Source organism: Botrytis sinoallii (assembly GCF_014898435.1).
Source record: "Botrytis sinoallii strain Bc 23 chromosome Unknown BSIN_013, whole genome shotgun sequence".
Lineage (NCBI taxonomy): Eukaryota > Fungi > Ascomycota > Leotiomycetes > Helotiales > Sclerotiniaceae > Botrytis > Botrytis sinoallii.
In genome coordinates, this window is record NW_024066040.1 from 1,655,452 (window position 1) to 1,727,540 (window position 72,089).

Genomic DNA, 72,089 nt, shown 5'->3' on the forward strand with positions numbered 1-72,089 from the left:
TCACTCTCATAAAATCTATTCCTGACTATCATTTCCTTCGTACCATGTATCTCTTTAGAGTTTCATAACATGTACGATTTCTTGTTCGTCTAATTTCTCTCCTTGGAATCTCATCCACGAAAGAAGAACAGGTGCCTCTGAAGTCCAGAGATAGATAATGAAATTGCTGCAAGATTTGTCATTAAATATGAGCATCAAGTTATCTCATACTTATAAGGATGAATGAAGATGAGCAGTTTTCTCGGTCCGTAGTGAATCTTGTATACTTGACTTGAAAATGCAGATTCCTTGGGGACACAAGCTTGATGTGGCAGTCAGGCCGGTTGAAAAGACGTAGAAAGACAAAAAATGGCATAAAAGGTGGTAGTAGTAAATCCATAATCGATTCAGTTTTTCTGTGGCTATTGCTACGCTGACCATGCGGTGCGCCTATATGTGTCTAATTGAATGGAGTAATTGAGGAAAATAAATAAAACCTTACCCCTTCCCGCCGGGTGCCTTCCGAGTCTGCTGTTATAAGATCCTTTCCTGTCCTACACTTATAGCCCGTGATACCTGTACTTTCGAAGACGATATAAAAAGATATATGTGGCCAGCAAATCTATAAAGATAGCTAGCTGTACGATCATCTCTATTATGTGATATCAAGACATGATCTCAAATAACATCTATATACAAATAATACTTCAGACGACATTATGACATCTAGATTTGGATCCTTGAAAATACCATCAACATTGAGAGCTCATACTGACATTTTATGAAATGACATAGCAACTTGAAAAGGTCTTTCATAACCCTAATGTTATTTCCATTTCTTCTGACTCTCGATGAGCGCGATTATACATGGACTAAGTAACGAAGACTTCAAATTTACATGGATCTGCCTCTGTTCCTAGGTAATTTTATTACCATCGGGCCATGATCCCCGGAGAACTCACTCCATCGCATCTCCAAGGTGGCCTGGACAGATGTACTGCTAAGGCATACTTTCCAGTCAATACAAGATTTGTAACCACCTGGACTAAATTCCGATGTCAAGACAGTGTTGATTCTATCTAGCATTCTAAATTCTAGTATTGAGCACCATAAATGGAATCTCGGTTCACAATTCTGTCTCTTTTCATCTGGCATGAAGTTGATTGGGTTTCTAGAGCCAATATATGTCTGAAGCACCTGTCGATGCATCTCACTGAGAAAGCCATCAATAAACCGAACAGTCCGCAATATCTCCCAAGCATCCTCCAGTATACAAAGATCCTGTTAAACTCCTAAGCATCCCCAGGATTGGGATTTCGTCTTTCAAAACCATCACATTTACTCATGAGTTTCCGTACAAAATCACCAATTTATCCAAGAACCATTTTTTGGGGATATGTGGGAAGAATGCAAGCTACAGATTCGCAAAATGATACTAACACAATATGAGAATTTGATGACCGGACAGAGAAAGAAAATGATAGCAAGGAATTATTGATTTTACATTGATAACGCAACCAAAAGAGAAACAAAGAATGAGCAGCTGCTGTGTATACATCCCTCGCTGTACTTCTCAGATGTCCAAAAATGCAAAAACAAAAAAACTCGAGATACTAATCATCAACAAAATCAGAAATGTAAGCAAAGTTCACTTGAAGATGCTGAAACATGTGATTCTCAACGCGATACAGCTTTATCTAATTTAAATTCTGATCCAAGTATTATAGACCTGTAGTGAGTGAGGTGTGAAGTAATCGCGGGATGCTAGTCTCCAAACCGACCAAAGTAGATCAAAAATTTGTTCATACAGATAGCATATGTTCCAAAGAACCTCTCTAATCCCCATCCAACGTCTAGTCTCAAAATACATCCGATCTGGTATCGAAAGAGGTGCAAAAAGGAATTATGCACTCCTCTCCTTCGACTTCGTCTTTCACCTCCCCGAATCCCCAACAAAAGCAAATGGATTTTCCGAATCCGGGAATCGAACCCGGGGCTACTCGGATCATGATACTCTGGTTCGATTGAAGAAGAAGAGATATGAAAGCGAGTTATGTTAACCCCTACACTAATTCGGAATGCTTGTTATGAAGGAGCGCTCGCGTTTGATTATATCAATCAATCATAAATGAGCGATGAGAAAAGAGAGAGGTACGGGAAATGAATGTAGATGTGGAGACGGAGGTGGAAGAGTTTTTCTCGAGTGGAGAGGGGGTCCGAGGGGGGGCAAAATATGAAGCGAGGAGGGGCTGGTGATTGATGGTGATTCGGTAGCTAATTATTATGCTGTGAAATCATTTTCAATTTTCTGCTTTGAGTGCTTGCTCCATACTGGATATTGAACTCCAAAAGATAAATTTATAGATCAGAATATGCATCCTAATTAAAAGCATTCTTTTTACAAATCGAGCATGTATGCAATCTATAAGCAAAACAGCACAGCGTCATATCACTCCTAATATCGGTATTCTCGAACATGAAGCGTCGAACAACATCACAATCCGAGTGGACCAAAAGACTAAACAAAGTGCCCAAACCAAACATTCATAGACGAATCCCTTCCTACTCCACCATCCCCCAAAGCAAAATCTCCTCAAAATCGCCCTAATCTCTCGTCTACCTCTCATCACCCAACACCTCACAACTTCCAAACCCCCGAAAGTTCAAGCCCTCACTCACCATGTTCCATCCCCTTCATTCCCCATCTATTCCAGATTTCCGAAAGCAAAATAAATGCGTTCGCCGGGAATCGAACCCGGGGCCCATCGAGATTGGTTCATCAGATCTCGTATGAAGATGAAAGAAGAACATGGCAACGATGGATTTTACCACTAAACCACAAACGCCGATTGGTTTAATTGTGGAGAAGTCGTGGTTTCAACGCTATATGATAGCTGCAATGGAAACCCAAAGAAAAGTCAGGGTACGATTGGGATGCTGTATGTATGGACTTGGGTTCGAGTGCAATGGATGGGCGGAAAGAAACTATTCGGGGAGGGAAGAAATTTTCAGAAAAGTGGAGAGAATGGTGGGACTACCGAACATGTTTTTTTGCTTATCGATATCGAATCTTATCGGACTACAGATGTAAGTAAATGAATATCAAGGAGAAGGGAATGCATATTACATACCATACATCGTAGAGAATAGTAAAAATTAAGCAAATCATACACCACAAGATCTCTATGATCAATAATCTCCTCACGTTTCTCCCCAAAATCTGATGCATACAATCATTAATCATACTCTCCAAATCCCAATCACAACCAAAACCCCTTCATCAAACACCATCCATTTATTCCCTTCCCTTTCTTACCTCTTACTTTATATTCTTTTTCAGCCCCTTCAAACCTTCATCCAAACAACAAATCTCGGGGCTGTAACTCAGTGGTAGAGTGCCTCGTTTGCATCTTCAGATCTCTTTCCCAAGACATCTGATTCGTATCGATGAAGTCCAGGGTTCGACTCCCTGCCGCTCCATAATCGTTTTGCACTTTATTTCATCTTTTTATCTAGCGGTTTGATATTTTTGTCGATTTTTTTTTTCAATTTGGGGGGGGGGGGGGGGGTGGTTCGAGATGAGGGGAAGTGAGAGGGGCTAAGTTAAGGAAGTGGGTGTGGAAATTCTTATGGATAGATGGATGGGAAGGGAGCAGATGTGGGTGAGCTCTTGACGATATGACTTATTTCGATTTTGCTTTCTTGAACTGTGGAGTTTCATAATTAGATGATAGTAGTTGTATATCAATCACAGACGAATTTCAAAATTTCCCAAGTCAATATACATACATACATAATGCAACATAACAAATCTCTGTGATTTCTCAAAAATTACTGCAGCATTGTTATGATATTCAGCGCCGAATCAGTCACATTTACTATTTTCTCAGACGTCTAACTCTCCGAGTCATCCTTCGATTAAACGAGGAGGAAATTAGATCTACGATGTGTAAATTCATGATTTTGAGCTTATACATAGTATTTGATTCAATTGTGTGCGTTGTTGAAAGTTTGATTATTTAGATATGGATAGTAAGTAACATAACTCTTGGGTGCTTTGTTCTTGAAACTGCTGTGGTCTAACATCTGATTCAACGGAAGAAGCGCGCTCAACCTCCCCTAATCTTTCCCCTTTCTCCACCTGCTCTCCAAAACTCCCAGAAAACCATCACCATATTGTCCTCGTAGAACAACATCTTTATGATATACATACCCAACTTCCAAATTAAACCCATCTTTCCTTTGCTCAGGTCCACCAGTTGATAAGGGGAGAGTTTAAAAACGGAAGAGGAGTGAGTGTTCATCCACAAGACTCTCTATCCCTACCAACGTCGTCTCTAAAAATATACAGTGAATTGTAAATACTATACTTTTCATGAAGGCAATGAATGGAACGCAGGCTATTCAATCACCCGGCTTTTCAATTCTCAAAACATACTCGTAGCCCTCTCGAAAAATATCAAGCACCACCAACACATTTATTTAACAATAAAAAGACAAAATGTATGCTTGACCAGACTGGGGCACGATCCCAGGACCTTGTCCGTATTTAACAGGTGTTAATTGTTAAGGACACGTGATAACCAACTACACCATCCGGCCCTGTATGATGGATTCCCTGAGGTTAATTGAATATATATTGCAACATTGAAGAATCACTGTGGAGGTGGTGGAGACTGACATTGGAATACTACTAGTTCCATATATCATAGAACAAAAGGAATGGGTCATTCGGGCATTAGCTAACAGTGAAGAAGATGGGGAGGCAGCAAAAGATCCATAATTTCTATGGATCTAGTGAATCTTTGACCATATGTGCTCCGATTGAAAATTTATGACCTTTTGTTACTATCCGATCGTGGCAAATCAAGACCATAAATCCAGCTGTTGATCAACGATTGCTAATAAGGTAATAGTGACATGCAATTAGTGGGTGTAATGGGAGCAAAAATCTCTCAACCATTATCGGGATATCCGGCATTCATCCGAAGCTGCCCTTCTCGCCACCCTCCATCCCATCTATCAAAGCATCCATCCCTCTTCACAAACTGGCAAAAAAGATAAATAAAAAACATACAACAGTAGGGATTCGCTGGTGGTCACCCACCCAACTACTAATCTACCGATCTGAGGCTTGTGTATGGCAGAGCGGACGGGATGCCCAATTCTCCTCAGTCTATGGTCGTATGTGGAAGAGATAGTTGAATTTGATAATATAAAGAGACATGGTGTGGTTGACTTCGCAATCTTTCTTCATACCTTCCGCCCCCCTCGACTTCACACCAATCTTTATTACACTGCAACACCCACCTCGCCTATAGAAGTGGAATGATGGGTATTGGGATCGAAGCGCTAGTCCGAGAGCTATGCCATAAGCTGCTTGAATCATTTCACTCTTGTGTGACCACTTGGTTGTCATATGAGTAGCATGAAACAAATGTTCAAAGTAGATCAACCTAGCGTATAACAAAAACTTTCAGCTCATAAATATGAGATAAAAGTTTCAAAATAGAAGCATAAAGGTTTCTTTCTCCGTTTTTGAAGAGGCTTAAGATCGATGAGTACCCAGTCCGGGAGAGAGCATGGCCAGTTATTGCCTAGAAGGCATCAATGTACCACGAAAGCCTAAGCTGAACTTCCAACTTTCCAAGAAACGAGTTCATGTACCACCGGCATGTAAGTTCAACGTGCATAAAGTTACATCCATTAAGAAAGGAATGGTTGGTGTATCAAACATCAAACGGGAATTTATTGCCATGCTCGCTTGAGTATTGGCTGCAGGTATACGCAAATATACGATCAGGTACAGCATCTCAGATGTTCATCTGACGATATCAATATGACTGATTTCGGATTCGATAGGGCAGATGGATTGTACCATGAGAAGAATTGTGGTACAAAGAGTCATCGTCCGTAAGTTTCCGAAGTTTGGAAGGATTAATGAAACATTGAAAGTACTGATTTCAATTGCTTGTGAAGAATGGCCAAAAACTTCATGAAGCCGAGGCAACTGTTAAAGGGAGAATTTCAATCCACGAAAGATTAACAGAATTCGGATGAGAATGTCAAATAATGACCCCTTTTGCCACAATGATTGGTGGACCAATGGACAACTCTTCAAGGATGCAACTGTTGATCTCGGCGAAAGAGTATTATTGCAAGTCTCGTGCCCATAGTATTTGGGGGCCAAACAATCAATATTTGGATATTTTACTCCGGTACTTGGGCCACGTAGGTAGTGTTCCTTGATGAGTGACTTCGAAGTATAGATGAAGTTTTGGTCAGAGAGAAAGGTAAAAAGAAACCCCCCGTCTCCCCACGAGGCTATTCGGTCAGTACAATGTGCGTGGATATGAAGTCTGATATGAGATGTAACCACCTGGGCATACAGCAGTACCTGGCACGCCTGGATACTCTCATACTTCACGGAGTGGTAATCAGTCAAGATCCATCGCGATAAGAAAAGTGTACCCCAGCACGTGATGGTCAACGGAAGATACCAAGAAATACTGACCCCTTGTATCAATGCACAAGGTTACATTCTTAATTTCTGAGGTTGGTTGGAAATCTGACTCTCAGAGCGAACAGAGTATTGGATTACTGGCTGGTATAAACGTCGGTGTGATGAACACTGCAGTTGATCGATCAATATTAGAATTCATGCCGGTGTCGGCTGGGCTGAGGAGATATTGGAAAATATGTACAGAGTAGGTAGGACAGCATAATCTATTTCACAGTAACCATCAAGAAGATGTATATGATAGGATGATGAGAGTGATGCAATGACGAAATGATGAAGAAAGCTGGCTGAATCGCATGTTGGAATTACTAGATATTGAAGGGATACTACAGCACAGATAGGTAGATGGTAGACATGTAGGTAGTAAAGATTGGATCTACCTGTTATCTATTTGGAAGAACAATATCAATTGAACCTTGTTCGATTGAAGGGAATCGACTACAAAGGGATAGATAGATAGGATACATGTCAACAAGACTCTCTTCTCTCTTCAACTCGAAGCTTTATACTTTCTACTTTCGTCATGATGCTTCCAACCAACTCATGGACGAATCTCTCCTATTGTATTGTATATGCTGTAGCGATATAATACAGTCTATCAGATATTTCAAAGAAGTCATCCCTTCGAGCTCACGTCGAGAAAGACTGACTCACTCTTTTTTGATTCCTGAGGAACTCATATACGAGTAGGAGACCCATAAAGCCCATTATATCTATGAATATCTTGTTGATCTAGAACCATTTGACGCGCAATAATTGTCTAGACTGATGTGAAGACTCCATATATTTTCGAATTCTTCACCAATTGATAGATATAGTGTGAGACGGGAAGATGAATGGAAATCGATTGATTGAAAGTTCATGAGTTCATGACTGAGGAGGACATGTTCGAAATTCAAGATCAATATAAGAAAACAAGATGAGTGCCCAAGTGTACAGTAAAATGACCTGATTTAAAGCATTAAAGCATTAAAGCATTCAAAAAGCACAATTCAATTGATAACACCTGTCAGTACCTACCAATGATTTGATGTCTGTTCCTGGGTTTGAAGTAAAATTTTGAAACTATTCAAGCTAGACTCTCTAGTCCGTTGCTAACTCTCCTTTTTCACCGACTTCAAGCCGCACCTTAATAAGAAAAAAAATCTTTCCTAATCGTCAGTGATATTTGTGTGATGTGCATGCACAGAGATACATACCATACACATACATTCGTTTCCATAATTCAGCATCCGGAAGAGAAAGAGAGAGAGCGCGCGAGAGAGAGACTGAAAGAGGGAGAGAGAAGGAGAAAAAGACAATAAAGCAATAAAGTAGTCATTAAAGAAAGTAATACTCCACAAGTCACAACCGATTACACAAATTACTTTTTACATCAATTGGATTATATCATCGATCATAATCTAACCTTCTACCTATCGATTATTTTGCGTCTCAAATCTATCCTTCCTTTCTATCATTACCTTCATACGTCTTCCTCTTCCTCTTCCTCTTCCTCTTCCTCTTCTTCCTCCTCCTCCTCCAACAACTCCTCTATCTCCTCTTCCTCCTTCCCAGCCAATCCTAGAGTATATGAGAATGTATTGAAAAGATCAATTGGCCTATCAATTCTCTCGTCTTCCTCAATTCTCGCCAATTCTCTTCAATCCTTCCCGCAACCAACCGTCATCGCAAATCTCACCCAAAAACTCCAATTCTTGGTTTTTTTCGCCTTCTAGACGTTTGGAATAAGCAACAAGACTCCTGCAGATCATGGACGAAGCAAGCAAGCTTGTACGGGAGCTGTCTAACAAGCTTACCGAGCTTGATCATAAGGTTGATTTATATCGAGAGGACATGAAGAAGGAATATATCAAGTATGAAGAGGATTTATTAAAGAATGTCTCTCCAAACATTTCCCAGACAGTTTCCAGAATGATTGCCGAAGAATTAAAGAATTATAAGGCTCTTTATCCATTCGCCGAAAATCTCGATATCGATAACCTGGACTCATGCGCCAAAATTACAAACACAGGCACAGGCACAAGTACAGGTACAGATGTAGGCACAGGCAACAACAATCCCAGCTCCAGTCCCAGTCCAAGTTCCAGTCATAATCCCGTTTCCAATGGTAACAACACAATCGCAATCACAAGCGCGCCGCATGAGAACTCAAATGTAATGACCAACGGAATTTCCACGGCAATGGAGTCACAATTAGGTTTCGGTACCTCGGCGCCAATAGTTCCCAATAATACGAAAAAGGTAGCAGCAGCAGCAGCAGAGGAAGAAGAGCGTCCACGAAGTCCACATGCGCGAGAGAAGGAATTCACAGGAGTCTTTACGCCAAGTTACCTGCCATTGTTAGATTCCAGCAGTCGATACGAACGAAAATCGAATTCGAATACTGATCTCAATAACAAGTCAAAAGATATACAAATGGATACCTCATCGCAATCACAGTCACAGTCACAGCCGCTTGTTGATGCGAGTACAGATACTAGATCTTTGAATGCTTCTCCAGATCCCAGAAGTCCTTCGATACCCAAACGAAAAAATACCGATGAAATTTCAATCGCATCCAATAGTAGTAGTGATGGACCACGTCGCAGAAGCGCTTTACGAAGAACATCTACTAGTTCAAAGAATACAAGTCCTCGAAGGGTTCGTTTTGATGTGGAGGGAGAAGAGGTCTTGCCAACAGCGTCGCCCAAAGAATTGGAGCCATTGCTTCCACCTTCCTTCTCAGATGATTCAGATGATGAGGCTGGTTCGGAAATGGTCGAGGATATCGATGCGCCACCACCAAAAAGAATATCTTCCTCACAGGCATTACGAGCCCTATCGAGAGGTCCTTTAGAGGATGATGGAACGCAATGGACCACCGTCGTTGCTCCGCCAGATGGATCGGCTTCGGTTGATACTTTGGAAGATGATGGTTATACTACCAATTACTTCGATTCTAGACCAACTCCTATTACACCTCGAGACGAAAATATCCCACCAGTCTCCATACCAATAAAAATACCACAACCCGAACCACAAGCTCAAGTGAAACATATAGAGGCTCTACCGGAGGACGATGCAGATGTTCCATCGGATGATGATATGTTGGATATGCCGTCTTTGCGACAAATGAGAAATTATAACAAACAACCTGCGAGCATTCTATCGCCGAAAAAGAATGAGAATCCAGAACCAGCAATTTCTCCTTTGCAGGTGAAATCGCCAAGCAAACCACTTACACTCGAGACTATGGAACCTAGAGGAAAGGGTGATGAGAAACCAGCCAGCTTGACCTTTCAGGATGATGAACAAGAGGATTTATTCTCCTTTGATGAAAATCCAAGTCTTGGAAGCCGTCCTCAGGATGATGAAGATGAATCGGATATAGAAGAACCTACTTCGCCAAGTATCGAAGAAAGCCCTGACAATGTCGAACTTTCTAAATCTCCTGCTCGTCCAATTCCTAATGATTTCAGTAACAAGAAAGTAACACCAGCTCCTGCTCCTGCACATGGAATCGTTGGCTCTTACAAAGGTCGTCCATTCAGCATGCCAGTTGTCAATGATGCAGTACATGCCAGTGCCGCGTCAATGGGTGCTATGAATTCATTTGTTGGAAGTGTCAATGGTCGCAGTGGACTTGACGCAAGCGATGTCTTGAGTTATAGAGCAAGTGGAGGAGTGGGTAGTTTTTCCGGAACCCCAAAGAGTATGAGTGAAAGGATGATGATGGATGATTTGATGGAGGCAGAGGGAGAAAATCAGAAGAATTAGGATCTACCATTCAGGGAAACTCAAGAACCTGGTGCAAGAACTAGGAAACAAGCATACTGGGCGATGGGAGCATACAACGTAGGGGAAATGGGACTCGTGGTGTATTTATGTGTGTACTCTTTACAATTGCATATCTTTTGGCGTTTCACGGATGGATCATCGATTTCTACGTCATTGTAACATGACGAATGAGGATAGATGATCATAAGCATGGTATGGGAAATGGGGCGGCATTGTCTTTTTTTTGTTTTTAAGGGGCGCTCTGAGCTTTGGTTCGGCTCGGTTACATGATTGAGCAAAGAGTTGTAGGCTGGAGCATAGTCTATATTTCACGCATGGGATTTATAGGGGAGTATGTTTGGTGTGGTGTGGTGTGAAGTGGAGTAGCGTAGCGTGGCGTGGCATGGGTTAATTGATTGATTTCAAACAGGCAGTAGATGATGAATTGTATTTCGCACTGGGTATGTATCGGGTAGATAGGTATACTTGCACTTATTTATCTACATATCAAGTACGAAAGTTTTCATCCATACAATCCATGCAACACATACTCATCTATGCTAAATGAAACCTCGTCTTCGAAGATATCTGTTTATTGTGCATTGTCGAGATGTTCAAATGATGTGATGTGATACGATTCAGATACCGGGGTTTTATCGCAGGAGGTTGATCGCAGGAGGTTGATCGCAGGAGGTTGATCGCAGGAGGTTGAAAAGTATGAAGTAGAAGCTGTGCAGGTGGGTAGCTAGATGATGATGAGATCAAAATGGCATCTTATGCGTTGGTGTACGCGGGCGTTTGTTGTATCTGTATTTGTATTTCTGTTTGCGAGAGATGCAATCGCATTTTCTTGCCTACCTACCTCGGTAGGGAGTCCGTATATATATTTATACGTGTATCTTGAATTTTTTGTATCTTCGTATCTTTGTACCTTTGTATATATGCGGGGTAATGTAATATCATGGAAAATATCCTTGTATGGGTACGGACTAGGTAGCTAGGTGGGAGGGTAGATGGGTAGATGGGTAGATACCCCTCTTTGTCTGCTTCTTGAATGTTTTGGTGTCTTGTTTGAGGAGGTGTTGTTTGGAGGGAGGGGGAGGGAAGGATGGGTGTAAGTAGGTATTAGATGGTTGGTTGGGTGGAGGGATTGGAGGGGTATATATAGTTGTTAGTTGGGATGTGAGATGAGGTGAGGTGGAGTGAAGTCATTTTTCTTGTCTTGGTGCGAGCGAGGTCGTGTGTGGGATGTGAGGTGGATGAATACGACGGATGGTAGGTGGATGGATGGCTTGAAGAGAGAGATGTATATATACCTCGTCTTCTGGGGAGTGCGTTGAAGTGGTTTCTTTGTTTCGTAGCGAGGTCGCCATGTGTGGGGGTATAGATGGAGGGGTGAATGGGTGGGCGATGGGGTATGGGCATTGGCATGACATAATATTATGTAGAAGAAGAGCATCTATGAGAATTTAAACACGGATAATTGATGTTGATTCAAGCCTTAGTTTGGGCTCTAGAGTTCCGGTAGTTTAACTTTATTGAGGACGGGAAGGAAAAGTATCTTGGAAGAACAGGAGGAAAAGAGGGAAGGTGCGCTCTGTAGTCAGATTTGGACTTGCAGCGGATACTCGGGACTGGGGGGGGGGGGGGGGTCCGAGGGGGGAAGTTGAGGCTGGGGGGTGGTAGGGGGTAGATGTTTTTAAACGAGGTTGCGTTCGTCCCTGATTTGTGGCCTTGAGCAATCCTGAGTTATTCGACTCATTAACTCACATATCGGGTTACTGCTTCAGTGAATGGATAGCTACATGTATGTATCTACGTTGTATGCCACAGCTTTAAGATCTTCATATTTGTGTTACATAAACAAGCTGTAACCTTATTCTATAACTCCATGGGAGGCATTGAAGAGGATATGTATCGGATACGGAACTGGTTCTTTTTCTCCAATAGCCGAACAAGGATAAGAATACTTTCATGTACAGCGAAATCTCTCTATAAAGATAAACTCTCTACAAAGATGTCTCCCTATAAACTTTAATTAGAAAGACCACACACAGTATCCCTATAGAGACATTTTACTGTACTCCGTACATGAAACTACCCTTTCGCTTACGATTCCATGCTCGTCATGAGAGCAAAAGCCCATCTAGTAAACAAGCAAACTATGCATGGAAAGCTCACACAAAACCTTTGTGAAATCCAATATCAGATCATACCTAGGAAGGTGTCATTGATGAACTAGGGGACGCCCCCGCTGTACAACGATCCAAACTTTAATCTTAGACATCGTTGCGATGAAGAATCAATCGCGATCCCATGCTTCCGATTCCCCTCGTTATCGTGTACGTACATTAACGGTGCATCGAAGGTATATCGACGGTGAATTAACGGTACATCATTGGTATATCAACAGTATATCAACAGTATGTGTGCTGCATATATCAGATGATTAGTTTCAAACATATCTTAGGTTGAAAATGCCTTCTCCGAGGTACGAGGAGAGAGAGATCTTTTGACAAGCATTATTAGGTTTTGGAGGGGGAGGTATATGCCCCGCTTTTCTGCAATATCTCGGCACTTTTTTCTACAACCTTTTGCTTGATCGGTAATTCGAAGATTCCCAAAAGCTTCGAAGTTTGCTTTTTGGAAGAGGCCTATGTTGTCTCCCATGACACACTTTTCAATTGGACAATGCAACAAATTCTTCGGCTGAACATTTATATTGTCCGTGAAATCAACTCTTCACATGATAAGACCAGACACAACAGTGAATGCATGGCATTTGCAAGCTATGCGGCTCCTGGCAGTGACTAGGTAACTCCAATGCCGAAAAATAGTTGCAAGGGACGCGATGACTTATACTCGAACGATGTGTGATCTGCAAGAACTCTTGGCAGTCCGATGAAGATTCAAATGTCGAATGAATAAGCTTATGTCCTTCTCCATTGTTTGCGCATAAACATCCACCCGAACTGCTATTAGCAGAATTGTGTGCTTGTTATCAGCAAATAGAGAAGGTTATTTGATGATGACGATTTTGTAGGTCGGGAGTTTCAGGGAAGAGAGGATTAACGGCTTGAGTGCTGGATGGAGCGGGAGATGTGGGTTGAAATGGACGCGGTTGTTTTTATTCGTCTATGTGAGGTTGAATGACAGCTTGACTGGGGATATGTATGGCAGGTGGGTATTACCTCTTGCTTGTCGATTGCTGAGTTTGATTAATTTTTCAATGGAGGGAGATAGAAAGAGGGCAGGAAAGGGTTGAGATGGGAAGAATATACTCGAGTATATACGTCTTCTGTGCTCTCATAAAGGACATGAATTTTGAATCCTTCAATTTTTATATATCCTTGTTTCCATGGCCTTTGTTTGGTAAATAGAAAGCTTGGGATGAGCATCAGGTATTTGATTTCAGTCTTAGGTTTCAGTTTTGGGGGTTACAACTACTGAAGATATACGAGTTATTGGAGTTAAGGATATACAGCCACATTTTACATCGACTGCTGGACATACAGCCGTTACTTTCATCTCAATTTATTGGAATTGTCTTTGCACTTTCTTATCGACCAAAGTTCAGAGTTGAGCTATATGAATATCTTTCAAGATGTCGCCAGCACTCCTCGATGAAAGCAAACCCATGGCTATGTCACTATTATTCTTAGGTGCTTCGGCATTGGTTATTCTAGCCTATTTCATTAGAACCATACTTTCTCGACCCCAAAAGTTAGATTTTCCAATCGTGGGAAAACCAGGTTCTGTCGATTGGCAAGAGGCATTACGTGAAGGAGCAGCGAGAGTAGAAAGATCTCCTTCAGCTGATCCTCCATTAGTATCCCAGTATTCTAACTCACAAATTAGTACCCTAACACTCCATTCACCCTTCCTAGCGATCCTCCTATGGTTGTCCTACCACATTGCACTAACGATGAAATCCGTCTCTTCCCTAAAGAAAATACATCCTTTGAGAAGGAAATTGAATGCATTTTCTATACGGCTCATATCTTTTGTAGGGATGCATCTGTTGTTGTCAAAATTGTCAAAACTGATTTAATATGTTATGTTGTATCAACTACAGGTCCTCTCTAAGATGACCTGTATTGTATATCAGATATAGAATTTGGTGTGTCCGAGTTTTGAACTAAAATGGTTTTGCTTCAGAAAATATTGAGGATTGTAGTACCAATTAGTGGGAGAGTCTTTATGAGAAAACTTCTTAGTTGAAATGAAGAATGGCTTCAGACCAATATTAATTATACAACAGATTGTATAAAAGCGAAGAATACTGTGGTTGAATGGCCGGCATGGACAAGATATTTTGTAGCACTATTCCTGCCAGAAATTAAGAAAGTTCAATCGCATATGAATAGGGCAGCAGATTTGTTGAAACCGCTTATTGATGGATGTATTCGGAGGTTTAGAGAGGGACAAGGACTGGGCGGAGAATCGGGTGATGAATTTGAAGACGACCAGGGAGCATTTGTTATTTGGATGATGAAGCACACAAGTCCGGAGCTTAGAGAGAATCCTTACAACTTGGCTGTAAACCAATTGACTCTATCATTCGCTTCAATTCACACAACAAGTTCGGCTATTTGTTATGTCTTTTAAATCTCGCTTCCCATCTGGAATCTATCGCACCTCTCCGCGAAGGAATCGAACAGGTGATCGCAGAAGATGGATTTGAAATTTATGGCAGCGGAAAGGAATGTTTAAAAAACAGTCATTGACGAAACTGAAGAAATTGGATAGTCTTTTGAAAAAGAGTCAGAGGCTGAATCCCCCTAGTATGAGTACGTTGAACATTATTTCTTCCAATCTGCATCGAGGTATAATATAGTATACAAAAGAAAACAAACTAACAAATACCAGCCGCAAGCCTCCGCGTAACAACCGCTCCCCTTCACCTTTCTACCGGCCACACTATCCCGAAAGGAACAAGCGTGGGATACGGTTCCCATGCAATCGACTTGGCAAGCCCCAATATCTCTTTGCTTCCCCACGATCCTTCTACTATGCCCAAACTCGATTCTCCCAATGTTTTCTCTCCCTTCTGCTTTTCTTCACTACATAAGACTCCGGGAAATCAATCCAAATACCAGTATGTGACAACGAGTAAGGACTCTATGAATTTCGGACATGGCATGTGTTCTCTATCTCCTGTCAACTTCACCTGCATCCAGTCTTGGAGACAGAGAATCTCCCTTAGTATCAATAACTAACACCCAAGTAGGTAACCACACATTTTCAGGTCGTTTCTTTGCAGGGGTTGAACTTAAGGTAGTTGTAGTGGAATTGTTGAGAAATTAGGACTCTAGAAATATTGGGGATACAGAGACGAAGGGAGGTGAGAGACCAGGAAATATTGTTCTTGGTAATTTAATTCATCCGAATCCGGTGGCGCAGCTCGAATTTAAGAGAAGAGCTTAGGTGTTGAAAAGTTGGAGAGGAGTAAGGAGTAAGCGGGTATTGGAAGAGGGAACGTTGGAGGGAGTGAAAGAGAGCGGGGAGATCGAAATGGATACCATTATTTGATCACCAGTTCAGTTTCTATTTTACTTTCATCGTGTTAAATAGTTACAAATTATTCCCACCAGTATAGTTAGATAAACAAAATTATATGTACTCCTGCCCATGATACAGTCATCGTCGAACGTCAAAGGTTCCGAGGGAAGATTTTAATATCTCGCAAAGGATGTGTTTTCTAGACTAGGTATATAATACCATTTGTTCGTAGGTGTTATATGGTGGTGCAGCTACCCAACCAAAACCCTCACTCCCCTCCCACTACTCGCCGGCACAAAATAATCACTGGTACACTCCACATCCCCTACGTTCGTATCATACAACGTCAAACTCCCATCTCCACAATTCAACTCTCCAATAACACCCTTGACACACAAATACAGCTCTGCCCATGCTAAATTGATACCCAAACATTGACGCGATCCTTTGCTGAAACTTACGATGTACTTTGATAGAGATGGGTTTTCGAGGAAGCGGTCTGGTGAGAATGTGTTGGGAGAGGGAAATATGTGTGGGTCGAGATGTTGAAGGTAGGAGGACATGGATACAGGGGTCTGAAGTGGTGTTAACTTTGGCGGAGTGATGGAATGGAGGGAAGGTAAGGATGACAATTTGGATTGATGGGGTTGATGTGAACTTTCACGATATCTCAAATGATTTGAATCTTCCAATCATATATTCAAGAATCGAAACTTCTTCCATTGCAGAAGTGTGATTTGAGCCAAAATTCTAGGGGGAGAAAAAAATGAAAGAAAAAGTGAATCAGGAGAAAAACATACACCAGAGGGAATTTCCCACTCATGAAACTTCAATACTTGATCCGGAGATATCCTTTGCAAATGTGCCACGACTCCAAAACTCAATCTCAGCCCCTCTTGTATCACAGCTGTCAAATAAGGCAACTGTTCTAATTCCTTTAATCCATTCTTTCCCTCCAACTCGGCAAGAAGCTTCGATAGAATATCAGGGTTAGCGAGGACGTGGTAGGCAATAACAGATAAGGTCCAAGCTGTTGTTTCAGTACCGGCTCCTATGACTGTTTGTCCTTCTTGCCAGAGACGAGCTACTGATTTCTCGTTTGGGGGAAGATCACTGGAGAGAATTTCATGGAAGATTGTCAGCTGGGAGGAACGTTCATGATTAGCGTTCTTTCCATTGATGATAGCACCAATTTGAGCTTTCATTCCCTAGAATTTAGTCAATACCTTCAATGTTAGAAAAATAGTCAACTACATGCTCACCATTTGAAATTCCACAACACTAACAGTCTTCGGATCAAGAAACCTTATCAACGACAATGGCATACACTGCATCAACGTGAAAATCCAGGGGAACACCTTTGTAACATGTGATATGTTGCCAATATTTTCAATCGCATCGTGAAAATCCGTATGAAAATCGTCAGAATTCTCAATGGAACTATCTGTATTTCCCAACGCGTATTCCGAAATGACATCAAAAGTAAAACACGAAAAGGCCCACGAGAGATTAACCGGCTTCTTAGTGTCTTTGTACGAACGGAGCCGACGAACAAGCAAATCTACATATTTCTGAATCATGGGCTCGAGGCGGAACACACTGGCTTTGGAAAAATAACGGTTCATGGCTCCTCGACGAAGACGGTGGTGATCGTGTGAGACAGTGCCAATCATCGATTCGGAATTACCAAATTGCTTGGTATAGTAAGGATATTTATCACGTCTCTTCCCACCAGCGGCATACAATTCATCGTAATAGTCTGGATCACTGATATGAAGCTCCCAGGGATTTATACGTATTATGGGTCCTATTTGAGAAGTATCAAGCTCATGTTAAACAATTGGATCAAAGGACTTACCATATTTCTCATGTAACTCCTTAATTTTGAAGGTATACTTTCCCCCCAAGAAAATCTCATGATATATTTCATAAAGCATGGAAATAGCAGCCAACTTTGGTCCGGGGAACTTGGCAATTGGACTGAAGTATAGACGCCATATTATTCCATATACCATGTAGGATAACAAGACAGCAATGATTGGAATCAACATTATATCCATAAATTTTGAGATTGACTCCCTCGAGGATATACACGAACACAATGCTTCACCAAAACAGAGGATTCGATGAAGACATAAATATAAGGACCAAGCAGATGGGAATCTGCAGATACCCACCATCTTGGCCTGTCAGATACCCGTTTTTCTTTCCATTGGGAAAGTGGAGGACCCAAGGGTTGGGATGAAATAGCATAATCACCATGATTGACAGACCGTTGCGGAGACCGGGGTGATAAAATCTTCAACTAATAAATACGTCCGATACTATTGGACCATTCAGAAACTCCCTGCATGTGTGTGACAACGAAATAACCCATGCATATGCAAATGACGAAGCCAGCATAAGAGTATTGGCTAGGTCTCTTTCAAGATACCCGGGAACCAATCAATAATGCTTGTATGGTATCCGAATTGATCAATACCGAGACTATTTTGTTCCGAGTGAACGTGTCAGGGTGCAAAAAATGAAGGATTTTATTCACCGTCGGGTCATCAGATCACCAGACAAAACAAGTGATTTGGGGGAAGTCGTTGAGACTTCCATAAGGTACCTTCAATTCCACATCTAAAACCCTAAGAGTACATACCATCCGATGCAATGCCATACGATTCCCTATCCTGAGAAATCATCTTATAAAATCCAAAAACCCAACCGAATCCTAGGGGTTTCCTAGATATACAAATGCAGCAATTTAGCCCGCATCAATCTGTTATACAGAAGCGCGATTATTTCTTCTTGGGCAAGTATTTGATCCCCTTTCTAGGACAAGTTCCTCTCCCACCTTTTCCAGCTGGAGCCGTAGCCACAAATTCTCCTAACTGCAAACTTCCTTTGACATTAAAGCTATACCAGGCCTGGTTCAATCTACCATTCGAACAACCCAATACAACCTCACTTCCAGTAACCGCAGTCAATGCCGCCTGGATCTGATCCTCGGTGTAAGTAGCCGAATAACTTGGCACAATTCCCGCCTTCTCGAGTGCTTTATAAGTATCCAACTCTTTGAATAGCCCCACAGCCCTCGTAAAGAAATCGACGACTTCATCACCAGCTTCGTATTTGTCGCCATAGCAAGATGGTGCGAGAGTATTTACACATGTTCCATGTTTGTTCATCTCATGTTCCCAAAAGGTTTCGGCGGATCCCCGATTGGGGAGCCAATATTCATGCATGTATGCGAGAAGATCAGTTTGGGATGCGGCGGTTAGGATGGAGGTTATGTTGTGGTATTGGGGAGTACTATGGCAATATGTGGGATAGGACCCATCGCAGAGATCAGGCCTGTGAGACTTGGTAAGCTTTTAAGAATGTGAGAGTTGATGGCAAGTGAACAAACCAAAGACCATGAAGAGTCCAACTGTCAACAGGCCCTATTGCAGGACTGTAATCCCAGAATTGAGTCTGGAGAAGTTGGCCACCGGGATAGACGAAGCAGCAAGAATCGGGAGCGGCGGTGCTGTTGTGGCAGGAGAGAGGAGAGGTTGATGGACATGACGGTGCATTTCCAAAGGGTATGTAGGGTCTAGGAGCTGCGACGGCCGATGAAGCAGATGAAGGATTATTGATTATTGGTATTTGTGATAGGAGACCGCCTGCAAAGGAAATGACTTTGCGAATGGAAGAGACGGAAGAAGTTGTGTTGGATGCCATTTTGGACTGACTGAGTCGATGATTGTACGTTGATCGATTGATTGAGAGGAATAGGGTGGTAAAAATGTGTTTGATGGTAATCTACTATGAGACGAACATGTATAGTATTTATGTTGTATTTATATTGTATATACTCCGATGGAACAAAAGAAAAGGAAGCATGCTGCTGCGGATTCCCTTCCCTTTGAACCTTCCCCAAGCTCAGATAGCACGCAGGTGAGCTACGTAAAGTGCTAAATTAAGCGTGCTAAGGGACTGATAAGCACTTGGAGATGGCATGTGATAAGATAATTCGTCGATAAGCCCCTGTAGATTAGTCCATGTGCCCCTGAATGTTTCACCATCACTGAGTTGTACACAAAGAACGATCAGGTACTACCAGTACTCGGCCAAGTGATGAACTCAACGATGTCAATGGATGGAATTCCTGTATCTGTACGGAATATACATTTCAACACATCATTTTGGGGGTATCAGTCCTTGTACTTGAGATGTGATCTCGATATAATGATCAAAATCACGATGTTATTTCTTTACCTACGTTGATTATCTCAAATCACACATAAATGTAACACAATTCTCCATTCAGCCCTCCTAGTGTGTTCATCAAATCTTTCAACGGCACAGGGCCCGCATTATACCCAATATCTTGTAGATCCTCCAAGGTGGTGTTTCTACTAGGAGGGACGTTACTCAAGGTGATCGTTCCTGAGACGGCATTCTGTCTCTTTGCTAAATCCTGAAGTTGCCATATCCACCAGACTCTGTCTATCATACCGTGATGAAGATAGAAAGCTGGGTCGCCTGGAGATGTAAAGAAGTCCTACATGTATTATCGTTAGTACTTTAGATCTTCAGGGGAGGGCCCAGAGAGGAAATCCACTTACACCACCCGGATCACCACCCACGGTGTAATGCCCTCCAGTATGAACGCCCCATTCTCCTATACTGAACAAGCCTTGCATGACAGTCTGGAACCAATATATGTCTGCATTTGAAGGTTTTGTAATAAGATCGTAAGTATAGTTGGTTTTCGTAACAGCAGCACTATGAACGTTGACATCGCGGCGTAGGCATCGTGGATTGTAACCGAAGCCGTTGGCTTGAGGGTTCACTGGCGTGCCGGATATTGTTCCAAAGACTGGGCCAAGGTGGACAGTCATACTACAAGAACATTTAGCATATGGATATCACAATATGAGCAAAGAGTTATACTTCTTGAACGGGCCTGTGGTAACACATCCACCACCGACACCAGGCGGGATAATGTCGAATGGCGCCGGCGCGAGATTGATAGGAACACCAGTATGGTTGTAATACAATCCATTGCCGCTCATGCTAGTGGGACTCCCGTCAAAGAGCGGGGAGTGTATCGGATCATCGGCGTATCTGCCCCAGTTCCAATACTGACGTTCGTCAGTGATAGGCTGTGGGAAAATTTAAAGGATCGAGGAAGGTTTGAGACATTTGACGTGTGAAATACCAATTGTGGGTGATGGAAGACAGATGAATTGAAGACTTACAGGTTGATATCCTTCGTATCCACATTCTTCACGGAGTGCTTTTTCGTACGTATGAACATAATATCTATGCCAGCCCAGAAAATTGCCCTATATCATCAGTTCGGACCACAGGATACTAGGATATGGCATGTACCTACTGTAGCATGAATAGTAAAGCTCTGATTCATATGCGCAGCAACGAAGTCATCAAAGCGACTTCGAACACCCGGAACAACTTCAGAAGGCGTGATGGGCTTTTTAGACTGTAAACAAAGAACAGCATTTGTGTATGCAATTCTATCCGCTCCTGAGAGATCGCTCCTGCAAAAGATTAGGTCTGGGAGCAACGGAACATCATCGTCACCTTACCATTCACGACGCTTTATGGCATTTTTGATCGTGCAAGTGTTTTGTGGATGATGTATAGCTTGATGTGCCGCTAGTTTCGCAAGACCTTTTGCTGCTAGTTTATCTACTGCATCGGGGGCATATGGCGGATACGAATCTGCTTCAGCTACATCAACATATATCTGAAGAACAATAAAGGCTGAAAGAATTCTAAGAAAAAGAAAATGCATATTAAAAAAGAGTAAACCTAGCGGGTTTGATAGCAAGAGCAATTATAAGTGCCATTGAACACTATTAATACTTCAGTATTTTATTCTCCTTCCTCGTCTGACACGGTTATGAGTGTAATTACCTCGAAACTCTCCGGTCAGTAGCCGATTCTTCGGCTTCCAGACTCAAGAATGGGATGCTTTCGGGCAATTCAAAGCTTTAGACACTCTTGGCAAAGTGAGTGAAAACATTATATGATGGTTTTACATGAGCAAATGCATTTATGCAGATACAAGCATCTGAAGTCTGATGAGTGATATCGAATAATACTTGTTGAGGCGTAATATTCCCCCTCAATATCCCTGAATTCATTGGCGAAAGCTAAGCACTTGCATTGCTTACTCCATACAATAGGATTCTACAACTAGAAGCCGACACACATCCACAACCTTATTTCACCGCAATCAATAGCATTTTTTCTGACAATCCTATCCTTGGAGGATGATTATCGAGTATAGGATATGAAGCCCGCCTCCGAATAAGTGAGCCTCGCTGTGCGATTGTCTCTCTCGGCAAAGTTCTTTCTTCTGATAAAGTTAGTAGTATCTTGGGTATTTATATCGCCAGAATAAGTTATGGTGGAGTTGAAATGTCTCAGTGGCTACATCGCAGAAGTGCCACGCATCTAACCTTGGAAGTCATCACATTACTTACCCGGCAGTTTTCCCACATAAGCACAGTCAGACTTTAGTTTAGACGGTTTATGGTGGCGTAAAAGAATGAGAATTCTGCAGAGTATCCCCGCATCATCAACGTCTATTCACCTCTCGGGAGAGTCCATAGCTGGGCTAGGTCAATATATCAAATTCTTAGTTGTGTATCAGAAGTGCCAGGCGGCATCTAATTTGCAGGAACTTTAGAACAAGAATTGGCATGAATTTTACGATTGCAATGAGCGGTGTGTCGTATAATTAGATTTCTCTTTCCATCAATCAATTCAAATTTACAACAGAAGAAGATTTTCTGTCACACAGAAGAAATGATGAGATGGAAGACCTACATTTTGATTGCATGGCGTCAAGCCACAGACGACAAGTACATAATCTTAGTAAGCCATAAAATGTGTCACGTGAAAAAGCTAAACTTCCACCACTCATCACTCACGTCCCCTTGTTTTTGCAGACGGTGGGGATTATTTGATATTGGCTAACAACTTCCGGCTTTATCACAACATCTTCATCATAAGGCGATATTTAAGAGGCCAGGCAGTTGGCTTGCTTATTCTACTATGGTCTTTCTCGTGGGATCTCGATTATTGGGTCTCCATGTGCAGAAATCGACGTTACGACCAGCTACACAAACTTTAGTATGTTAAACCCTGTCCACCCATGGCTCTGCGAAAGCTAATATCTAACCACCTGTAGTTTCGTCAAATCCCTCTAGGCTGCATACACATTCGAGATTTCCATTCTTCATTCTTCAACTCCGTTAATCCAAATTCGGTGGTTCGCAAATCACCTCTACCGAAGGTTATCTCATCAAGTGGCTCTCGCCCTTTTTTCTCATCTACTCCATTAGCACGTGGTTCCAAGTGGGCACAGCGAGAGCAACATGCCAAAAGCAAACATCAAAACAAGCATACACAACATACTCAAAATGAACACCAACCCATCGATCCCACTCCGACAATCAAATATCGCACACCCCGTTCTAGCTACCCACTTGCAATTGTCATTGCTGTAGGATGTACATTTGTAACCCTCAGCTATAACCGTTCTCCATTCGTTGACTTTCCCCTTCCCAGTTTCATTCCCAAACTCACACCAGAATATTTCGATAGAAATTTCGTCCTTTCTCAGCAGAATATCGATGAGGGACGAGTCCATACACTCATCACCCACAGCTTCATGCACCAGACATATTATCATCTTTTTGCGAACATGTATTGTATGCTAGCCATGGCTCCTTTGGTCAACCCTCTCACCTTCGTAACTATCTGGGCTGGCGCTGGCGTTACATGTTCCCTTGCCTCTCTATACATATGGAAGCACGGTCTTCCATTCAACCAGAACAAAAGCTCTGTAAATTCTATAGATCGGGGTTGCGGTGCATCTGGCAGTTTATCAGGCCTAATTACCATGTTGGCGGTAAAACATCCCAACGTGTCTTGGCAATTCATGTTCGTACCCATAGGGATCCCGGCATGGGTTTTAGTAGGAGGAGGAGCTGTCTATAGTATTCTGGCCCTTAATAACGGGTGGCAACCGGGAGTCGGCCATGCGGGACATCTTGGGGGTTCGGCATTTGGTGTCTTGGCTGGTATTGTCAGTAGACGATTTGGCTTGAGGGCATATTGATGCATTCTTTATGGAGAAACTGATGGCTCTACACAAGGTTTACCCTATACGGATTTGTTCTCGTCCCATCAATATAGTAGACTGTGTGTGAGCTTTCATTGGTGGGAACAATTTAATCGAATTCAAGACCTGGAAGCTTTTCATCGTCAAACTATTCCTCGAATGAACGAAAAGCCTGCTTAGGTGTACAAGAAGTAGAACGAAGCATGAGACCGCTATATTCGTATGCTGAATTACCAGCATCAAAACTAGGTGAAAAGGGGAGATGAATCGAAAAAGAGTCACCCAATGTTCTGTACCTCCTCTTCTTTCGCAACACCGGCATAGCAACTATCGCCGCCATCGCCACCGACACCCACAATGCATAATCTATACCATCACACTTCAATTGCAAATCATACATTCAAGCTTCTTCATCCGATTGAAATCAATCATTAGACTTTTATTGTCTTACTATTATTGCCATATCCTTCTCATTTAACTCCATGTCTAGCCATCTGATATAACTCCAATTCCGGAATCGATCTTAGTTGTTTTAGGATTATTATTCATTATGTCGTTTCCTCGTCTCTTGAAGGCGTTAAACCAAGACTGGTTCTTCTTTCTTCTCCACTGTACCTCCGATAACTCTCCCCTTGACCCTATCCTCTCCTGTATCAAGCTTGGCATTCTTAATCACCAAAGACAATACCACAATCGGTGCACTCACACAGAGCGCCACGATGAGCAATTTTTGCATAGTCTCTTGATACGCCCTGTTGATTGCAATTCTCTCGGGTGTTCCCATAGGATACGCGAGAGCGTTAGTAATGCTATTGTAAACAGCCTTGCTATCGATAGTGGAGGAGTATTTAGCCAATTTCTTGGGTATATCTTGGCCCCAGATAACGCCAGCAATGGCACTTCCAACAGCACCGCCCATCTCTACACAAGTCAAGTAAACGGCTGTTGCGACAGCGACGTTTTGATGACTAGGAACGGAAGCTTGGACAGCGAGTTGAGCCGGGACGTTGAGCATTCCTCCGCCGATACCAACGGCAATTTGCGTGCCGATGATCTGTGCGATAGATGAATTTTCTCTGCGGTAATGAAACATGAGTCCGATGCCCATTAGGTAGATGAGCGCTCCAGCTGTAATGTACGGTTTGTAGTATTTGGTATACTTGATGAAGAAAGATATGATGACAGACGAAATAGTTGCAGTGAAAGAAAACACCTGTGTAACGTGGCCGGCAGCGGGGATAGAGAGATCTTGGACGACAAGAAGATAGGAGTAGAAGTATGGTTGAACCGAGAGGAAGAATGCCACTTGGAAATATTAATACGAGAGCTGGCTTACAGACCAGAGTAAAACTTACTAAAGTAGAAGAATCCAATGCCACATCCTGCGCAGAATGTACGGGATTTCAAGAGACCTAGGGGAATAAGTGGATGCGGTGCAAGCTTTTTGACAGATTCCCAAACAGGAAAGCTGACAAGGCAAACAACCCCTAAAACGATCATTGCGATGATATCTGGGCTAGCCCATCCATTCGAGGCCTTAGAAGCAATGGTGAGCGGAATCAGAATAAGCGCAAATGCCGCACTCAACAGAATCATGCCTCCAATATCCAAGTCGTTCCAGAGAGTTGTTATGGTTGCAATCGGACCCAATTTCTTTAAAGGCGACGGAGCAGTGAGGCCAGCCTTCTTTGCCTTTCTATTGTTGAGGAACAAAGACAATGCCAATGGTAAGAATACGAGTGGCAAGATTATACACCATATGCCATAACCCCATCTCCATGTTGTAGTTTTAAGAATCTTGTCTCCGATTGGTGCACCAATCCAAACAGTGATCAAGAATGGAATCTGTGGCAAACTAGACCATAAAGCACGATTGAGGAGATTAGTCGTATCAGCAATGAAAACTTGCTGGAGGATTTGAAGACCGGTGGAGCCAGCTGCATAGAATATCTGGGCTGCGGCATAAGTTTGGACGTCATTGGATATGGCCATTGTAGCGCCGCCGATAATGGCGAGAATAATCGAAATAGTGAAGGCTTCGAGTCGACCAAATACATCAGCAGTTTTGGCCATGGGCGCTTTAATAACAGCTATCCTGAATCAATGCATGTACACAATAGGTTAGCAGTTACGGAGCTCACTTACCCATGACGACGCTTTGAACGACCAGTACAGTTGAAATCAAAGAGTGGTTGTTGAATGAGCTTGTCGCAAAAACAGAGAGTGACATGACCACTTGTGATTCGAGTGAAGTGGTGAATGAGATAAGAAATATACTGGGATTTTTGTCAGAACGCCGAAGATCCATCAATGTCATCTCAAGAAATTTACCCGATATATGCTATGATTAAAGACCATGTCGTCCAGGTCATTGACACGGCCTCGATGTTTTGTACACCAGCTTGGGTGGCATTTCCAATGTCATTATGGGCAGTTTCGATGTCTTTTTCATTCGGGCCTGGAGAATTTGCTCCTGCTCGAGCTTCAGAGTCTATTACCGAATCCTGTATCTGGGATATGTTTGTGGAAGACTCCTCTGAGTCGACATTAGTTTTCTGCACCATGCTGATGGATGTCGATGGTTTTTGAGGTTGTGATGCGTATCAAGGGCGAGAAACAACGCGACGGAAATCGCGAACCATATTGGAAGGAGTAGCAAACCTAGGACTGAAGATTATTCTCCAAATGTGAACTACACATCTACCAACCATAATAGCGTTATGGTTGAAGCTCTGTGGTGCATCATTAGTGGCCACGCCGTTGCAAACCTTAATCGGCACTTGCAGCTTAGACTCTCTCTTTCAAACTCAATCATGGATGAACAAATCTTCGAGTAACCTTTTTAAGGAAAACCTTGAGCGGGGTACGATAAAAAATCGAAGCAGACAGATAGATCATGATGAACGTGTCCAATTCGCCTCCACTTTCTATGTCGTGCGTCCGCTATAAGAAAGAATAAGAACATGTTGCGTTGAATTATGCTAATTTCTGAGGACTTTCCCAATACGATCACTGACGAAGGCTTGTATCCTCAACATTTTTGAGCGGGCCGTCGTGGCTTACAAGCTCTTGCAATCAGTAATGAAATGATACTTCATTCCCAATCCGAATCATCAGAAATCAGACTTACTCTTACTTCGACAGGTTGATATTCATTCCTCAAAGATAACCTTTCTCGACTACGAGCTGGTTTGAAGCGAATTGTATTGTTTGAATGATACCTAGCATTTAGTACTGAAAAAAAGCCTTGGCAAATTAAACTTTGGGCGGGAGAGAGATTCAGCTACACGAGTGACACGAGTGGTCGTATTTGCGTGAGCCGGTTGTCATAGACAATGAGTCTGAAGTTGGAAAGGGTAATTGTTGGTTATAAAATTCCAGGTCGGGGTTTGAGTATGATAACTGAGACTTGCGAATCTCTGCAAACATGACTTTGAACCACAAATCCATAAGGGTGTCAGCTTTCGAGGGTGGCTTATCAGTTTGAGGTGTGCAAGTTTGAGGTATGCAAGTTTGAGGTATTGTAAACTGACCTTGTAGCTCATCGACTGTGGTTTCGATAATCCGTGGGACATTTGTAACTTCCTCATTCGTAGTACATGGTCGCTTGATAGGTACCTAGGCATCGTTGTTTATCTCGAGAGGTCTTGTTTTCCATCAGTTGGTGGCTGAAATCCTACCGGGTAAATTTTTGGTAATGTGAGGTTGAAGTGAGGGTTAGGATCTTTAGATGTTCTGATATCCGTCCTCAACGCGATAACCATAATGTGGCAACGGTACCGGTACCCACTCGCCCGCACTTACACGTTCACAACGCGTTCTTGTCATCCAATACAGTCAGATTCGGGCATGTCCGACCTATCAACCTGATAAGCCATCCTAGAGACTGATCACTGCCAGCCAAGATAACCCATACAGGAAGTTGATCGCGTGTTTTTGTCACTTGTGCCGTGTTATACCCCATACAACCGACACACCACCGACACTCCGATGATTGACCATCTTGGTCTAACTGGGTTAAGTGTGTCGTCCGATAAGTTTTTGACCGTTGATAACAAGCGTCCATTCGAAATGCGTCCAATGCAATCAGAACCAAGGTACCTAGGCAAGCAAATCAGATCAAGTCCGTGTCCACCACCACCCAACACGATCCAGACCAGTAAAATTTGCCGGGTAGTTGATAACTTTCACCCACAAGCATTGAAGCTATCAGGCTATCAAGGCTATCAAGGCTATTATCTATCAGAACTTCAGAAGAACAGGGTAAGTGGGACGGGGAAAAATGTCAGTGAATTGATTGGTAGTCGTCCTGCTGTAGTGTCTATCAAAGTGGAGTTTCTCTTTTCTTTCCTCAATCAAAAACTGTCAACCTCTTCTCTCCCCTTCCTCCCCTTTTCCTTCCCTCCTCTCTCTCTCTCTCTCTCTCTCTCTCTCTCTCTCTCCCAAAAGAGAGCGCAGTCACTCGGAGCATGATACCTATCTTCTCTTGACATTTGTTTCTTGTGAAGATTATCGACTCTTGGTTTACGTGGTTGTCATTGTCACTTGTTGATACGGGTACCCGTCCTTCCTCGCAAGAAAAAGTCCTTGTGTGTGTCAATTGAAAATTTATCCGAGATGTCCCCCGCCATGAACGTCGCGACTCTCAAAGCTCAATCGGCGGAAAAGGTTGGAGCTTTCAAGAATGCTTTCACGAGTCGACAGAATTTCATGGACTATGTGACAGTTCAAGATACTGCGCTCGATCGCCATTCGGGCTCCAATAAGGTCTGGTCCAATGAAGATCTGTAAGTTCCAACATCAATTGTTGCTCAAGTGGACTTTTGTCGATGGATTGGCGCACGGCGAACAATTCAGCTACTAAATTCGCTCCTGTAGTGATCCAACACCTCCTGAGAAACGGACATGGCGTTGGTGGAACTTCGTTTCCTTCTACCTAGGACTGTCCTTTGGCAATTGGACTTTGGGCTCAACCATGGTAGGAATTGGCCTTAATTGGTGGCAAGCCATCATCGTTATATTTGTCTCTCAATTGATCAGTTCAGCCGCCATGTACTTCAACAGTCGATGCGCCTCGGTTTACCATATTGGATACCCTGTCGTAGCCAGGAGTGTTTTCGGCATGTATGGCTCATACTACTTCGTTGGAGCTCGCGCTGCCTTGGCTATTATCTGGTATGGTGTACAACGTAAGTGATCCAGTTCATGACTCTCTGGCGCATGGAAACATTCTGCGTCTTCTTGCAAAGACTGAGCGAGCAAAATTCCATTCTATCCTGCAATCGGTTCTTCCTCCCGCGAAATCTTGCTAATACGCCGATAATAACAGTGTTTTCTGGTGCGAGTTTCATGAGCAATATCTTGCGATGCATTTTCGGACACAACTTCACTGATATCCCAAATCACATTCCTGAATCGATTGGTATCACATCCGCCAACATGCTCGCCTTTTTTCTGTTCTGGCTAGTTCACTTTCCATTCTGCGCCTTCCGACCATATCAACTGCGAGCCTTCTTTTGGTTCAAATCGATTGTTGTTTTGCCAGCCGTTTTTGGACTTTTCATTTTCTGTATGGCCAATACAAAGGGAAGAGTCGGATCAGTATACCAGAGCACGCTTGGGGAAGGGGCTGCCTATGGATGGTTCATTATGTATGGCATCAACAGTGGCATGGGTAATACTGCAACTTGTAAGTTTGGATTCACTATGTTCCCTGGATTGACGTTTCGCCATGCGACTCATTTGCCCAATTCTTCCAAAAGCGGTTTAGGGTCTGTATACACAATGTGCAACGAAAATCTGCTAACTCGTCACGTATGTAGTGATCACAAATCAGCCAGATATTGCGAGATGGAGTGCGACGAGATCGGGCGCACAATGGTCGCAACTTCTTACTCAACCTATATCCGTGACGCTATCTGCCACATTTGGAATCTTGGCCACGGCTGCGATTAACAACAATTGGGGTTTGGATCTATGGAATCCTTGGGATTTGTTAAGCGCCATTTTGGATAGATATTGGTCGGGCAGCACACGTTTTGCTGTCTTTCTCTTGGCATTTTGCTGGATGGTATCCATTCTTGGTACAAACATTGCCGCAAACATGATTCCATTCGGTGCGGATAGCACCATGTTGTTTCCTCGATTTCTCACAATTCCCCGCGGGCAATATGTTGTGGAATTCTTGGCTTTTGCCATCTGTCCATGGAAGATTCTCGCTTCTGCGTCGGTTTTTACCACGTTCCTTTCGGGTTATGGTATATTTATGGCAAGTGTGGTTGCAATAATGGTCTGCGATTGTAAGTTCTTCTGCCCGCAACACATCCTATACGGATAACTCCTGTGCTAGCAAACTTGAAGATAGTCGGGAGCAGTTTATTTCGTAAAATATTGCTAACTTTTTTTTAAGATTATGCACTTACTAAGGGCAATGTTTTCATTGGGCATCTCTACAATGGCACAAAAGCGAACAAGCATTACTACTATTTCCATGGCTGGAATGTACAAGCGATTATTGCATACATTTGTGGTGTTGCACTCCCTTTTCCAGGATTTGTTGGAACTCTAGGCGCATCCGTATCCCAGAGTGCTACGAATCTTGGACGTCTCGGATGGTTGTTATCGTTTTCTGTCAGTTTCGTTGTGTACTTTGCTCTTTGCAAGGTATGGCCGACTCAGAACCAGAAATTAATCAAGGAAATGGGCCTTGGGTGGGAATCTCAATACGGTGACGTTGTAATTGCTGAGGATGGGACACAAATTGCAATCAGTGCAGACGCGGTTACAGCGACCAGCGATGATTCTGAATCTGTCAACAGAACTACAGTGGCATACCGAGGAGAAAAGGAATCTTGAGGGACAAGACCGGGGTAGCTTTACGATAATGAACGATATTAGTAGTGGTATTTACCATAAATACTAAACAAATCAAATACTTTTAAAATCAATTTGGTCCTAGTATGATACTTTCTTGAGTTATATGCAGCATATTAGCTATAGCCATCTAGACGACGTAGCCGCAGATGAAGACATACATTGTTCCATATCAGTAAATTGTAAAAGATCCTGGATACTTGATATGTCGGTAGACAAGTGGTAGTAAAGCAGGTGCTGCAGGGTAGCATAGTCTGTACTGCAATAGGGTTAGTGCTTATTAGCTGAGATACAGACATCTCTAATCTCATATAATCAAATACAACACAGTGACTTCGATCACTTGTAACATGAAACATAACTACACTTGCATCACGACAGCGATGATAACCACAAGTTTACATCTTAATTCACTACAGCATCATACATACGAAATCTAGTGATTTTATTCACGGCTCAAAGTCTTTTATTTTAGGGCTAGATTGGCTTAACCTTAGTGGGCTAATAAGTCCACCACATACTATATCACTAGGTAGACTTTTAGCGAAAAGCGCACACAAAGTTGCCACCATTGTCCATCACTAGAGCATCCATGCTCTTTGATCCATTTGATCTTTGATCTTTGATCATTCATCTGTAATCACTCACTAATCTTTCATCTTTCATCTTTCATTACTCTCTAAATACGACCATTCATTCTAGTATATGACATCGCTTAGCACTGAGTAAAAGAACTATCTGAAATCCAACCCACCGACAACTTTCCTTGACAACTTTTCTTCTCAAGCCCCGTCAAGATGGATTCACCATGGAGACCAGAGTTATACAAGCCATCCTCAGCTTGTGAAATTGCTCCTCATCAAATTTTAGAGGCCGAAGTTCGTCTCAGAATTCTCTTTTCCCTGTAGCCCTGGGTGAGTTACTCGAAGTTTTCACTGATCAATTTCTTCTCTTCTTAGGCCTTGGAGTCCGAAGTCAAAGACCTTGCTCAATTCACAAAGGATATTACAGGAACCCCATACGACCCGGAAAATTGGCTTAATCGGGGTAATTGCCTCCGCCGATTAGGGTACCCGGAACTTGCTCTTGGCGATGTTCAAAAGGCCAGGCTTCTAGTCGAAGCAGCTCTAGAGAATGATTCTACCTTAGGTACTGATGCTTACAAAGCATATAGCCAGAAGATATGGCAGCTCCATCAAACTCACCCAGCATGGATGCCCAGGAAAGCACAGGTTGCCACGCCAGAATCTCTTCGAGCTTTAGTTACAATTCTACTAAAAAGACTGGAACTTCAGATTTGGTCGGAGCTAATGGAAGGATTAATGGCTTCCAATTGCTGCTCAGATTATCTTGAGGTAAGTAAAGATGCGGTAGCCAAGTTCCCAGATGATCAGATTTTCCCTTCGGAAGTAACAAATGCGGAATCATGGTTCGAGCAACGGCAAAATATCCTTCAAGGATATGTTGACGGTGAAGAAATGACAGCCGAGGCCATGAAGACTACTCTTTACAACGGAGGCGTCTACCCAACAGCATATCCATGGATGACCGAAGATGTTGTCACAAGATCCGACGAAGTAATAGAAAAGGTGGCGGCCGAATTTGCCTCTGCATCATCCAATTGTGTAGTCTCAAAGAGCACAATTAGATTGGCCATTTCGCCTGAAGAAATATCGGAGATAGATGTACTTGGCGTTGTGGCAACAAGAGATATTCTAGCAAAAGAATCAGTTCTTGTTGACCCTACGCTTGCTGCTGTAGTTGACAGTGTCGACCGCTGCCCAGCTTGTTGTGGGCCATTCTTGAATAAAATCGAAAATTCATGTTGTAAAACTTTGTACTGTAGCTCTTCCTGCTCTCAAATTGCACTGGATAGTTATCATACCATCTCTTGTGGTAAAGGTCTAGATTTCTTGCTCGGGACCGAATCAGAATCTTTGTCAAACCCCACAGAATCGTCTATAGGATCCAACTTATTTCTCCGCGTTCTCGCCCTTTCTTTAAAAGAAAATGCCGCCAGTCCCCTGAAAACTTCTCTCATATCACGCCTCACACCCGCGTACAATCCAAACAACCCTCAACTCATTGCGTTAAATTTCAAGGATCACATCATAACCCCAATCCGCATTCTTCGTGGGCTTGGTATCGATGTATTCGCGAACAGCGCATATGATACATGGGTTCTGCACACTATCTATTGTCGTTTGCAGAACAATAAACACGGGCAAACCTTCGATGATATTTGCGGAACCGCCGTAAATCCTTTATATTCGATGTTTAATCACAGCTGCGATCCCAACATTGATTGGAGACACGACGATGAAAACAGCACAGTTACTATGTTTGCTGAGAGAGATATCAGGAAAGGGGACGAGATGTTTATTTCGTATATCGGGAGAGGCAAGGGTCTTAAGGAAAGACAAGGGAAACTTATGCCTTGGTTTGGCATGGATTGTGCATGCCACAAGTGTGACGAGGAGAAATTAGAGGCGATGGCGGCAGGTATCACCATCTGAGCCGGGATTTTCTAGTAGCGAACACATTTTTAGATAGACACGAGATCAACTTCCAGGCTCAATGTTACTCATCAAAAATTACCCGCTGCTTATTGTTTTTTTCTCTGTCCATTTAAATTGGCATTGACAAGCCTAGGAAGTGATCCCTTATTATCTAAGCTTCTTGCAGACCTTTGTCTGAGCACGTTTGGTACAATAGCACAAGTGTTATGTGTCGTATAAAACTCGACAACTTTACATCACACCAGGTCCCTTCAAAATGGAGTCATCTCATACTCCCTATTCCTGGGTGAGAAACTCAGTCAAATTTATGGGTGTTGGTCCACTTTTACGATCATATGGCAAAACCTTATTACAGAACAGGAAAAGTATGATATAAAATTATCGAGCTTACACAGAAGATCTACATGATATATCATAGAGTTGAATCTGCTGATATTGGGAAAGATTAATCATACGCATGCATATAGCCGTGTCAGCGATAAGTAATGATACCAATCACGTTTGACATGTACCACCGAAGCCTCTTAATTTTGTGTAAAAAAGTGGAAGTCGTCAGTTTCCTCCCCGTTTTTCGATATAAGGATGGTGTGTCATTCGTCGCCTTGTTTCGACCAGCTAATACTTTCTCCTCCAATGATATCTAATGTTTCTTACCTATCTGAAAAATTGTGGGCCTTGTAAATCGAATTCCAATGATGCATCGTATTTCCTTGCATTGGCACTCGTCATCTTTCTGTAGTATTCAATATCATGGCTGATTATTTTACGGCATCCCAATGCAGCACCTATTACGTTGCGTTGGGTGCGTTTCTAAACTTCAGCTCGGCAGTCAGTTCAATGGAAACTTGTGTCACCCATATGTTATCTCTGTTATCTCGAGACAGTGAGATTTATTGCTTCAATCGCTCAATAGTCTTTCAAATACTGCACCTTCAACATGACGACCATTACTTATCTAGAAATTATACTTTTTCTATTCCTGTCCTTGTGGACCATCTATGGCGCTATATATCGTCTATGCTTAAGTCCCATTGCCAAGTTTCCGGGCCCAAAGCTTGCAGCTTTGACATCGTGGTATGAGATCTACTTCAACATCGTGCGTGATGGACAGTGGCTTTGGGAAATCAAACGAATGCACGAAAAGTATGGTATGTTTAATTGTCTCCTCGACGCTTCACTGTGACTGAAATTTGCAGGCCCAATCGTACGCATTAATCCTTATGAATTACACATTAATGATGTGGATTATTATGATGAGTTATACGCGGGCAATACGAGAAAACGTGAAAAGTAGGTCATGACAAAATTTAGCTTAAGTTAGGAAGTTTGGGTGCTCCGGTATCTTTATATGAAGTCCTCGAGATGAGCCATTTCAACTCATGTCATCCTAAAAGTTATTGAATTGCTGATTTCATACTACTCCCTGCTCGCATATTCTTAAAGCACCAAGAATGGCAGGAATAACAAGGTCGATGGATGTGTCTAGGACTGCACTTGTACTCTTACTTTTCACCTCACAGAATCATTAGATCGTGTAGGACTTTTGTACTAATAAACCATGACAGATATCCATGGTTTGTTAGTGCTGGTGGTTCTCCAGGAAGTTCTTTTGAAACCATAGGACATGACCTCCATCGTCTTCGAAGAAACGCTGTCAACCCTTTCTTCTCTAAGCGATCTATCGTGGCTATGGAGCCGCTTATCAAATCAAAAATCTCACTACTGTCTAATGTATTTCAGTCTCATTTCACCCAAGCAACCCCTATCAACCTTCGGGTAGTGTTCTCATCGCTTACTTTGGATGTGATTTCTGATTATTGTTACGGGGAAGCCTTCGGCGCTTTGACTGATGAGAATTTGGCTGAGATATGGAGCAACACCCTTTCTCAAGTCATGTCTATAACGACTATTGTGATGCATTTTCCTATAGTGTATAAAATTCTATCATTCCTACCTGATAGCCTAGCTGGGCCGGTGTTGGGACATCACAGAGTCAGTCTAAAATCATCCCTTTCTTGTTCACAAACCGAGACCTGACTATACATACTAGAACTCAAGAAAACAAGTGGCGCGTATTTTGAATCATGAAGATGTTGGAGGTCATCAGAATACAATATTTCATGAACTTCGCGATAGTAGTCTTCTTCCTCCAGAAGAAAAGACACTTAGGCGACTGGCTGATGATGGAAATATCATGGTTGGAGCTGGAGGCGAGACCACAGCTCAAACTTTAGCCGTATTGTTTTATCATCTCCTGGACAATCCCAAAATGCTATCGAGGGTCAAGGATGAAATTGGCACCTTGGGTGATGACATTACATGGGGGAGATTGGAAACCCTACCATTCCTGGTGAGCCAACTCGAGACATTGAAATTTCAAATCGCTACTAACGGACGCTCTCATAGTCGGCGGCCGTAACCGAAGCATTACGTCTCTCAAGCATGGTAACCTCGCGTCTTCCTAGAATCGCACCCAATGAAGACATGAAGTTCCAGAAATGGACAATTCCTGCTGGTGTATGTATAACCCTTTTTCATGGCCCGTTAGTATACGTCTGAGGACCTGTTTACCACCCTCCCCCCCTTGACCACGCTTGCCATTTTGACGGAATCTAGACACCAACAAGCATGTCTTATTATTTGATCCACTACTCCTCCGAAATTTTCCCCTCTCCTAATGAATTCAACCCGAGCCGCTGGCTTGCGGAATCAGTCTCAAAAGATTCGACCACTGGAGATGCAGTGCGCAAACATAGGTTGGACAAGTATTTTGTCCCATTTTGCAAGGGGACCAGAATATGTCTTGGCATGAAGTATGAAATTCACCATGTTCCTACCTCTCTAGTGTTCTGACTAACAGAATAAACTCAAAAACAGCCTAGCGTATGCAGAATTGTTTCTCACAACAGCGTATATACTCAAACGTTTTGATCTTGAGCTTTATGGAACTACAAAGAGAGATGTGGAAATCAAGAGAGATCATTTTGTTGCAGCGCCAGCGGCAGGAAGTAAAGGTATTAGGGTTATAGTCACGCATGATAATGGGGAGTAAGGAAGTGATTGGGTGCGGTATTTCGACGTAGTTACTTATGCACCTTAAAGTCTTATCGGAATTTGAATTATATTGAGGAGCTTGCGCTACCTGCCTTTCCGCTCGTTGTAACAGTGTGAAAAGTTTTTGTTCCATAAACTACGCGATAGCTTGTTAGTAGAAGACCATCAAACGATTTTAGGTTACAGGGCCTACCAGGTAGTTCCGTCTCGATTGCTAGATGGGTAAAAATCTTATCTTGTACGGTGAGGAAGCTTGAAATCGGTTCCGTTGGTACCACTGTTCCATCCGTTTTCTTAACAGTTCATCGTGGATTGGCTTTCAAACAATCCACTACGTCGTAAATATCAGAGGTGCCCACTGCTTTGACAGCGTATACCGATGTGAACTCATTGTGTTAAGTCAACCCTGGAGGGGTTTCTCAATCGGCAACAGGAAGGGGGCAACACATAAAAGGAATCTACGGGAGTGCTACCTTCAGTATACAACCTGACGGTGGACCTCTCACCAAGTGCCGAAGATATAGCCTGAATAGCCACCGACCCTTCTATATTCTCATCTCTCCTCTTGGAGCCGCTGAAGACTCCCTCGGAATTGTACAATGCATTCATATTTGCAGTGAAATTAGCAAGAAGCTCGGTTGCGTTTGTAATGATCGTATCGGGAACTGAAGCATGTGAATATCCAAAGGTACTAGTGTAGCGAGCAGCATCCGATGTCCAGGGCATCTCCCTATCAGATTGGTGGAAGGGGGTCAAAGGTGACGCAGAAGTATTGCTACCACCCAGAGCGATTGTAGAAGTCCAGATCAAGTCAGACTCTGGAAGTATCCAAACGTTGGGATAGATCGCTTGACAGATGATAAATTGACGATCCACATTGGCGTGGTGAAGCCATAACATTAGATCAAATGCATAGTGACTCAGCTGACTCATATGACCGTATGGGTCTCCAATAGCAACGTGTACAGCGCCATGAGAAATTTTGAGAGATGAATCAGGAGAGACTTCGATGGCCATGTTGTAAAATGATGTTGCTTTGGAGGACATGGAATAGATCATACTCATCAAACCTTTGGTGCCCATGTCTTCATTTACTATATCTGGCTGAGATGTCCCCAGAATCGTTGCATTGAGGAATCTCAAAGTAGTTGAATCTTGAGCCAAGTCTTCATTCGCATTGTTGGTACCCATAGTAGGATGTCAGTTTGCGTTCAATGGAAACTGCCAAAATCTGTAAAATATAAGAGGTTTTGCAATACTCTGAGTGGCAGAGGGTGTGTCGATCTGGACTGTGGCATCACTAACAACTGGAGGGAGAGCTGGAACGGCAACCAAGTCTCAATACGGGATACGGAAATTTGCAGCCACGTCGGTGTGACTGGCCTGTGGCGGCATTTGTCTGTGCGTGACTAGCTAGAACCTGATTATATGAGGCCAAATATGGACGATGCTAGGTGGGAAGTAATACATCGTCATGAGCACAATGCCCATTTGCGGAGGCGCTGGATTCCAGCTCACACTCTCCCATGAACAGTATGGACGAATGTGAATACCAGCCATCTGAAACCAGGATAATAAGTCGTCTTTTGAGACTTGCTGTAAAGAAATAAGTGCTTAGATGTACAGAGACCTGAGATATATTAGTCACCAAGTCAAGAAGCGGCCTTTGACGTTGCTATTTTTATGACCAAAGTCGGGAACCAGACTTATTCGGATCCTTCGATGCAATTTTGCAATTCAGAAAATCATTAAGAAGACCAGGGCTTTGGCAAGCTATTCAAACACTCGAGTCATGTGTGGATATTCAAATGTCAACTAGGAATTGCCATTCCATCCCCCTTTAATTGCTTGGATCTGCGGTGATTGGGATTGATTTCCTTGATCGAAACTATGCCAAATGTAAAGATTCAAGTATACCAAGCTGGGAAGTTATTTTGGAGGTCAAATATATCTCTTCACACAGGTGTGGCTCAAGTCTGTGCATCAATGTTAGTTTAACACCAAGGAACATAAAGAGTTCAGGTAAGGGATCCTGTATATGTAGTTTATAAGCAATAAAATATTATAAATCACTGGCTAGAACCAAATTGGGACCAAGAAGGACCCTGTCACGATAACAGTTTGTTTGACGGCGAATAGAATAGATTCAGCATAGAATGAAGAGCTGAACATGAAGAATAATATCCTTGTATACAAAAGGATGCATAAAAGGCTACCTAAATATGTGCCATGCATATACATGCTAGGATTGTAACAATTGCTCTTCGCAGAAAGTCCTGTTATGTTTATCTGAGAAGCCACTGTCGGGTACCTAAACTAGAGAAGACCTCCGAGTTGAGAGAACACTAGGACAAAAATGAAGATATCTTTTGGAGACTATCATGAAAATTTGTCCACCTTATGGCCGTTCGTTGGTGTCTACCTTCATTTATGTGAAGGTGGGGTGTTATTTGATTCTGGTTAGGCAGATTCCTAAAGTGGTGAAAACAGGCTGACGGTATCGGAAAGCTTGCTTCTCCAAGAATAACGGCGCGGAAACACGAGTATTGGAGCATGATACATGCATATTGGGAGGCTATAGCGGCGACCAGGCAACTAGCTGGGTCGTCAACCACCATGAGATGAAATATAGAAATTTTCAACGATCATATTTCACTTATCGAGTTATTGAAGAACATACTATAAACCGCCCGACAAGATCTGGACAGAGCGGTGCTTGGGTCCAAATTGTCCCCCTCTAGTCATGACGTTTATTGCCGATCAATACGAGCTTTTACACACGTGTCAATGAAAGCGACTAGGCCCAAGCGAAGACTCGCTAAGTTTAGCCATGCCTTGCCTTTGATTGCCCTATTCCTGACTATACGAGATGAGAATTGGAGCTGACTTTAGTCAGCAATCTGTCCCGCCGCTATGCCACGAATTTACTCTCTAGATTTGGCTTCGTACGATACTATTGATACCGCTGATTTGATGTACTTTTCCACATTCTGCCTTCCCCATAAGTAGGGAAGCCTGAATTCGATGGAATACGAAAAACTGCTCACTAGTAGAAGTGTGGATGTTCATTAATGATTATTGATGAAATGAGCTCTACGGCGGGAACCAGCTTCCGCGTCCAGAGCGATCTTGAATGAGCCCGAATCCGAAAATTGAAAAGCTTCACTTGTCAGGTACAGCCGCCTGGATCATCAATATGAGGTGCGTAGTATGATAATGGTCACATTGAGTGAAATTCGATATGTAACAGGTTCATTCTAGCCCCCAATTGAAGGAACTGTTACAGGGCCGCACCTTTGAGTCCAGTGATGGTCTCCTCATTGGGTACTTTGTACCATGAAATAGGCTCCGACAAATGTTTCAACTATATCATCATTCTTGGCGGCAGAATAAATTCGAGAAAATACTGTGACCATGAACGATGAGAGATTTGAGTAAGTAAATCTAAAGTATCGGTGAATTGATGTATATTTTCTTATGAATTGTAGTTGTTCTCGATATATATAAAAAGATGCTCTCATCGTGTCGAGCTCTTGACGCTCACATCCTCTATGCTTATCTTCATCTCGTAATCCAGTGATGGTCCTTGTGCTCTTGATATCATAGAGCTTCAGGATCTTCTGGGCAGCAACTCTACGTTCGCTCCGTAGCCATGGTCAAATCCCATTTATTGTGTAGAAAACCTTGTAGGTACAGGTAGAGTAGACGCGGAGCATGTAAAAATGTGAAATGTTACCACAAGCATAAAAGAAATGTTTGAGTATGAAGCACACTGGTGCTGAATTCTTGCAGGTAGGAATGATGGCATATACTTGGATCTACTGACAACAAAGCATAGAAAGTATTGACCGCATTCCATACCTGTATCTGATTGATTGATTGATTTCATTTACGTCCACATTCAGTCTAAGACTATATAGGACGGCTAAGCCTTTAGAGACTCTAACAAGTAACTTTTTATTCTATAAAAATGAATATATTCGATTTAGGAAAGTGAAAACAAATATTAGGGATCAATACCCGCTTATTATACATATTACATATAATAAGAAAAGGGAAATATAATACTCAAGAAATTAGCAAGAGACTCCTCCCTTCTTCTTCTTCTTCTTCAATTACTATTTTTTCCATTTCTATAATAATTCTTTCTTCTTTTATTATTACATCTTCTTCTTTTTCTACTACCTCTCTTTCTTCTATTTCGTTTTATATCAGAACTCTAGCTAAATGCTATACTCTTATAGCTATTTTAATAATATTAATAAATTTGATAGCTAACTCGATATTAATTTTAATATGAAATAAGAATTATATAGTGATTTTGAATAAAGATATCTCCTTAAAGATTTCTTTTCTTTTAGTTTTATATATAGGGCAATTAATAAAAAGGTATTATAATACCTCGATATTATTATATATATATTTGTTATTGGAAGGTTTGAAGTAATGTAAATAGGATTTGATATATTTGTAATCTAATTTGAGTTGAAAGAATATACTTGTTACGGGTTCACTAGCGTAGTATATTAGCGTAGTGGATGCTTAGTCATCTTTGCCATTATATGGCAAAGTTACATCGTACCACTTTCAACCTCTTTGTAGAATATCATATATTCAATCTAGTACCTATCCCTTACACTATAATAATATATTCTATCTTCTTAAAGATCCTGTTACTATATATTAATAATAATCCAATCTTAACAATAATACTCTAATAAAAACTTCGTTTTCGCTTTTATTTTCGTTTTTATCTTTATTTTTATTCTTATCTTTATCTTTATTCTTATCTTCATTTTCATCTTTAAAATAATGGATATATCTAATTTGTTATCTATAGAAAATAGAGTTCAAATATCCAATAATCTTAAAACAAGTATTCAAACTATCTTTGCTGAATAATAATAGCTTGCAAATAAACTTTCAAGTATTTTTAACCCCAATCTTTGAAATCTAGTGTTCAGTTTTTCTAAGAACAAATAATCATATTTATATTATTTATATAGTATTATTAATAATTTATTAGAGTTACTTTATAACATACAGATTAGGATAGATACAAATCTGAATAACAAACGCACAGCTCTGATTGACATACAAATCCATTTACAAATCCAGATATAATTGAATATAATATTACAAAACCAGCTTTTCCAATTACTACAAAACATATCAGCCCAAACCTTTAATTCATTTACTAATACTTAACAACAAATCTTCAAAAATCTGGAAACCTTTAAAAAAAAGAAGATTGATATAATAATATAATAGAATAAATATCTAACTTAGAAATAAGGATTACAAATCTATTGAATATCTAATACTATTATATTTGATATTGAAAAGAAGAAACTTTTACATATAGTTTCCCTTATTAGAGGATATATATATCAAAAATAATTAAAAGATATTGACAATATTTTACAAAATAACTCGATCTATATAACTGCTGATTTGTTTTTTAAAAAGCTTAATAGCCTTTATATTACAATCGACTCCAAACAGGAAACAGCAATTCAGTTTGATAAACTCAAGATATTAAAGAAATAGGCCTTTGTAATATTCTATATATAATTAGAATACTTAGATAATTAATATTATAAGTCTAATCGAGAAATAATTTTTGTTTTAAAGCAAAAAATCTTTGAAGAATTAAAACTCATAATTCATATAGATTCAAGCCCCTGTGTATTAGATAACATTAAAGAGTGAAAAAAGAAATTCACAATTTGGAGCCAGAATTGCTGGGAGAATGATTATTATAATATAGATTTATCAAAAAACAATCACAATCAATCTCGATTCAATACAACCTCTCCTATACTTATTATTGCTTTATATAGTAACCCTATAAAGCTCGATATAGTCAAATTCCAAAATAAGGTATAATAATATAAGGAGAAGTGCTATCTCGATCTTTGCTATTACTATAAGAAACCAGATCACTCTGTTTGGAATTGCGATATGAAAAAACAAGTTGATATACAATAAGTGGCTAGAGGATACAATACAGAACCTCTAAGAGGGATGTCAGGATATAGTTGTAGTAATATTGGAAGAGGAAACTAACAATTCAGTTAAAATGGATAATATCAAAGTAATAGTAATTACAATCAGAATGACTTTTGGAAATATAGCTATTAATAATAGCTCTACACATAACAATAGTTTAATATAGTTCATAGCTATATCGAGAATGGTTCTTTAGTATTTTCAAAAAATGTCTTTAATATCTTTTTACACAATAATACAACATTACCATTATTATCCAATAGTATATACGAATTCCCAGAAAATATATTACCTCCACAATAAGTTGATTATAGAGGTTATCAAGAAACGAGAAATGAATAAGATATATTATAAATAATACTGAGTTATTATAACTCAGTTCTATAAATAGCAAATCTCTATTTATCCAAACTATTATATTTCTAATATATACTTCCCTTTTTAATGTGATTAGTCTAATTGATAGCAAATATTCCGGTAAAGTATTCGCTAATCGATTATTTATTAATCAATATAAAATTCACATTCAACTCTTATTTTATCATTAATAGCTTTACTTAATTGATGGAAATGTAGCAGATATCATTATGGAATACTTTATTATACCTATAATAATAGAATTATATTTAGAAATCTGGATATTCTTTATTATAAAACTCTTTCTCAATATATTAATTATTTTTGGTTTATTATAATTATAATATTACAATCTGTATATAAATTAAGCAAATATAACACTTTCTTTTATTTCTCGATATTATATAATGTAGTATTATTGTAAGGAGAGCTTATACTCTTAAGTATTTATAATCAAATCGATTCAGCAATAATCTGATAATATCTCAATTCTTTAAAATATTAATCCAAAAATCAAAAAGATCTTGGATATATTATTACCATTAAAGGTTATCTTCTAAAAAATGTATAAAATAAAAGATTATCAATTATTATATGTAGAAAATAATAATAAACTTAATAGTGGTTATGGATCTGAAAATATTGATATAAAATAAGATATGCTTATTGAAATAATGCTTATTTCTGGTGTAAATCATTATTGTATAAGAGTCTGTAATGGGAATACAGATATATAAGTACAGATAATACAAAACCAATTGAAGATATATTTAGTAGTAGTAAACAAGATCGCAGGATAAAAATGAAGAAAATCAAATCTAGCAAGGGAATTATTATTACTCCTTTTGATATCATTATTAATAATTTGAGAATACAAAACAAGTCTAAATATAGAGAACATTCAATAATTATATACCTTAAACTTTATTTCTTTTTATTAATAAAATAATGTTTGTGTAATGCGAGTTATCTGGAACAAGTTAGATTAGGCTATAGTATTTAAATATAAGCTTGATTATATCTCTATAAACAATTTTACCAAAAATGAGTAAAGTTATAAAGATATACTTTAGGGATATAATAACTTAACAAAAGCATTTTCTATAATATTATTATATTTATATAACTTTATTCGAAATTGCTATAAACCAGCTTATTTACAAAGGATCTCTAAGATTAATATATTAAAATTCTTAGTAGAAAAATCAGACCTCAATAATAAAGAGATACGAAATATACTCTCTAATTGGTTTCGAGACAAATTATTAGCTTTCCTTTCTCGAAACACCAAGGTATTATTACTACAACAAGTTTGGGATTACAGAATCGAATTAATACCAGGCAAAAAACCATCTTATTTCAAAAACCGGCTATTATTATTATTAGAATTCGAGATAATTCGGAAATAGATTAATAACAATCTTTTTAAAGGATTTATTTGGGAATCAAAATCTTGTAATATAGTACTATTCCTTTTGATAGTAAAGCCAGAAGGCAGAGTCTATATCTATTAAGATTATCAAGAATTAAATAATATTATAATAAAGAACCGCTATTTTCTATTTATTATACAAAAGACTTTTGATATATTATATAATATTAAGGTTTATTTTAAACTGAATATTATTGCTGTTTTTAATAAACTGTGTATTGCAGAAAAAAATGAATAGAAAATAGCTTTCATTATATATTTTGAATTATTTGAATTCCTTGTTATATTCTTTGGGTTATGTAATATGTTAGTATCTTTTTAGTATTATATCAATTATATACTTTTCAATAAATTCAATAAATACTGTATAGTATATCTTGATAATGTTCTTATTTATTCCAGTAATAAAACGGAACACAGGGAGTATATACAAACAATTGTTCAAAAACTCGCTAATGCAGGTTTACAGATCAATATTAGTAAATGCGAATTCGAGACAATATCCATATAGTATCTAGGCCTAATTATTATTACAAACGATATCAAAATGGACATCAATAAAATCAAAGCAATTATATCTTGAAAGCAATCCCTCTCAATAAAGGATCTACAATGTTTTTTAAGATTTACTAATTTCTATCAATGATTTATAAAAGACTTCTTGAAGATTTGTTGTTCTTTGAATAACTTGTTATACAAGAATATCTTCTGGGTATAGAATCAAATATATAAGGATGCTTTTGAAATACTAAAATAAGTTTTCACAATTATACCTATCCTTACGTATTTTGATTATAACAAATATACAGTTTTAGAAACTAATATTTCGGATTAGACCTTTGAAAAAATGCTTTCTCAATATAATAATAAAAATGTTTTGTAATCAGTAATCTATTTCTTATTAAAGTACTTAGTAATAGAATATAATTATGAAATCTACAATAAAGAGCTTTTAGTAATAATCAAGTTAATAGAAGAATGGTAATTTGAATTTCAGGGCTTATAACAAAAGTTCGAGATTCTTATAGATTACAAGAACTTAGAATATTTTACTATAATAAAGGCCCTCAATCAATAATAAATTAGATAGTTTGAGTTTCTATTTCAATACAATTTCTATATTGTATACAGACTAGGTACTAAAGCTATTTATCCGAATGCTTTGAGCTGTAAGCGGAAAGATAGATTAGATCTTTCGAATTCTGATAACAAGTAGCTGAAGAATAGAGAAAGAATAGTCTTACCAGTATAAAGATTCGATATTGATCTGTACAAAGAATTGATAGGGGAAGTAACATTGGCACCTATGGATTTGATAATACCTATGGGAGATAAGCCTATTAACGAATTGATTAACAATGCCTATACGAAATCCGATATGGTATAACAATTGTTAGCAGTAATTAGAGATCCGTATGTACGAAAATGGCCAGCAGAATTCCGAAAGACTATGAGAATCGCTATACAGGACTGTAAAGTATCTAATAATAGAATATATTATTGTGATAAGCTTTGAATATTGTCTGATAATAAACTGAAAGTACAAATTATCTACAGGATGTACTTTTCCGGTCCGATTGGTTATTCTGGATATACCAAGATTATCGATATTATCTCTCGAATCTATTAATGGCCAAATATGTATTAGGAGATCGATGTATATGTGTAAGCATGTATATTGTGTACTTGTACTAAATCATCAAAGTCAGCTCCATTAGGGTTCTTAAGACCTCTCCCAATCCCATTTCGAGCATGGTCTAATATATCAATCGATTATATCACACCTCTTTCAGAGAGTAAATACTATAACTCGATATATAAGCACATTCTAATAGTGGTATATAGATTGATAAAGATATATTATTTCATTAATATAAAAACCTTGATTATAGAAAAACTGGTTAGTATATTTATTAGTCGGATATATACCCTACATAGTATACCAGACAATATTATCTCGGATCGAGGCATACAGTTCGTATTAGGATTCTGGGCGCAGTTGTTGGAAAGACTAGTAGTGACTTTAAAACACTCTTCAGCCTTTCACCTACAAACAGATGGGCAGATAGAGTATATTAACTCAGTTCTCGAGCAATACCTATATGCTTTCGTCAACTTCCATTAAGATAATTGAATGGAATGACTACTATTAGCAGAGTTTGTTTTTAACAATATAATTTCAGAAACTATAGAATGTTCTTTATTCTTTACTAATTACAGTTTTAACCCAAGTATTGATATAAAGCCAAGCAAACCCTGCTCATCAGAAATAATATTAGCTCAAAAATGTGAATTCTTTAAGAGTAATAAAACAGTAAATAGAATAAAAAGGATTCTAAATCAACTTTAAGTACTTACTAGACAAGTTATAGATATATATAAGGAGTATGCAAATCGATATCAAACCGACTCGTTCCGATATTGTATAGGATAAAAGGTATTCGTTAATGTAAAGAATATAAAGACTTTTCGAAAGATAAAGAAACTAAATAATAAATAGATCGAATCTTACGAAGTTATTAAAGTTTACTCATAATCTTGTTTTATTCAATTACTAGAGAATGTATAAATCTTCTCTGTCTTTCATTACTCTTTACTTCTACCAGCATATAATAACAAACAATTCTCGATGTAATTCCAGATTAATAAAGCAGAAGCTGTTATTATACAGGATAGAGTCCTTAAAAAGAAAAATAACAAAAAGAAACCAATCCAAAGTGAATATTCGAAAGTATTCTAGATAATTATAATAAGAATGAATATTATTACTTAATCAAATAGAAATATTACACTTCAATTTAACAATCAGTCTTAGATTTTAAGAATAATAAAAAGATCATAGCTTACTATTATCGCTTATATTTAAAGAAATTAGATCCATTGAAATAGATACTAGAAAATCTAAAGGCTAAGGCAATTTTGATTTTTGAATAAGAAGCTGTAAAAGAACTTGGGGAGTGAAGGTATTCATTACAACAAAAGAAAGTGCGATTTGTATAATATACTTTCTCTCAGCTTGCTTGAAACAAGTAAGTCTTAAAGAAGAAAGTATTGTTACAGATTTACTAACATAGTATATTAGTGTAGTGGATACTTAGTCATCTTTGCCATTATATGACAAAGTTACATCGTACTACTTTCAATCTCTTTGTAGAATATCATATATCCAATCTAGTACCTATCCCTTGCACCGTGATAATACTAATAATGTTTCGATTGATTTCGCTTGATAGCTTGATTTTCGAGCTTATTTTCTAAGGAAATAATTTCGAATAAGTTGATAGGGATTGGTTTGATCTGAGTTTGTATTGATTGAAAATATTAAGTTATTGATTTAAAGCATATTTCTTAACAATTATATCTAATAATCCAAAGCTTGTTTTGTTCGAGGTGGATTGTATTATGGTTGCTTTCTTGGCTAGCTTATCTGCTAGCTTATTTCCTTCAATTGAGGTATAGCCAGAAATCCAATTTAATGAGATTTCGGCTCCTTTTACTTTAATAATCTTTACTGTTTTGATTACTCTTATTTAATAAATCTATCCTGAATAATCTGAAAAAGTTTTTAAATAGTATAGATCAGCTTAATTATTTAAATAGATCTTGAACTTTTGATTACTATAAATAATAAAACTAGTATATTCAATAGCTTTTGTAATTCCAAAGAGCTTTTTATTATATACTAATTGATTAATACCAATATTACTTCGCTTTTGATATAGAATTCGATTATTTGACTATATAACCACTATGCCTACCCCAATGCCAATTCCCTTTCTAATAAAGGAGATATTAGTATAAATATAGATAGTATTCTTATCTCTATATTGAAAATAATATTATAAAGAATAGCAGTATCTTTTTTTAATGAATTATTAATATTGATTTTAAAGAGGATATCTCTTTTCTATAAGGGGAAGTTAAAATGAATGATCTTTTCGAGTAAGGAAGGGTTGAAGTTCTGGTTTATCGATTCTCTGATTCTATTCAGTTGAATAGGTTTATATCGTTTTCTTTGAGATATAAAGATTATTCCTAAATCGGCTTGATATTGAGCTGAAGTTTCTTTTTCGATATTGATTGGATACTTGATGATAATTTAGCTAATCGAAAAGCATATTATCTAATATTTGAATCTAATCGGATTTTGGAAGGTTTTAAACCAGCTTCTATTTTCATTAAAATAATTAGAGCTATTTTGAATACTCCTAATATCTTATAAAAAGCTAGGTTTTGAAATGATTACATTATATTCTTGAAATAAGTTTAACCTTTTACCAAATCATTAAACTATAGTTAGCTATATTAATTATATATACTAATATAACTATCTAAGGGTTTTAGAATTAAGGCCTTTTTTAATATTAGTTAATTAGATTATTCACAACGCAATGGGCCTTCCACAAGTGTCACAAAGCAATGAAACAACTCGACGTCAGGATAAAGTGGTCACCTGGATATATGGAGATCGAAGGCAATGAGGAAGCAGATCGCTTAGCAAACGCAGGCGCAATTGGGCTCATGGACTAGGCAATCAACAAGCTATCAACAATCAGTGGGGTCCGAACAATCGTTTGTCAGAAGCGCTTACATATAGAATCTATCTGATGGGAAAAGATGAAACTCCTTTCTCTTTGCTGGCTACAAGGAGTGGTCTTCTAGATATAGTATAAAGAAGCCAAAGGAACTAACTCTATTAAGAGTAATCTTATATCAATTAATAGCTATGAAAAACATACTACAACGACTATACCGCTTACTATCAGCGATTTGATTATCAAAACAATAAGCTGGATTGTTTATACAGTAATATTAAGGAACTATATCACTTCTTTAAATATACTATAAACAATCTAAAGCATTCAGACTAACCCCTTGCCCCTATAGAAATACAATCTAATAAGTAGATGATCACATATATCAAGAAACTCTTACATACATTTAGCAAGCTTACTCAATTGATTATCGATTTAGAGTTCTATATTCAGATCTATTCTAACTACTAAAGAACCCTTAGAAAGCAATAATCTTTTTAATAAAGCTTACTGCCCATTCCTTATAAACTCATTATTTAACTAATCATTTGAATATATTATACCTCTAAAAACCGCAAATCTAATATATAATATAAGAGCCCTGCTACTCGGCTAAACAATAGCAACTCACTCTCACTTTTTCTTCTTTATTATAAAAATCGAAACCCATAACAAGCTTATTCACCCAGGAATCAAGCTTTACCTTAACAACAATCCAAATCAAATGTTTCCTTTTGGAAATAAAAGCGAATCGCATCTGCAAAGAAGCGAATAGCCCCTGGCATTGAAATTAAATTGCTAAATTCGGTCGTGACAATCACGCTGCTCAAATAGTTCCTTATCTTAGCATATCTAAATACCCTTAGGGAGGTCCAAAACAGACGTTAATTAATATAAATAAAATAAATAAATAAATTAATTAGATTATTCGATAAAAGGCTCCTTTAGCTTGTATGATTCGAATATTAATATATTGATTGAATTTGAGTTTAGATCGAACCATATTCCCAGCTATCTAATTAGGGATTGAGGTATAATTATTTTGGAATTGGGTAGTGTGATTGGATAGTTTTTTATTAGTTTTGATAACGAAAAGTGTATTAATTCAGTTTTCGTTAGATCAAATTGAATAGAATTCTTGAATTGAGTTTGTAGATTTGTTTCATAACTTTTTCTAAAGATTTAATATTCTTTTTTTAAATAAATAAATTAGTGATTAAAGCAATATCATCTATATAAAAAAGAAACTTTATTGAATTGGATAGAAAAAGGTCCCTGATATATATAAGGAAGAGGATTAAGGAGATTAGGCTGTCTTGTGATATTTCCGATTGAAATTGGCTTGAAGGATTCGATTTGGTTATTGAAAAATAACTTCAGTTGTTTCTACTATAGGAATAAAGCTATCCAAAAGATAAGATTTGTTGATAATCTTAGCTTCTTGCAGATATCCAATAATCGGTTTCTTAAAACATAATCAAAAGCTCCCTTTATATTTATAAATAATACTAAGATCTTCTTATTAACTTACTTATTTCTTTTAATTTCTATAATTAATAATAATATAATATCAATTACTGATTTCTTTTGTTAATCTTCTATTTAGCTTTTATATAAAAGATAAATAGTTTCTACTAAAAATCCTAATTATTAAGCTAGAATTCTTTCACTAATTTTTTCAAGATAATTTAAGAGTATAATTACTCTATATACTTTTGGAAGTGAATAATCAGATTTTAAGGCTTTCTTTAAAATAATTCTAGTAGCTTGTTTTCAGTATTTAGAGTGATATTTAAGATTAAAAAGTTTATTGAAAAGAATAAAAAAGGTTTATAGAATTGTTTTATAAGCTTTTATAATGATTTCTTAAATAATTCTATTTAAACTAGGAGTTTTTTCTTGTATTTTGGCTAAACAAATATTGCTTAATTCAATTTAAGAGAAATTAGGCTATTCCCATTTCTTGAATTGTTTATACCCTTTCTATTGTGGTTTTGAAGTAATAAAAGGGGATGGAAATAAAGTCAATCTGAAAATAAAGCACTTTCCTTTGAAAAAGTTTTTCTATTGAAATATTCAGTATTCTTTAATCTTGAAAATCTTTAATATAAATTATTACTTTAAAAATTGTTTATATATCCTTCTTTTCTAGAAAATTATTTTAATAATTTTTCTTTATTATTTTAATAACTTAAAAATATTTATTTCTAACAATTTGTGACGATTCAGTCCCTTTCAGGTTCCTTTCTCAGTCACTTAGCTTCTAGGACCTTAGCCTAGCACGTGACTCATTGGTGTATATAGTCCGGAGCCCTTACAGTTCTCTTCTTATTCTTTTCTTCCTTCTTTAGTTTTAGATTCTAAGGTAGAATTGAATCCTTTTATGACAGTCCTTCACATTATCTAAAACTCACCTATACAAGCCTCTGCCGGTGACGGCATACCAAATAATATCTCACCTTTTCCTAGGCCACCCAAGCATCGACATTGCGTGGACTAGAAGAACCTATACCAGAAGACAAGGAACGTCTCTGAAGGATGGTTAACCAACAACAATCCCCTAATCCTCATACCAATTCTTCAAGAAGATCGAAAAGAGTCGCAAAGAAGCGTACCCAAGCTTCTCCTCACGATTCCGAAGAATCCAGTACGATCACAGTCTTTCAAAGCAAAGGACTACCGCGTACTCCTCCTCCTCAAGCGGAAGCTGGCCCTTCCATTTCAACCTCAAATCAGTTTGCTGCCCTCGACGATAACGAAGAAGATTCGGATTCCCCCACTCCTGGAACGATCATGCCACAAAAAGGCAAAGAACCAGATAAAGAAGAGCCTCCTGCCTGGGCTAATAATCTTCTCAATCTTATCACTCAGCAAAATGCTACTATTGCTGAATTGAGATTGGAAATCAACGATATTCGTACCTCTCACCCTTCTAAGAATAACCCTCGGAATCGATCCCCTGCTCCCCGGGAAGCCCCATATCAGTCAGTCCTTGATACAATTGAACCTGTGGATCCTACGGAAGCCACTATACACCCTTCGCACAAAAAGGATACTCATCTTGTTCCTGATTCGATCTCTCCTCGACAACCCACATTTGATAAGCAAGGCACAACTTTCTCCACTCCCTATAGAATAGAGAAGATCCCCCACCTTACGGAAAAGCTTTCGGATGGCAAAGCCTTGAAGCCCAAACTATGGAAATATCTGATTGAATGTAACCTGGAACAATATGCATATGCTTTTACTAGCGAAAGGCAACGCAGGATTTACATTGTCGCTAATACCGAAGGCATAGCTCGTGATCACTTGCAGCCCCTGCTCCTTGATCCATCTCCCGAATATGACGCACAAGGATTAATTGAAGCCGCTGTACAAGTTACTACTGATCCGGCCGAGCAACGAGTGGCATTAGATCAATATGAAACATTGAGACAAGGCGCAAATCAGCCATTTTGGGAATTCTATCAAAAATTTCGACAATTAGCTAATACTGCCGGAATTCAAGATAGCTCTACTCTTCTCAATGGCCTTCGAAACCGAATTAATACCAGATTAGCATATACTTGCGTTACGGAGTTCGCTAGTTTTCGAAGTGTTAATGATTATGCAGCTCTCCTTCAAATTCATGATGTGAATTACCGATCTATTAAAGCTAGGGAATATGCAACCGCGTCGGCCACCCGATCGAACCCTGCTAGCAACCGTACGACTGCTTCACAACAGTCACGCTCTACGCCTAAGACTAGTCAAGAGATCCCACAACATTCCGCGAATACCGTTCCACCCCGCTTACCATCGAATCACCGATCCAATACAGTTTCCATCTCGAATAATCCTTATCATAATTCCCAATCTTGGAAATCTAATGGTCCAGCGAGAAATTCGATTCCAGCTCAATCCGATTCCCGAATTCAAGAGATTATCGGCGCTGATGAACTTTTTGGCGAACCTACCGGTGACCCTTCCGATACCCAACAGTTAGTGGATTTCGCCCAGGAAGAAGAAGTAATAAATACAAAGCCCCCAAAAGACGAACTCTAGGAAAAGTCTCCCTTCTAGAGCATCTGAGAGATATGAGATACCTTGATCTACGAAAGCTAATGGGAGGTCCTCATATGACTATTCCTTGCACGATTTCGAAGCAAGGAACTGCTTTTCAAGTTCAAGCCCTTATTGACTCCGGAGCTAATGGCTATGCATTTATTGACGAAGCCCTTCTACGACAAATCTCCTCGGTATTCACTATCTTTGTTGCTAAACTACCCGCTCCAATACCTGTCAAAGGGTATAATGGCACTGCAGGTAAACAAATTACTCATTACACTCGTTTTACACTTACGATTGATAAACGTATTCAATCATACACTCCTTTTCTGATTACTACTCTTCAGAACAATGGTGTTATTCTAGGACGACAATGGCTAGCTGAGCATTCCCTCCTTCTTGATTGCAAGAAGCAGAAACTGCTTTGGCCCCGTTCTTATCCTCCAACTCTTTCTTTCGCTTCCAATCGTATTCTCTCTTGGGAAGACCTCAAACCTAAGCCTCTAGATTCAGCGATGCAATTAGACGCTGAGCGAAGAGATCGAAAGTTAGATCAATATTGGAGAAGACGAAAATCCCCTATTCTTAATAATATACATTATTCTTCGAACCTAATTTCACAAGTTAATTCTGATTATGAAATCACCCTTTCGGACAATTCAACAGAATCCAATATATCCCCTGATATCCAAGCATTAGAAGTTCCTCCTCAAGAAAGCTCCAAAGTCTTGAAACCTTTAAAAGAGAACTTCGAAAAGACCTCAAAGGAGATATCCTCGATTCTGACTACTACTGGCAACACTTTCAAGAAATCAATAACCAGAAGCATCAAGCGAATGAACGAAATTCTGAAGGATCTATCATACGAAGTCTTAAGGATAATTCACCTATACCTACACCTCGTAAAAGGCGCTTTTCTACCCCGCATTCCTCAGATAGCTCCAAAGCGCCTAATCGAATTGCTCTCATTACAGGCCCTGCATTCCATTTGACCTGTATACGCCGACAAAACGATGAATTATTCATTAGCTCTTTCCACGAAATTAGCGAATTAATCGATCAACGCTCTGAAGAGGAAAGATCAACCAAATTAGTTGATACTGCATTGCAAGACCTTCGTTCTAGCCTATTGCAACGCCGTACAGCTGCACACTCGTTACTAGCCTCATTATCTGCGCTGGACGCAGAACCTTCCATTCCACCAGAATATGAAGACTATGCCGACGTGTTCTCGAAAGCCGAATCGGATATACTACCACCACATCGATTATACGACCATAAGATTACCCTTGAAGGTGATGGTGAAAAAGCTCTCAAATACAGCCCTCTTTATAAGATGTCTCTTGAAGAGCTCGAAACAGTCAAGAAGTATATCACTGATAACCTTCATAAAGGCTTTATTGAACCTAGTCAAGCTCCGTTTGCAGCCCCTATCCTCTTGTGAGAAAAGCAGATGGAAGTCTTCGACTCTGTATCGATTTTCGCGTACTGAACGCTCTTACCCGAAAGGATCGATACCCTCTCCCTTTGATTGACGAAATCCTTGGCCGCCTTACTGACGCTAAGATTTTCACCAAACTCGATATCCGTCAAGCATTCCATCGAATTAGAATGGACCCTCAATCCGAAGAATATACGACTTTCCGTACGCGCTATGGAGCCTACAAGTGCCGTGTTCTTCCTTTTGGCCTAACCAATGGTCCTGCTACCTATCAACGTTATATGAATGACGTTCTCTTCGATTACCTCGATGACTTCTGTACAGCCTATTTGGACGATATCTTGATTTACTCTTCAGATCCTTTGGAACATCAGATCCATGTGAAAAAGGTCTTACAACGCTTAAGAGACGCTGGTCTTCAAGCCGATCTAAAGAAGAGCGAATTTAGTATCACTCGTACTAAATACCTTGGCTTTATAATCTCCACAGAAGGAGTTGAAGTAGATCCTGAGAAAGTTGCTGTTATACGCAATTGGGCGTATCCGACTACAGTTAAAGGAATCCAGTCCTTTTTAGGATTTTGTAATTTCTACCGCCGATTCATACGCAACTTTGGTATATTAGCCAAACCTTTGATCAATCTGACCAAAAATAACGTCCCCTTCCGATTCGATGACGACTGTATACGCGCTTTTGATGCTCTTAAGGACTCTCTTACCTCCTCTCCTGTTCTACAGCACTATCGACAAGACCTTGAATGTATGCTGGAAACAGATGCCTCAGATGGAGTAGTGGCGAGTGTTCTCTCGCAAAAGCATGGCGAAGACTGGCTACCCGTAGGATTCTATTCGAAAACTATGGCTCCTGCTGAACTTAATTACGAAGTCCACGATAAGAGATGCTCTCTATTGTGAAGTCCTTTGGATATTGGCGTGCTGAACTCACTAGTACACCACACCAGATTCGTGTCTATACCGACCACAAAGCACTAGTCTATTTTATGACTACGAAAGCCTTAAACTCCCGGCAAGCACGATGGGCCGAACTCCTGGCCGACTACAATTTTGTAATATGCTATCGTCCAGGAAAAGACAATCCATTAGCCGACGCTCTTACCCGCCGCACCGACGAACTCGATGACCAAAATCAAAAGAAAAAGTTGCAACGCCGCCAGCAACTCCTGAAAGACGATCAAATCGATCCTCTTATCCTGGCTCGCGAGCTTCGACCAGATCCTGCCGAAGAAGCTCTTATCCGAACCCTAGACCTAGCTCCGATTTTCCCAGCTCTACGGATTATCGATCGTATTCTACTCGCTAATCGCTATACTCCTTCTTTGGAAGCCTTGCGGAAACAAGCGCAGAAAGACGATAATCACTTTAGCCTCGAAGATGGACTGCTATTATATAAAGACAAACTAGTGGTTCCTGATACAGATAACCTTCGCACCCTCTTAATCCGAGAAGCCCACGATAATATCTCTACCGCACATCCAGGCATCCGAAAAACCCTGAAGTTATTAACCGATCGCTATTACTGGCGAGGAATCTCTCAAACAATAGCTCAATACTGTCGAAATTGCAATACTTGTCGCAGAATAAATGTCCCCCGAGACAAAACCCCTGGCTTGCTACACCCATTGCCAATACCAAGCCGACCCTGGGAACATATTACTATGGACTATTGTAGCTTCAACAAAGACAAATATGGATATGACAATGTATTTGTTATTATCGATCGATTTAGCAAACAAGCTATCTCCATCCCTTGCAAAAAAGACGATCGAGTCAATTACAGCAGCCAAATTATATATTTATCATATTTATCGCTATTTCGGTCCTCCTCTTTCCATAATATCCGATCGTGGATCCCAATTCATATCAAGTTTTGGAAAGAATTTCAAAAGATTCTAGGTACTAATACTAGCTATTCAACTACGGATCACCCTCAAACTGATGGACAAACTGAGATCTATAATCAGTACCTTCAAAAGAGACTCCGACCCTTCGTTTCCTATTATCAAGATAATTGGTCAGAGCTCTTACCGATGATGGATTACGCACAGCTCATCTTACCTCACGATTCTCTTGGTGGTATTTCTCCATTTGAAGTCGTACACGGCTATCCCCCACGAACCTCTTGGGATTGGAAGTTCCATAACACCGAAACCAAGGACAAGCTCAGTGTAGACGAAGCCCGCATTGTAGCTCAACGACACCACGACGCGTGGAAACTCGCCACAAAACACCTTACAGACGCTCAAGAAAGAGCCCAGCTCAAGACTAACGCGCATCGACGACCTGTCGATTTCAAAGTAGGCGATTTTGTGTGGCTTGATATGCGATACTACCGAACCGAGCGCCCTTCAAGAAAGCTAGATTTTCCAATAAACGGCAAGTTCCTTATTGTCGAAAAGGTAGGGCATTCCTTCAAGCTAGCGCTACCAGATACAATGAAAATTTTCGATACATTCCCAGCTGAAAAGCTACGAAAAGCTGCGAATGACCCTCTTCCTGGTCAAGTGAACGATCCTGACCCTCCAATCAACATTACTGGTGAAGAAGAATGGGAAATCGAACAAATCATAGCTTCGAAGAGCACTCGTAATAGTATTTACTACCGAGTACAATGGCGTAATTACGATATTGACCTTACCTGGTACGCTGCTGATAACTTCAAATACTCTCCTCACAAACTCAAAGAGTATCACCTGGCCAATCAAGACCTTCCCGGCCCGCCTAAGGCACTACCTCAATGGCTGAAACACTACGAAGATGGTGATGATGAGTATGATGATGTTGTTGGAGATAAGGAGATGGATAAGCGCTCGAGGGCGAGCTTTTTTCAGACGGGGGGGTAATGTGACGATTCAGTCCCTTTCAGGTTCCTTTCTCAGTCACTTAGCTTCTAGGACCTTAGCCTAGCACGTGACTCATTGGTGTATATAGTCCGGAGCCCTTACAGTTCTCTTCTTATTCTTTTCTTCCTTCTTTAGTTTTAGATTCTAAGGTAGAATTGAATCCTTTTATGACAGTCCTTCACACAATTCGATATTCTTTCTTAAAGCTAAGATTCTTTAAGTTTGATTCACTTATTTACTTTATATTTTCTAACTCTTTTTAAAGATCCTTTAATTTAGGTATTTACTATAATTTAGCTCTTTTAATTAAAATAACTTTGGGTATACATTTTTCAATTATTTTTTAAATAATCTTTATAAATTCACTTATTATTTAATCTAAAATTGAATAATAGTTATTTTTATCTTTTAAGAGATTTAAGAAATCCTTTTTAATTAAAATAATTGAATCTAAAATAAAAAGAATAGAGGAATATAAGGATTCTGATTTAAATATTGATTCAAACTTTTCCTAATTCATTAGTTTAGTATTATATTTAATTATCAATTCAGTATTAGAAATAGTTATAATTTCTTTTCCTTTTAATTTGAATATTATTCCTATATAATCAGATCCTGTATCTGAAAGTATTTGCTAATTATAAATTTGAGGAGAGATTCCCTTTAATATTAGTGTTAGATTAAGGATACTTGGATTAAAAAGATTAGTTTGATAAAAGGTATTGATTCTGAGCTCATTTAAAAGAATGAGATTCTGATCTTCAAACTATTCGATTAGTTAATTAGCATTTCTGCTTTTTTTGAAAAAAGGATTCTATTATGGATAATAGATATTGAAGTTGTTTAAGAGAATGATTTCTTATATAATAGATATATTATATAAGTACCTTTTGATTGTAAAACTATTCTTTTTAGCTTGATCAGCTTTGTTATATATATTGATGATTTGAAAGGTTTTGTTTCTATTTTGATAATTGAAAATTTGTATATCAGAATTTATTAGAAAATCGAAAGCTAGGTTAATTATAGTTTAAAGAGTTTTTGATGTATATAATAATGTATGTAACTAATGATTAGGGTTGAATCTTGATAGTGTTTGTATAAAATTGGAGTATATAATAGATCTTAAATTTAAGTAATCGATTTTATTCTTGATAATTTAAGATTCTTGAATTATAATAAGGTTGATATTAAGTTTTATTGTAAGCTGTAAAATGTTTTTTGTAGTTTATAAGCTTTTGTTAAGATTTATTTGAAGAATTCGAATATTAGTATAACTTATAAATTAATATTATCTACTTTTTGTTGAATTATTTGATAGATTTTATAGATTCTTGAATTTGCTATATACTTTTCTTAATAGTTCGAGCATTTAGTAATCAAATGTTAATAGAACTTTTCTTTGATATTATAAACTACACATAAGTATACTGATATTATATATTTGTTTCTATAGAATTTATAAAAAGAATTCCTTTTATAATATATATCCTGATATCCAAATCCTTGGTATTTTTGGTATTATTGTGTGAACAAGGGAATTCACTTCAAAAGAATGACTTCAATCCAATGGCTACTGTATCAAAGGTATTTAGGCGAATGCGAAGGAGACTAGCTCTTTCAGTAGTGCCTATATAAGGCTTACTACTTCCCCTCATTAGCTAGCTCTTTAAACAGAATACAATACAGACATTTAGGGGTCTATTAATGATAGTGGGAATCATATCTCCCGTATTTCTAATCTCATTATTGAATTAATATTAATTAGTGATATTACAAATTATTTAATTTACTTATTTGAAATACCTTCTCATTTTTATTTTTTTTATTTCCTGTTGTTAGTATTATAATATCCCGGGTAAACACTAGTATTAGCTTTAAGTAAACTAGTAAGAAACCTAATATTAGTAAGAAATCTGTTTTATCCGATCAATCTACTGGTATAAAAGGATTTATCAATATGATAATTAATAATATCGATTTTTTGTAATAAGAGTTTAAGACTTTTTTCTATAAAGATATAATTAATATTTCTTTTTATTCTTCTGTTTTTTTCAATCTTTATATTCCTAATAAAATAGTAACTAAAAAAAGAAAAACTCAGAAAATTGCTAAGGATTTGAAATTCAAAAAAGAATTTCAAAACTATTTCTTTTTAAAAGATTTTAATAAAACTAGATAGTTTTATAAAGGATATATATTCAAGATGGGAACAAAGTATCAAATCGATAAATACTTTCTTTTTCGAATAACTGTGTATTTGAATATAAGGATTATCGATATATCTCTTCAGAATATAGTTATATTCGATTTCGAGCTTATTCAACAAATCCTATTTAAAAGTATTGATAAGTTGATATTATATAACTTTTGTAAAATCTTGTAATGTTATGGAATTTATATTAATATGAATGCAAATCTTGATGATATTTTAATAAAAATATTTCTTTGCAAAGAGTATTACAATTGAATTGTAAATCAGCTTTTGGAATATTAGATTAATAAAATATAATTATTTATATTTACAAAATAAACCTATCTTTCTATCAGATTTGGTTTGAGATTATAAGCCAAACCTTTTATTGAATTTCAGAATAATAATCCAGCTTGTTAGAAAAGGTGCTTATACCGCATATCACGCTATGCTGTATCGGGATTAGCCCGCATGTGACTCTGTCGAGTCCACACATATATATCGTATCTCTATGTAGAACTTAATAATATTAAGGCTTTTCTACCAACTCATATATGATCTTCTAACAGGTTATGAGCCCGGGTTCGCGTGGCGCTAGGATTAGTCTCCGAAGTCACTTGATTAAAGCTACAACAGACAATAGCTACTCCGTCAAATCCGGAGATTGTCGTTTTTGTAAATATAGTTTAATTCTAAAAATATTCAGATGGCATTTGGCCCAATACGATTGAGCAATTAGGGGAACGCGGTTCCGCTCAGCGAATAAATCTGGCTTCGGTGTTGTCGTAAGATTCCGGCATTCTGTATAGTATTGTAAAGCGTATAGCGCTATCATGATAAAGATTGTAATAAATATTCAGATACATGGTATCAAAGCGATCCAGTTTGCAAGATTGAAGATAATAGAGATTGTAATAAATACTCAGATGCGCGGTATTACAGTAATCTAATCTACAAGGTTGAAGATAATAGAGATTATACGAAATACTCAGATACGTAGTATTACAGCGATCCAATCTACAGGATTGAAGACGGTGGAGATTATACGAAATACTTAGATGCATAATACTATAGTAATCCAACCTATAGGGTTGAAGAGAGTGATGAAGCTTTGGCAAACAACTGCTACTCATTCTTATCTTCTTTCGACAACTCGAGAATCCCAGTTACGATACGATTCCCTCGATTTCCCATCTTTCGATTCTTTTCTTCATCTCAATCCTCGTAAGCTCTACATCGATGGCAACGATGTAGTATAAGCAACCGATAATGCCTTACAATCGATTAAACTTTATATAATTGAGGGTTACTTGTAGAAAACCTTGAAGTTGAGAATGCTTTGGATATAGTTTATAAGGGAACTACAAAAACCTATTTGATTTAATAAAGATTTTCTTTATTTCAGAAATTTTCTCACCATTCCTCCCATTTTTTCGACAGTTTTCCGATTATCTATATCTATAATTTGATAAATATAATAATCATTGGATTATTGTTTTATTTAATACTAGTTTTTATAGTATTTAATTTGTTTCACTTATTAGTTTTGTTATTTTATAATATCTCAGCTTTCAATCTTATCTTCTTTCAATTTCGATATTTTTTTATTTATTTATAGTTTGTGTAATATATTCTGTTTTATAGATTAGTGTATATTATTAAGTATAAATCGATTATTTTTCTTTTCGATTATTATTTTTATACAATTTTGATTTCGATTTTTTATATCAATAATAATTATGTTAGCAATCGAAAGAAAGAGAAAGTATATAGAAAGCCGGAGAGTTTATAGGGATCTGAAGGTATTAAGTATAAGAAGCCAAAATTCTAAAGGAAATTGGAGGTAATCTGAAACTATATATGGAAGAGGAGCGAATAATTACGGTAATAGGAGAATGTATATTATTATACTTAAATAAAAAATAATAAAACCATTTCCTATATTCTTTATAATAGAAACCAGCAAGACCAAAATAATCAAGAGTATCACTGTTAGTTTTGTATCCCCTCTTGAATATATTCAAAAGGGAGAGGAAAAGTTATAGGATATACTCTATAGAAAAGCGCTCTGGTGTTTCATTATATAGAAGAGGTGTACGATATTTTCTATATTCTTATAGAGGAGAGCAAGGATCAAGGGATCCTATATGATCAGGGTAATTATGTAGAAGACTGTATCCCAGCTTCTTTATTAAGAGGGAAGAGCTATAGAGGTATAGGCTTTATAGATCAGTAGGTATTATATTACCAGTATAATCCCTATGCCCTTAGAAAAGCATTTACATTAGATATTGAATAATCCTAGAAAAAAGGTTTTTCTTTAAAAAATTGATTAAAGATATTGATTCCTGAAAGAATATATAAGATTTAATCTATTAATCCTATAGCAGTTTTGATAACTACAATCTCAAAGCACTTTTTAATATCCATTGAAATCAACTCGCTAACTCCAAAACACTTATTAGCAACCCTTAAGATTTATCAAATAAGAATGATCAAACGCTGTACACATATCTATACGATATAGATTATACTGCTTAACTTGATTGAGATTAATTATAACCCCGACTTACAATATAATACCTCATAGCTTTCGATAAGCTATATAGCTTTAGATATGCGATATTAGTATGGAGGAGTATTAGAAAAGGTGCTTATATTGTATATCACACTATGCTGTATCGGGATTAGCCCGTATGTAACTTTGTTGAGTCCATATATATATATTGTATCTCTATGTAGAACTTAATAATATAAAGGCTTTTCCATTAACTCATATATGATCTTCTAACACAGCTGGTTATTTAACTTTACCAAAACCTAATAAAGTTATAAGTGGTTTAATTATTCCTTTTGATATATATAAAGAACCAGCTTCATTCTAATCTAGGAATGTATAAGTCTCATGTATACCTTTATTAGTATTAGAATTAGATTCTAGAATTCCATTGGTTGATATTCCTATAGAATCACCTAATAATAATGATGATTTGGATGATAATAACAATTGAAACAGTGGTTGAGATAATAATAATAGTAGAGGCAGTAGTAATGGCGGTAGAGATGGTGATAAAAATAATAGGGATAAGAATTATTCTAATTGTTTCAATTGCAAGAATAATAATCAATGTAATTAGAGTTATTGTTTTGTTAATCTTTCGAAAATCTATAGGGATGATAATAGATATAAGGATATTGATAACTCTTTTGATCTGAAGATCTCTATATTTGAAGAGTATTATTATAGAGTATTTATATTAATAGAAATAATTATAACAGCCTTTCCGATTATATTCGCAAATACAGTTAGAGATTATTATTAAGCAAATCTTAATAGTTTTTCTGATTTATATCAAGGCTTGTACAATATAATAATCAACAATTTCGAAGAATCTGAATATTAATAGAATATGTTTTTTAAGTAAAATAATATTATTTTTAAGGATTATATCAAGAAAAACCTATCTATAGAGCTTCAGGAAATATTTAATACAATAATTACAGATTTATACTTTCTTCAGTATATTATTTCTAGAATAATATGCAATCCTCAATCGTATTATATTAAGATTTTGTTTGTATATGATGGTGTTTCGGAGTGCTATTCTGCAATATACAACCCTCATCTAATTGTTGCAAAGCTTATTAACCAAATTAAACAGACTATCGACTCTTATCAAAAAATATTTCCAAAACCATACTCTTTATTTGAGATATTCCTTACAAATCGATATTTCTATAATAATATATTTTCAGGCTTTTCCTTTCAAAAACCTTATAATAAATACATTAATCGATAATCCTTTTTTGCATTAATTGATAAGGGCAAGGATAATTATTATTTCCCTAATTACAAGAAGAAAAACTATAGATACTACAAGCATACACAAGAAGAGAAAGATTGATTTAAAACGAATTACCGTACCAAATATAGCAATCTCGATAACAAAAATTTTACAAAACGATATAATCAATTTATTACTAATATCGAATAAAAAGATAATTGAAATAATAATAATAATAATAATAATAACTATCTCATTGATCAATATTTTATTAATACAAGCAATTCTAAAAAGGTCTTTAGAACATTCTTTACCTCAATAAATGTTTGTAATAATTTTTCAATAACAACTAATCTCAATAACACTACAAGCATTTATAAATTAATAGTTGAAATATTCATTGTAAGCGGCAAGCAATATAATACTGATACATTCTTCAATATTATAATCGATACAAATATAACTAAAAGATCATCTATCGAATACAATTAATATTTAGCATAAAAAAAGATCGAGAATATTAAATATAATAAAGCTATTACTAAATAAATAACAATCCAATACAACATTAAAACGATAACTTTTATTAGTTCATTTTATATTAAGTTTCTATTTAAAAAAATAAAATAGAATATGATAAAAGCCAATCTTCCATTCTTGCTTTTTTTAGTTGATATAGATAGACTTAGATTCAAGTATGATAATCTTGATAATATTGTTATTACACCTAAAGGCGTTTATCCTATATATCAACAATTCGGTCATACATTTTTGCTATAAAATATTAATATTGAGGGACTAATCAACCATTCTATTAATAGTAATAATTATTATTTTACCAAAATCAAATTGTAATAAATTCACCATCGATTCGATTATCTATTTACACACAAATTCTATAAAGTACTTAAACACTTCAAGCATGATAAAGATTTTGAAGCGATCAAACAGCTTACCAAGTTTTGTTACTATTATCAAATCCATAACAAATTGCCTAACAGATTCAAATTCTTTTTGTTCGATAAGGATTTTGAATTCAATTATACCATACTTGTCAACATGCTTTATATCAACAATAATCTGATTCTGTATATTGTCGATAAAACTACACGTTTTCAAGCTGTTTGATAGCTAAATAATATATCTGCAAAATATATATAAAATAAACTCTATAAATACTGAATCGATATATATATTAATCCACCAAAGTATATCACTCATAATACTGATACCAACTTCATTAAAAAAAAGTTTCAATAATATACTACATCAATATTTATTCAAATAAAAACAGTCCTTATAAAAGTGTATTATTCAATCAATATTGTTAAGAGATTTTATACACCATTGCGAAGATCTTACGAAATTATTTACAAAAAGATTTATAAACTCAATATTCGTAAGGCAGTTATACTCCAGATAACTATAAAGACAATTAATAATACTACCGGACCTAATGGTTTAATGCCTATTTTACTCGTTTTTAATACTTTTCCCTGCTTAATTAATACCAGTCCTTCGATACTTATTATTCAACAACATACTGCCATAATCTCTAAAGCTATAATAGAGATTTGCAGATTATATAATTCTATATAAGTACAAGAAATCTTGAATACATACAACAAACCCTCTACAACTGTATTTCATGATTTGCTATCAAACAGTAAGGTTTTGGTTTGGAGAAAAGGTAATAGAATAGCTATTAATAAATAGAAAGAACCTTTTTCACTTATTAATATAAAAGAAAAGATATATATTCTTGATTTATCTTATGGATCTATGAGATTTAGATTTATATTGGTAAAGTCGTATTATGAGTGTTTAGAAGCTAGATATATTAAGGAGATTGAAGAAATTGATTATGATATTGATTCTGAGGTAACTTTGCTAAATTCCGGCAAAGTTATATTGCCTTCTTCAGAAACAGCAATCACACATACAACGAATCCAGAGAAATCTCTCTTGGATTTATTCAAAAACAACCAGATGCCTATACCAATATCTTTCCCACAAATGGTCATACCTCAGATTCGAGCTCATATACAAGATTACTACCCCGAATGTTTTACTGCTAATCCTAAGGATCCCATTATATATAAGGAATTCAGAAAGAAAGAGATTAATGAATTAACAGCTAAGAGTATATTCGAGGTTGTATCATTTTCGAATATTCCTTTTGGTACATATATTTTTAAGTTGCAATTTATCAATAAAATCAAAAATAAAGGAATAAATACTAAATTCCGCAAGTTAAGATTAGTTATTCAAGTATATAATAATATTGATCAAATCTATTGAAATAAAGGCTTTTTCTATTAAGACTTTTATATTGAGATTCTACTAGCTTTAACTCATACAAAACGAGCTCATAACAACCATATCTACGGATATCCCGAAATCATATTATACAATACATACCAGCGCGATCGCTGTAGCGCTCCGAGCTGCTTGGCTCGAGAATACTGTTGCAGCAGAATCAGAGAGGGCTGGCAAGCCAGTCGTTATTTACAGGGATAGCAGGCTCCCCGATCGATCTCGATGACCGCTTCTCAACTACTGCTTCGAAAAGAGTATGGATTAGTAACAAAAGCACTGGTCCCCTCTCAAGCTTGTTTGAAAGTGGTCAGAATACTATTAAAACAGCTATAAAGATAGCTATTCAAAAGAAGATCGATACACAACGGAAGCGCACTGCAGATAAGGCTTTAGTACTCATTAGCTTCGAGATGATCCTTGTATAGTTCACAGTGCAATTTGTGGAATAGGATCTGAGCTGATTAACAGGAGAACTAATACACAGAGTATTAACAATCATTACAGATGATACAAAAAAGATCTTCAATTCGAAGCTAGCAATAAAAAGCGTAAAGTCAACTATGCAAACATATATAGGAATACTTCAAATCCCTAAAACCACAATCACTACTCCCTTTAGCTCAATTGTGAAAGTAGAGGCTGCAAATAGGCCCAAGTGAATGATCAATAAAGCACCGAGATTAGAACACACAGATAAAAGACTCTTCCTCCAACTCAACAAACAAACCAAGATGGAGTCGTTCTTATAAAAGATCAGATAAATACTAGTAAAGGTGGTTCTAGAGATTACTACTCTAAGAGCTAGAGCTATTACGACAATAACATCCATTCAAACTGGGTGGGTAGTTACAGTTTCCCCAGAAGCCCGTATAATCCTTTTTGCGAACAAACAATAGGCTATAGCAGCTACTAAAACTATAGATCTTATGATCAGTGAGCTATAATATACATATATAGTACTAGAGATCCTAATGATCATTACCAATCTTCTGGGAATGTTTATAGAGATTGGGGAAAAACAAATGAGGGAAGAAATCTAATATTAAACAAAACTATATCTAGTACGGGTAATAAGATCCAAGCTTGGAGTAGATAAACAGAATCGGATTACCTGGATATTATCCTTTTAGGAGCAGCTACCTCGTTATAATCTATTTAACGAGATCCGAATGTTTCTAGTAAGTAGAAGACGAGCTTTGGGAAGACACAATTCAGGATATCAATAATACTGTGAAAGCTGGAAATGCAAAAGAGAAATGGTATATAGAAAGTGTGCACACCCGTTATCTACTTATAAGCCAATCGGGGATTGTAATTACCTAATACAATGCGCAGGATACTGCGGGCCTTTTCCAACGGATTATAACAACTACCCTACCAAGCCTCAGCGGGTGAACAGCAAGACAATACACCCGGATCGAAAGCAGATCCAGATTATTCGATAAGTAGGGGAGATTAGTATTATTATCACCTCAGTACTAGTAGTAATAGTTCAAATACTAGTGATAGTATAAGGAAGGAAAAGGAAATCTAGAATGGATATAGTCTCTCGATATGAAGATGGTAGTAATTCGAAAAGCGATATTGGAAAAGAATAAGTGAATGATATCTTGGGGAGCTTAATAAATAAAGAACGGGATGTGTAAGGTTAATGTATTACCCGTAGTAGGGCAGCAAAGATCAATAAGAATCTCAATCTTGAAGCTCTGAATAATCAGATTATAACTGGGGGATATAATACAACAATAAAAGATCTATATAAATAAATCGAAGCCACTATCTATTGTCTGGATAAACATGCGGAAAAGCCTTGCATCGCATACAGCAGCATTGCAGTGAGTGTTTGAGGAAAAGATCGATATAATATGTATACAAGAGCTCTGGGTATTCAATACATATATTCAAATATATAACGGATACCAATGCCTATTCCCAGTGATCTTCTGGAGGGGGAGCGGGATGTGCGAGGAAAAGCAGGGATGCCTACGAATAATAATATATATTAGAACTGAAACTAGATTATAAATGCTATAATTAGTAGAAGAGAAGTATAGAGACTATATATAGCTTTCTATAAACGGAATTAAACTATTAAATCTATATAGAAAACCGAATATCTTAGGAGTCCTGGAGATGATTCTTGATCTAATATCAACTGGGGATACGATCATTAAAGGAGACTTTAATACTCATTATATACTATTCGAGCTAAATATGAATACAACGCATAGTAGCAATCGGCTTACGGAATGGTCCAATAATAGAGACTTCAAGTTCACGAACATCTCAGGGCAAGCAATATATAGAGTAGGATATGTAATCGATCTAGTCTTTTCCAATATCCCAGGAATATATATAGAAGTAAGGGCTAATATATATTATAAATCCAATTATAATACCCTTCTTACTATTATATAAAGAGCAAGCTCAGCACCAAGATCCCAATATGTGTATCATATCAAGGAGAAAGATCTATTTTTGTTTCAAAGAATAATATCAGTTAATATAATGGGAATCAAATGGAAGATACAGATAGTAGTTATAAATATAGCTCTGAATCGAGCTGTTGAAAATATATAGAAGATATTATAACAGACAATCAGAATAACAAAAAGACTAGATCGGAAAACAGGAAAATCAACCTTCTGATGGATATCTGACTACACAATTGCTCGAGATATATATCTCTAAAGCTATACAATCAATAGCGATTACTCTATAGAATGCAGAGCATTCTTATTGTGTATATAATAGGCCAAAAGAGGGTATTGGAGGAAATTCCTTAATAAAATAAAATCAGATCAAGACCTATATAGAGTAATCGGATAATACAACCTGAGCCCTACATACCATTCTTCATTGATCATAATAGGCGAACACATTATTATATCGGATAAAGAAAAGGCTGAACTACTACGCTTAGAGATTTTGTAGCGTTTCAAAACCACCGACAATCTTCCAGACTCCGAATACAATCAAAATGGGGAAAAACTATTCTGAGGGGAGCCTATTTCTATAGAGAAAATGGAATGTAATATTATAGGGGTCTCAAGTATATCCCCGGGGATAGACCGGATTATAGTAAGACTATTAAAGACTATCTAAATGGAAATAGGCTTAGTTCTATATATTATTTTCAATAAATATTTATAGCTCAATTATTTCCCTATAGTATAAAAATAAGCAAAAATAATTATACTATCAAAAATAAGGAAGACAAATCGAATATCCTTATGATTATGGCGATCTATTACCTTTCTTTTCTATATTGAAAAGAGTCTTGAAAGGATTATAATAAGACATCTAATATGAATAGTCCTAATACAAGAAATACTTAGTCTATAATATTACGGTGCCCTTTCGAAACGATCGGCTATGGACTTAGTAGTATTGTTTGTTTATAATATAGAAATAGTGTTCAATAAAGATTACAAGATTATAATAATTATACTAGATATACAAGGAGCGTTTAATGTTTTATTTAAAAACAGATTTCTGAGACAAATAAGGGGATAGGGGTTTTTATAGAATCTGATTACTCTGATCGACTCCTTTTTAATCCAAAGGCAATTCAGGGTTAGACTTAATAAAGCAATAATTGGCTACAGTATAGTGGAATGCAATACTCTATAAGGCTTACTCCTTTTGCCAGTTCTGTATATGCTTTATTTTGTAGAGCTATTCTAATAAGATTCTAAACTCCAATTCGGGTATATAGACGATATTTATCTATACCAATTATCGATAAGCATTTAACAAAATATTACAATGCTAGTAAAAGATATGAAAAGCATATTCCGTTAGAGAATTAGAAACAAAATAATCTTCGCATTCGAAAAGATGGAGATGATCCATATAATACAATATAAGCATTCCATCAACCCAATATACGAAATAAACCGCGATTGCATTATCTTTTTGATCACACCAGGATTGACTCTACAATAACTAGATATATAATTTGATTATAAGCTTATATTCAAATAGTATATCGAAACGCAAGTAGCTAAAGGTTGGAAATTGGTTTATTATATTTAAGGGCTAGCCCGGATCACAAATGGACTTTTAGTAATATTCTTACAAAAAGTAGTGATCACTTGCTTATACCCAGCCCTATTCTATGGGGTAGAGGTATGGTATACAGAACAAACAAAAACCACTAGATAATACCAAGACGGGATATTAGTAATAGTAAGCGCCTGATTAGGAGAAGCGATTTTAGTTATCAATAAGGTTCTACGAATAGTAATTAGAGGAGTTCTTTCAGTTTGGTGAATAATCCTGAATATAGTAATAATAAGGGACAGCGTTCTCCCATCAGTAGAAGTAGTATTAGAACAAATAAAATGGAGAGTAGCTTTTTGTACCCAAACTATTGATCCAAAACACTCGCTTTATCACCGAGAGATAAGAGCCACCTATTCCTCTGGCAGCAAGGAAGGCCAATTACAGTTAGCTAGAACAAAGGTCCAGGTGATCAGTTAATACCTTCCCCGAATCAAGAAAAACAACTCTAACAGAGTCTTACTACACACCAGAATATCGAACGGATTCTATTAGAGGCCTTACAAAAGAGATAGTGACAAAACAGTTTCAGAAATAATGAAACAAGTATATATATGATCAGATTACTATATTCTCTGATGGATTGGAACAGATCGATAAGGATGGTAGGCGAGTAGGATATGGATATGTTGTATATAGAGGATAGACAGTAGTATGTAAAGGAAACAATGGATTGCATTACAACTCTTATGTATTCGACACGGAAGCAATCGGGGCATATCAAGGCCTCCAAACAGCAATCAGAAATATCACTAGTATAAAACAAATGAAAATCTGTATATGTATCGATAATATATCAATAATATAGAGAATGAAAGGTACAGCCTCTATTACATCACAATAGACTTTCCTCAAATATTACAAACTAATACAAATATACTCGATCCAGATCAAATAGTTACCAGGCTATATAGGAATCGAAGGGAATAAGTATATAGATACATTCATTAACAAAGGGACAAGAAAATCAGTTTCAGAGTATACAAATCGATCTACAGCAAGCGATATCCGCTCTATAACAAAAACTGTTATAGAATCGGCAATACAAACATAGTAAATCAAACAAATATTAACACTCTTCAAACAGTACCAGAAATGGGATCTAAAGAGCATAAACAAATATCCTAAGGAACTAAAACTCTTATAAGCAATTCTTCATTATATACTAACAATCCGTTCAGTATATAACAACTTCGAAAACTATTACCAATAATTTAAACACAAAAAAGCAATAATCCACTACTTATACGAAGTATTCAAATCCCCTGAGTATATTATGCATTACCACAAAGTCCTCGCGACCTATAAAACCTGGCCCCCAGATATCAAGCCCAAATACCCACCCTACAATCAAGCAGTTCAAAAACGACTACTGAAACAGCTAATACATACACCAACCAAATTCGCTAAATTTATTACTATAAACAGATTTCTATAAAAGCATATACCCTAAAATATTATTAGAAGAATAAAAAGAGAAAAGGAAAGAGATTGATTGATTTAGGCGAACATAAACAGGAAATAGAAGGGGATAGATTTAGAAAAGCTACATGGAAGAAAATTAAAGCACACAGCATACCATATTGTAATAGAATATATACAAAAACTACTTTTACAGGATAAAGCAACTTTCAAATAAATATTATATAGGAGATTGGAAAGCGCACACGGAGGCGCTCAGAGGATCGAAAACAAAGGCACAAATACACTAGCCATCACTTAAAAGACTATTGAGGGTATTGAGACCCCATCCCTAGAAAAAGGGGATTATATAAACTAGAAGATCATTCTGCAGTTAGCCCAACCGTAATGCCCCCTGGGAGGCTCGCCTATACGGCCCGGTTGAAAATTACTAATAATAATAATAATAATAATAATAATATTGATAAAACGTCTGTATTAATACAATCCCCGATAATTCAATAATTGTATCAACACATTTTAATTTCACTAGCTATAAATACTCAAAAAACAGGTATAGGAGTATATATTCGAGATATCACTTAGATATATACTCAATCCACTTCGAACTTACATTGCACTTTTTATACCTATACTTTAAAAAAAAATAAATCTACTAACCAATATAATTTTACTTATTGTTAAGCTATTATATAGTATTCCTGAAACAGAAAACTATTGATTCCGGATATACCATACTCATTACTACAAAAAGCTTAAGATACAGTAATTCACATATAACCCTTATCTTTTGCATACTAATAATAAAAGAACTGGATTCGGCATTATAGGGCTTTAGATAAATAATACACTCATCATTAAGGATAGTGTATTTATACAAACTAAGAATAAGCAACTCAAGCAAGCTGGTTTTATAACTAAGGATCGCGAGGAATTCATTTATGATTATTTATTAAAGTTTAATAGTATTACTTTTACATTTAAGAATAATGATATTCATTTTGATTAGAAAAGGTAATGCGACAATTTATAGCTTGTATCTATAGGATCTATGGATATACATAGTACACATGGCAAGGTTTGAAAGTATACTTCTACACATGAATAGTATATTGCACAACGAGCTTGCGGAGCATATATTGTAATTATGTATCAACCTGAGGCATTTTTCGATCTATTCATAACAGCATAAATAACCCAATCTGATAAGGATAATATTGTGGTATTAAACAAGTATATCAAATAGCAAAAAGAAAACTTTGCCAAAGGATTCAAATATATGC

The 72,089-nt window shown here is 37.6% G+C and overlaps 12 protein-coding genes across 12 annotated transcripts; 7 read left to right on the top strand and 5 right to left on the bottom strand.

Moving 5' to 3' along the window:
* Positions 1-8,251: 8,251 nt before the first annotated feature.
* Positions 8,252-10,258, top strand: EAF02_007780 (uncharacterized protein; the record flags this gene model as incomplete). Its single annotated transcript, XM_038903828.1, has 1 exon — positions 8,252-10,258. One exon carries the CDS (start codon positions 8,252-8,254, stop codon positions 10,256-10,258), a length of 2,007 nt encoding a protein of 668 aa, XP_038756642.1.
* A 3,604-nt stretch (positions 10,259-13,862) lies between these two features.
* Positions 13,863-14,866, top strand: EAF02_007781 (uncharacterized protein; the record flags this gene model as incomplete). The annotated part of the gene is made up of 3 exons (XM_038903829.1): positions 13,863-14,054; positions 14,117-14,333; positions 14,520-14,866. The coding sequence occupies 3 exons, from the start codon at positions 13,863-13,865 to the stop codon at positions 14,864-14,866; spliced, it is 756 nt and encodes a 251-aa protein (XP_038756643.1).
* Positions 14,867-14,963: 97 nt separating this feature from the next.
* EAF02_007782 (uncharacterized protein) lies at positions 14,964-15,685 on the top strand (the record flags this gene model as incomplete). The annotated part of the gene is made up of 4 exons (XM_038903830.1): positions 14,964-15,084; positions 15,128-15,370; positions 15,489-15,535; positions 15,566-15,685. The coding sequence occupies 4 exons, from the start codon at positions 14,964-14,966 to the stop codon at positions 15,683-15,685; spliced, it is 531 nt and encodes a 176-aa protein (XP_038756644.1).
* Positions 15,686-16,011: 326 nt separating this feature from the next.
* EAF02_007783 (uncharacterized protein) lies at positions 16,012-17,811 on the bottom strand (the record flags this gene model as incomplete). The annotated part of the gene is made up of 4 exons (XM_038903831.1): positions 16,012-16,335; positions 16,561-16,968; positions 17,023-17,567; positions 17,619-17,811. 4 exons carry the CDS (start codon positions 17,809-17,811, stop codon positions 16,012-16,014), a joined length of 1,470 nt encoding a protein of 489 aa, XP_038756645.1.
* A 735-nt stretch (positions 17,812-18,546) lies between these two features.
* EAF02_007784 (uncharacterized protein) lies at positions 18,547-19,471 on the bottom strand (the record flags this gene model as incomplete). Its single annotated transcript, XM_038903832.1, has 2 exons — positions 18,547-19,102; positions 19,158-19,471. The coding sequence occupies 2 exons, from the start codon at positions 19,469-19,471 to the stop codon at positions 18,547-18,549; spliced, it is 870 nt and encodes a 289-aa protein (XP_038756646.1).
* Positions 19,472-20,027: 556 nt separating this feature from the next.
* On the bottom strand, positions 20,028-21,551 carry EAF02_007785 (uncharacterized protein; the record flags this gene model as incomplete). The annotated part of the gene is made up of 6 exons (XM_038903833.1): positions 20,028-20,294; positions 20,359-20,635; positions 20,687-20,877; positions 20,995-21,081; positions 21,132-21,294; positions 21,343-21,551. 6 exons carry the CDS (start codon positions 21,549-21,551, stop codon positions 20,028-20,030), a joined length of 1,194 nt encoding a protein of 397 aa, XP_038756647.1.
* A 1,268-nt stretch (positions 21,552-22,819) lies between these two features.
* On the top strand, positions 22,820-23,888 carry EAF02_007786 (uncharacterized protein; the record flags this gene model as incomplete). Its single annotated transcript, XM_038903834.1, has 2 exons — positions 22,820-22,897; positions 22,956-23,888. 2 exons carry the CDS (start codon positions 22,820-22,822, stop codon positions 23,886-23,888), a joined length of 1,011 nt encoding a protein of 336 aa, XP_038756648.1.
* Positions 23,889-24,468: 580 nt separating this feature from the next.
* Positions 24,469-26,455, bottom strand: EAF02_007787 (uncharacterized protein; the record flags this gene model as incomplete). The annotated part of the gene is made up of 4 exons (XM_038903835.1): positions 24,469-25,196; positions 25,247-25,981; positions 26,037-26,167; positions 26,223-26,455. 4 exons carry the CDS (start codon positions 26,453-26,455, stop codon positions 24,469-24,471), a joined length of 1,827 nt encoding a protein of 608 aa, XP_038756649.1.
* A 2,053-nt stretch (positions 26,456-28,508) lies between these two features.
* On the top strand, positions 28,509-30,746 carry EAF02_007788 (uncharacterized protein; the record flags this gene model as incomplete). The annotated part of the gene is made up of 5 exons (XM_038903836.1): positions 28,509-28,678; positions 28,770-29,080; positions 29,221-29,580; positions 29,714-30,190; positions 30,301-30,746. The coding sequence occupies 5 exons, from the start codon at positions 28,509-28,511 to the stop codon at positions 30,744-30,746; spliced, it is 1,764 nt and encodes a 587-aa protein (XP_038756650.1).
* Positions 30,747-31,561: 815 nt separating this feature from the next.
* Positions 31,562-33,280, top strand: EAF02_007789 (uncharacterized protein; the record flags this gene model as incomplete). The annotated part of the gene is made up of 2 exons (XM_038903837.1): positions 31,562-31,642; positions 31,724-33,280. The coding sequence occupies 2 exons, from the start codon at positions 31,562-31,564 to the stop codon at positions 33,278-33,280; spliced, it is 1,638 nt and encodes a 545-aa protein (XP_038756651.1).
* Positions 33,281-34,220: 940 nt separating this feature from the next.
* Positions 34,221-36,335, top strand: EAF02_007790 (uncharacterized protein; the record flags this gene model as incomplete). Its single annotated transcript, XM_038903838.1, has 7 exons — positions 34,221-34,431; positions 34,480-34,573; positions 34,849-35,275; positions 35,334-35,633; positions 35,690-35,800; positions 35,900-36,096; positions 36,161-36,335. The coding sequence occupies 7 exons, from the start codon at positions 34,221-34,223 to the stop codon at positions 36,333-36,335; spliced, it is 1,515 nt and encodes a 504-aa protein (XP_038756652.1).
* Positions 36,336-36,724: 389 nt separating this feature from the next.
* On the bottom strand, positions 36,725-37,528 carry EAF02_007791 (uncharacterized protein; the record flags this gene model as incomplete). The annotated part of the gene is made up of 1 exon (XM_038903839.1): positions 36,725-37,528. The coding sequence occupies one exon, from the start codon at positions 37,526-37,528 to the stop codon at positions 36,725-36,727; it is 804 nt and encodes a 267-aa protein (XP_038756653.1).
* Between the last annotated feature and the right edge of the window lie 34,561 nt (positions 37,529-72,089).